Genomic DNA, 72,089 nt, shown 5'->3' on the forward strand with positions numbered 1-72,089 from the left:
TTGTTTTTACCTGGATATGAATGATTTCTTGTTGACCAAATCGGTCGAAGAAAGTTTTTTTTTTTAATGGTGGATCACTTGTTTCACTTTTCAATGTTGACATTCCTCTCGTTTTAGTTTCTGAACACGCTAAGGGCATGCGTAATCAATCTTCAGATTAAGGTCAAGTTAGGGTTACTTGAAGACGGGTTCAACTGAGGTTGAATTATTCACCTGCAAGTCAATAATATATTTGCAATGTTTTCGATTTTGACCAAATTGAACCAAATTGACTGCTATTAGCGAAATAGTATATCATTATTCCGCTTTAATAACTGTTTGAGACCCCAAAATAATCAAATTTTAATTTTTGTCTAAATGGAATCTAACATGTCTTATGTCCCTTTAACAGATTTAAATAAAATTTTCGATTGTGTTTAATTGGCCTAGATTTAAAATACATTTTGTATAGCAAATACTGTAAAAATTATCTCTTCTTGTATTAGACCGTTTAAGATTTTGGAAACATCTCATCATTTAAAAAAAACCCTAATGTCTTGCATTCTTGTGTCAGTGAAAAGGGTCCGTCAAGATCGTTTCAGATTGTAAAATTTATATAAAATCAAAAATACAAAAACTGTAATAGAAATTAAAGTGTAAAACTATAAATTAAACAACAACCCATCCATAATTATTTTACACATGATGTCACATCCATGTTCCAACTTATGCATGTTATATTTATCTAAATATCTGTCAAATTTGCTTTTAAGTATACCGATGACAATCTTTACAAGTGATACAGACAAATTAATGGAGTAAACAGTCTTGCAAAATTATATTATATTACTATAGGGTTACCTAAGTTTATATTCCGAAATGAATTAATTGTCGAAAATAACTGAAGTGCAACAACCATTAAGATATAATCACCTCATACATTTATAATTAGCTATAAAAGTCCTACTTGTTTTACACTCTTTAGAAATTTTCCCATTGAAATTTCAATATAAAACCTTCAGAAGTCGTCTCATCTGATGCAGAAAAAAAACACCCTACAGATATAGCAATTTTTTTCCCCATTGAATTTTTCTTAAAATTTGCATACATATACCACATGTACCATGCAATGGCCTCTATAAAAATTTGAGTTAAAAATAGTATGTCACCAGACTCGTTTCCATGGTACATTACGGGTATGCATAAATACATACCTGATGTAAAAAACTTGGATTTTTTTCAAGCTTTTGAAAGTATTTTGAAAGGTTTGTTCTTCATTTATTACAAAATTATTATTAAAAATGTAAATAAAACACAAATAATGGCAGTTTTATTCATATTCATTAATTTCGGCTCCAATTTCATTAACACTGCTGCACACAGAAGTCGTCTCATCTGATGCAGAAAAAAACCAATAATTGTTGCTGTCTTATGACATGTATGAAAGTATTTTCATCCTCTCCTTACCATGTTTACGACAGATTTACGATAAAATAACTAAACAGGTACAAATAAACAAACAAATTGAAACAAAACTCGGCTTTCAAAATATAAGCAGACTGGTACCCGTTATCTCCATGTACAAATTTCTCTATAGATACATGTAGCACAGGCCAACATTTATCACCATCTGACATCGTTTAGCTAAAATGCATATCTGTTTTAACTTTTAAGTGGTTAATAAGATAAAATTAATAAAAATCAACAGGCCATTAACGTTTTTCACACCCTTTAATCTATACGCTATATAAAGAGTAAACAATTATCAATTATACCGAAACCGGGTGCGCTTTTCATTTATTTATATTTACTGAAACACGAAATGAAATGACTGTAAAGTGCACAACATTAATAATATATAGATAATGATGCATTTTTTTTATTGATTAATCTCCTTTTATTCACATGTAGCCCATCGTTTTATACCGTAAATTGAATTAATAAATTGAAACGAATCAAGAACATCGTAAAGTTTGCCATGGTTTACATGTAGCAGGAATTGAAATTTTCTTCAAACGTGTTTTACAATTCTATCTTCTAAAACAAGGAAATGACACTTTGATTTTTGTTCAAAAACATTTATAAATGCCTTAATACAGGGAAATCTAACTTTTTTTGTAAGTCTACATATCCCTATAAATGTACAATCTAAATTTAAATTATACATTCGTTTATTCGCTAGATTTTTAATTTACATTAAAAATAAAAATATTCATTTTGTGTCTATCTTGATTTTATGGTCGTGTTTTTAAGTCTGAATATCAAAAGGTTAAGAGGAACTTGCACTAAAATATAAATGTGTTAATATGATAGTGGTCATTGAAAACCGATAATATATTCCTGACGTATAACAGTTTGTTAAAATAACAAAAAATACAATGCGTTTAAAAATATCGGTGAAAGATCAATTATCAGAACAAATTTAATGAATTTTCCTGAATTGATGAAATGAAAAATTTCGTGGTTTGAAATTCAAAAAATGGAAGATATTGACACAGGTAAAAAATAGAATTCGAAATAATGGGTAGATTGGCAAGTTTTAACGCATTACCAACCATAATTAAATTTTGAATGCCAGTAATTGACTTATATTGTATGTTGTGAGTCAGTTGCAATCAAGTCAATCATATACAAAAATACGAACCTACTACATCATACTCTTATGAGAATAATAAACATGAATGTATGGAGAGTTGTCTCATTGGCACTCACACCACATCTTCCTATATCTATGAAGTCGATGGTATTTTTATACGAGATGTAAAATAAAATAAAACTATAAATTTGAAAATTGTTTCATTAACTTCAAATAGATTGTTTATACTTTGAAATGAATTTCAATTTCATTTTATAAAGTACATATGTTTACAAAAATACGTCATGACATTGCCGGTCGGTGAACTGTACTTTGACCAAAATTGATCCGAGTGTAAATCATTTTTTTCGAAAACTGATAAAAAAAAAAGGAGAGACGCTTCATAGATGATTTTATTCTCTTTACAATGAGGCTAACGACTTACATCTAAAACACTACTGCAATTGCATCCCAATGAAAAACCAGTCTAATGAATTAATCAAGGAATGCATTTTTTGTTTATTAAGGAATGACTGTAATATTTTTTCTGTCTATGAAGAAATAACATAAAAAATGTGGTGCACACTAAATAACGCGCGTAGCGGGTTATTTAACAGTGTGCACCACATTTTTTTTATGTTATTTCGAATAGACAGAAAAAGTATTACAGTCATTTCTTATTATTTAATTCTAAATTCCATTTTAAACCGTAGAAAACCATGAAAAAACGTTGATGACGTCACGGTCACATGACTAAATTATGTCTATGGGCTCATAACAAAATAACGTCAGCCAATCAGAAGACGCGTTACATCCAAAATTAAATTATTTTTAAATAAATAAAAAAAAGTTCATTATCTAATATTGATTTTCGTAATTCGACGAATTGGAAATGGCTTTGCTAAACAGATCAGCACAAAGAACGACACAATCTTAACAAAATACGAAAAAAATCAATAAAAAAAGTACGATACATGTATAAGAATATTCGGCGTTAATTACGAAAAAGATGGTCCAAAGCCAATTTCTATTAATGATTTAACCATTTTATTTAAACTGAAATACCATTGGTACTTATAAAACGAAATAAGGGTACTCAGTTTAAAAAAATACGTAATATCTATGGATAAATTACTGCTTAATGTTTGACGGCAAATATCAAATGGATGTTAAAGACCATATCATATTTGCTTACTTCTCGTTCGACACACCGAGTCAGATATCTAACATTGTACATTACGATAAAGGAGTACATGTATCTGCATGGACGGGGTTTACATAATAGAGAACCGAGTCAGATATCTAACATTGTACATAGCGATAAAGGAGTACATATATCTGCATGAACGGGGTTTACATAATAGAGAACCGAGTCAGATATCTAACATTGTCAATTGCGATAAAGGAGTACATGTATCTGCATGGACGGGGATTACATATATATATATAATAGAGAATAGTGAATAAAAAGTGCAGAATCAAGGCTCAAAAATAAAGATTCTAGATTAATAGGCTAAGCAAATAAAGAAAATTGGTTAACGGGATGCTGAAAAAGACAGAATAAAGAATGAACTGGCAGAAATTAGGAAAGAATAAAACAAAAATGGTCTTAAAGTTCAAAAATTAAAAAAATTAAGGACTCTATCCAGACCTACATATACAACGAAATGTTACACTCTGCAGAAAAATAATTCTGGGCAAAAAACCAATTCTGATACCCTACCTGACAGTTTATTCTGCCACAAAGTCTGCCAGTTTTTGTTTAACTAATATTTTTCTTGTACTTGGGGGAAAGGCGCATATACTTCTTTAAAAGTCTTTGTTTGACCTACTCAGGGCTTGAGTCAACGACCTCACATTCTCAAGAGAGCATGATATCAAGATGTTACAGTGATATATATGTATATGCAAAGATTTAGTTAATATATAGAATTTTAGTGCATGATATAACGTTGACAAAACTTTAACTTTGAGCACTTAAAAAAAACAAACTGTTATCAGGTCGTGTAGCAGCAGAAACATCGTAGAGAAGGGACACGGGGTGCTCATATCCAAAATCTATTATTTTTTTGTAATTTATTCATACTTCTCACTTTTTCTTTTGCACTTTTTCCAACTTAGATCGCTCTTTTTTGCCCCTATATTCAATACTCCCGCCTATTTTACTCCTCCCTTTATCCCACAATCTCACCTTTTGTTATCACTTATACCCCAGAAAACAAAAGGTATATTTCAATAATTTACTCGACATGGTTCTAGACGGTGCTTCTTACAAGAAATAAATTTCATAATACATGTATCTGTATCTTTTTTGTTTATTTTTAGTAAAACAAGGAAAAACTATTTAACGTTTATACACAGCTATATGCATGAAAATAGCATATCATAAATGCACACGGATTTAAACGTCGGGACAATGCATTTATACGAATTGTAGAATAAATTTCACGCATGCGATTCTAATCTAATAATATTGTATCACAACACGTATAAAAGGAAACACTTTAGGATTTTGCATGTATTTCAAAATGGAATTAAGATTATTCGCCACATGTTTTATAATTCTTATTGGATTTAACTTTTCTAGTGGTGCAGGTAATTGGCCTTTATACCTATATTTTTTATTTAAATTCATATATATAAGTTTAATCTTCTTTAAATTACTAAAAACTGGTTAACTTGTCTTTCAGAATTCGTACGGTCAAAAAGTTCAGAAACCTGGGTCCGTCGTATTCGATTGTAAATCAAGGTTAAAATATCCTACGTTCAATTTGATTCGTGTATTAAATGCATATTATAGTAAGATGCAATAAAATATGCATTTTCATATTATTGTTTTCTTTTACTATATCGTATATTTGTATACTTAAGAAATGTATGAATGTACATTTTCACGCCAAATAAACTTGATTCTAAGATCAATTCTCGTAAAACTTTATAGTTATGTAAACAATACATTACGAGGCGTTATAAAATACCATTTAATATTTCGTATATCATGGAATAAAACACTGATTCATGGCCTTATACTTATACATATTCTGAATTCTTGAAATTTTTAGTACTTTTAATTTTCATATCGATGTTGTCTTCATTTTAAATAAAATGACAACACTTTGATAAGAAAACATGGCTTGTGCAAAAACATTCATAGATTAGACCGTTGGTTTTCCCGTTTGAATGATTTTACAATAGCAATTTGTGGGGCCCTTTATAGCTTGCTATTCGGTGTGAGCCAATGCTCCGTGTTGAAGGCCGTACTGTGACCTATAATGGTTTATTTTATAAATTGTTATTTGGATGGAGAGTTTTCTCATTGTTACTCATACCACACCTTCCTATTTCTATATAAGAGCGCCATTGTTTCCAAAAGTTAGGAGGTGAAAACCTGAGACTGTTATAGTAGTCTCAGTACAAGCATACTAATCTGAGACGGTAAGGATTTGCATTATCCGAGTTACACACATAGCCTGTCTAGAAAAAACTATAAGTCACCGTATAGCCTTGAACATGCGCAAATTCCATACCACATAGTCATCTGTAAAAGGCCCCGAAAAGACAAATGTAAAACAATTCTAACGAGAAAACCAACGGCATAATCACGCCTAGATCAACCTTAAGTTTTTGCCTATACTCCCGTAGTTGTCTTTTATTGCTATATATAATATTTGTTTCTTTTTTCGTTTATTGTTTGGTAGTTTGTTCTTGTTTTGTTTGTTGCGCACGTGTTCCATGTTAGGGTAGGTATGGAAGCCCAAAACATGTTTAATTCTGCCACATTATGGATATGACCATTCCAAGTCGTCATGAGTCTGTTTAATTCCGTTCTTGTCGTTTGTTACTGTATATCATATATTTTTATTATCTATTATTGTTTTGAACACAAATCAAGCGGTAGATTTTTTTAATTTGAATTGCTTATCATTTTGTTTAGTCGGGACCTTTAATATTTAGCTACACAGAATTGGTTTTGTTCACTGGCGTAGCCCATGCAACGACCTAGATTTCTATTTATGACTTGTTCCCATTTCGCCTTAGCTGTCAACATTATAGTATAAAATTAACTCCATTTCGCTTTTAAATTAATTCAAATTTTCAGGTACAAAAGAATTAACTATGGCGAAATGGGGACGTTTTCTAAATAATATTTTAAAGTTATTTTGTGTTTGTATTGCAATTATATAGCTGTTATCTTAATGTCAAAATCTTCCATGAAATACTTTTTAAAAGAAGATATTTTGGGCGATATCTTCTTGCGCCAAAAAGTAACTCATTTGCGCTACAACTTATAATTGCGCCAATACTTCTTTTGCGCCACCTAATTTTTAAAACTAAAGGTATCATTTGCGCCAATAAAATAATCATCTAATTGCGCCAATTTTATTTATGTGTATTTATATATAAAAACTAAATGATTGACTTCACTGGGGTAAATGTGATCTCCGTAACTGCAGTTACGTATATCCAAAGATGGCGGACGATGTTTCTGGTCAATATTTCTTTTATCAATTCTGTATTAACTTTTTCTGGTCAATATTTCTTTTATCAATTCTGTATTAACTTTCGGTCTCGTGAGGTTAAGGCCGGGCCTTTCAACAAAAGCTATTGTATAATTTACAAAACACCACAAAACTATCTTAAAGATATGAAATATATATAACTTATTCCTTGGTATTCTGTGTCTTATTTAAAGTGTTACAAACATTATACAACTGCGACAATTTTTGTAAAGACAGTAATAAATAGTATTTGACTTTGACAACGCCGTAATTTAAACCACTGCAACAGTCCTTAATGACTGTTGATAGCATTTAGTGTTTTTCACAACCCATTACAAAGTTGGGACAGACATGAACATACTGTGTCGGTTGATTTAACAGTCCTCTTCAGTCTTCACACGTCTTAACTCCACATTATTTCTCCAGTTTTCTTTACAAAGTCTGAAGAAATTTGTGTTCTTCAACAATGATGACCGGTTTTCCTCTATCAGAATCTATTTTCTTGAATGGTATATATCAGACATCTTGACTCGTAAAAAATATTCTATTACTAAACAATTTATTTTTGGTGGGTTTTCTTAAAAGATGAGTGTTTAGTTAAATCTTAAGTGGAAAGGTTAATTATAGTACATGTATGATATAGGTAAAGCATGTACAGGTATGATATAGGTAAAAAACCATTTACAGGTAAATGTGGTACAATTAATACCATTAAAATAAAAGACAGTGGCGCAATTAATACCTTTTCCAAACTGCAATTGGCGCAAATTGATTCTTCTCATATTTTTTTTGGTGTCTCCCCAATTGTCCCAATTTTTGAATAATTGTTTTTATAGTGGCTCATCTTTTTTCAAATGTATTATGGTGGTGCTGTGTAGACGGTATATTGTGTCTGCAGTGCATAGTTGTAAGTTTTCAGCAGTTGTAAATATAAGTTGTTTATTGACGTCCCCATCATCAGCTTTTAGAAATGGTTCTCTAACTTGTTGTTCTTTCAAGTTGTATTCTTGGTTTAGTATTTGGTACACAGCTACTTTTGCATACGTACTTTTTCTGTACCAAAAGTCTATAGTACTGGAAATCTACTTTTAATATTCAGTACTATTTTGTTACTTTCAAATTATTGTTATATTAAGGTACCTGTATTTTACAGTACTTGATTTGTACTTGAAATTTAAGTACTACAGATTTTTTGTTGCATGGTTACATTTTCCGCATTTTGAAAGTTTGTCTTCTTCAAATCTCATAAAGTTAATATGATGTTCAACCATGGAATACAGTGATCATTGTTGGTATTATTTGTGTGCAAATATTTTAAGTACAAATCAAGTACTCGAAAATACAAGTACCTTAATATTACAATAATTCTAAAGTAAAGAAATAGTACTAAATATAAAAAGCAAATTTCCAGTACTACAGATTTTAAGTACAGAAAAAGTACAGAAATAGTACCTATGTAAAAGTAGCTGTGTATACGTGAGTAAAGTTTTTGTCTGCTACGGTGCTAATCTCTTGCTTTCGAATGTAACCAGTTTTTGTGCAGTCTGGGCATCCCATGGTACTTCATTTTACTTTATACTGTTAAAAAGAATCTAAACTAAGAGATAACTTTATAGGAAATGTAGTTAAACATGTAGTTAAACATATGCCAGATTTTATGTCCTGTAAAGAAAATGAAAATTTAAACAGGCAATATAACTGAGTACAGGGGACTCGATTTATTTATATATACATAACATTATCAACATTATTGTCATTATTATTATATATCATATAGTTATATTGTTTTGCTTTTTACTTTTTAAGCTTTATGGGATATGTTTTCCTATGGTTTTGTTTGTGAAATGTATTTTGCGTATGTTTATATAATTTGTCATAAAATTATTGTTAAGAGATTTTATGACAATAAATATTTGAATTGAAAAAAAATATCAAAGCAATTCTCATCTCGCAATAGTTTTTGTAACGAATTTACAGCTTATGCGAAATTAGAAGGCTCACTATAACCTACATTGTGTACGTCATTTCATCTCTTTTCGGAAAGTATACCACATCTCATAAATATACATATTTAAAATATTTTCCGTCTGATAAGCAACATATATGTTTTGCATTGTAGAAACGATATAAGAAAATAAACTAGTTTTCTGAATTCAGTAATATTGAAAGCCGACGATTTGAGGTCCAATTTGACCGCCACACCACAACGATATCCAAATTACTTTATTCAAACGAAACTGATGCAAAAGCAAAAACAACAGGACTCATCGACACAATATTCATATACAGCATTCACATGTAAAAAACAAACCTTCATACAACAACTTTTAGCAGAATTTTTACAGTATCAACAAGTATAAAACATGACAAAATACTAGACTGACACACTGAGCCGGATCTTTAACACGATGGTTTATCAGGTAAAAGTTCTATTACTCTTATATAATTAAAACATTGATTATTTCCTGGTGATCGTAAATTTTGCCTTTGATCCGGTTGTCGTCGAAAAACTTCTTTCCCCCTGATTTTATATACAGCGCCTTTGCTATTAAACAAATTGCATTACTATCTTATGATATTATTTTTTATATAATTTTAGTTCATGCGTGGGGATATCATCATGGAGTTCGTAAGTTTTATTTTTCTCGTTATATCAAGACATTGCGGATAAGAAATTTGTGGTATATTCACATATGATAAAATTAAGCAGCGAAGAAAATGATTATTATCGATATCGTACGTTATTGTAAATTATAAATATCAATAATGACTTTATAGAGATCGAATCAATGGATTTTGTTTATTGTCCAACGGCAAATATTACAAATACAACTACATGTTTGTAAATATAATATCATTCAAAAAATGATAATGTTCGTGTGCCATTGATAGAATCGGTAATGAACGTTTTACGCATGGACGTTGCACATGATTTATCTTACATAATCAAAGTCAGTTATGTCGTTACAGAACATAGGTCAATTCATTTACAAACCTTGATCGTTATATACAATGTACAATGTACTTTGTATATATCTTATGGCAGTTGGTACATTTTCCCTTTCAAATCGTAGACATTACACCAATAAATTATACCAGATGTACCGTATGTATATGGGTTATTGTCTGTACTTGATACTCTGTATACATGTAAGTATTTATAATGTAAGTTTCAATAGACCTTTTTTTTCAACGTGAGGGGCGTAAACTGAAAAACATATAGAATTATTCATAATTATACTTTATGCATTTTTTCAAGAAAATGCAAAATTTGCAAAATCAAATTTTAAATAGCTGATTCATTAGAGTGATTTCAAAATGTTGAATAGAAGCCACATGTTGTTTTTATATATATATATAAAAAGAAGATGTGGTATGATTTTCAATGAGACAACTCTCCTCAAGAGACCAAATGACACACGAACATTAAAAACTACAGGTCACTTTACGGCCTCCAACAATGAGCAAAGCCCATACTGCATAGTAAGCTATAAAAGGCCCCGAAATGATAATGTAAAACAATATAAACGAGAAAACTAACGGCCTAATTTAATTACAAAAATGAACAAAAAACAAATATGCAAGACATTAACAAACGTCAACATTTGAATTACAGGCTCCTGACTTGGTCTTTAGTCTGCATTTTCAATAAGCATCTTAGAGGTATAATAGATCATAGATGTCGAGATACAACTTATATAATTCCTACACAAACCATATCAAATTTAGTAAATTTCATCATTGTTTTCGTTTCTATTAAATTTAATAATCAAAAGTTGACTAGGGTATAAATATATGGTCACTAGCACTAGCACTCTTACATCCTGCAGTAAAAAAATCACATTATGCAGTAATTGGAGAATGGTATTATCCAAGTCATAATTAAGTGCTGTCTCATAAAACTTTTTTCTGGACATTTTATTATGTAAATCTTTCAAAAGTGTATTATATTCATGGTGTGTGCAGCTGCAATTAAAAAAAATCCTGAGTATTTCTAGAAGCATTGGACTCTTTCTATGTTCCACTTTGTAAATACAGCTGTTTGACAAACCACGCATCTTATGGAGAGAGATATATAATACTAACACATATTTCTTATGAAGCATACAGAAACTTATTTTATATTATATATATAATGTATTTATAATACATTTTTGATTAACAAAAAGACGTCATTTATAAAACTTACTAGAACACCCCCGCGAAATCGCGTTCATTTAGTGCGTGGTTGAAAATATGTAAACTGTTGTAGGATGAATTTGTATAAAATATTTCATGACAGGAGAATTTCAAGATGGTTATCAAAGGTTATAGGTGTTTGGGGACAGGTTTAACTTTTAATCCCTTCCCCTTTATCCAAATTCCTTTATTTTATGTTTTCTGTTAATTTCAAATATTTTCGCGTTTTTCGGTTTAGGTACTTCCGGACTGGACAATTGTTTTGTCCCTCCCCTACAGAAAAACGTGAAATAATTGTCCTGTCTCCAAATTCTGTGTATGTGTTATTTTAAAACAGTCCTAAACGGAAGTTTTGTCTCTATGTATGACTTAAAAGTCCGTCTGATGACGGAAACAATACTCGGACGCCTTTATTTTTGTTTTTCTCCCAAAATAACCAAACTGAATAATAATAATAAGCAAAGGTGACAAATGATTATGTGACTATGCATGGTACCTATAGGACACAGAGGCATAATGATTAATCTAATGTGGAAGAAGAGAAGCGACACAAAAAATGAGGTCTTCTTATTTAATGGTATATAGATAATGTTTATATAAATATCACAAGTTTCAATAGCAGAAGTCCCTTTATTTGTATATTAAATCATTTAAAAGCAATCCTGATACACGAATGTTAGGAATAAAGTGTTTTTTAATAAACCATTTTGCTTGTGTTTTAATTAGACCCAGACCATTGGAAGGACTTATTCCCGACATGTGCTGGAAGGCTACAGTCTCCGATAGACATACAGACAGCTGAGGTTAAGAATGACACAAAACTAGGAAAGTTTAATTTTCATGGGCTGTCATTGGCTAGGGATGTGAACCTTGAACTTCAGAACAACGGACATGCCGGTATTTATGAATTCGCCGTTTCATAATCTAATGCATCTTAGGTTATATTTTCAAAAGTGTACACCAAAATGTCCTGATTGCTTAACAATGTCATAAACAATTGAAAAATTACCAATGACATGACGTTATCTTCATTTTGGTGTACGAACAGTGAAACTACCCACAGTCCTTTAGATTCTGAAAAGGCGAATTGGCAAAGAGCCTAATTGAGATACTTTACCAAAAATAAAGGGTATACCCTGACATTGAATATTTTGGGTGTACATTAAAGAGGCACTAGCTACGAGATTATATATAAAAAAATATGATTGTACTGTGTTCAATCATTAATGAAAGTGAAATAATTATTCGCTTTAAGCAGCATTTTTTGTTTAATAGTGTCAAATTAAAATAGTAAAATAGGAAAAATTGATAATGAGTTATTCACTTGCAAGTAAATAGTTAGACCTCATGGTAGATAAAAAAAAGATGTGATATGATGGTTTGAATCCGTATTCAAGAGACCTTCAATTTAACCTCTAGCTAAAGATGGATTACGCAATAATTACGCTTGTTCAGTTATTTAAGGTATAACATTTGATTGACTGATTCGATCCAAAAAAGTCATTCTCATACTGATAAAACCGGCGATGATTAACATATATTTTAAACATAAAATAAGCAATCAAAATGACCCAGAAAATCTAATTGCACGGGTTTGCTATCTGTTTATATTTATATCTATGTTTGTATTGCGTATATGTGCGTCGGCGGTCTGCGGTTTTCAAATCGATAGTCAATATGATGGCTTCTAGACTGAAATACACACGAAACGGTGATACAAATTATCGAACGGTAATTTAAAGTTTAAATTGGCATTCACTTGTAATTTTTTTATTTGAGACTTTTTATAAAATTTGAAATTTTATAGTTCAAATATTATAATTTGAGTCAAATCGGGTGAATGCCAATTTAAACTTACGCAAAGTAGAACATTAGCTCTTGGCAAACATTTCTAACAAATTTCTCATTTTAGATATTAAATTGAGGGATTTTGAGATTTAGACACTCTTTCTTGATGTCCCGTCGGAGGAACGTGTGATGTCGTTTATAGGCTATTTGTTAACGAATCTTCACCTTCTCATGTACTTTCTTTATACATGTACGTGAAAGCTGCACATCTATCTGTAGATGTGAATAACTAAAAAAATGTTTTAAACGTACAAAAGTAAAAAATGAGAGCTAAACAATAAGTGTGGACATTTAGCGTTGTGTGACGTTTGTCCGAATGTCTCTCCCAAAATTAAAATATTGTACATTCATTCAAATCATCTTAATTATCTGAAATCATTCCAGTGCAAGTTGACCTGACAGGTCATGGATCAGCGGTGTCTGGTGGCGGATTACCAGGGACGTACGTGGTGGAACAGTTCCACTTCCACTGGGGATCAGAAGATACCAGAGGATCAGAACATGAGATCGATGGAAAACATTACTCTATGGAAGTAAGTAGAAAACAAATGTTTGATCATGTGAAAACTAGGTCTTAAGATCACTTGAAAACTAGTTGTTTAGGTCACTTGAAAACTAGTTGTTTATGTCACCTGAAACCTAGATGTTATACTCACGTGATAAGAACACTTGAAAAGAAGTGTATGTTCACTTGAAAACTAGATGTTCTGATCACACGAACATAATGTTTTTAGTTCATGTGAAAACTTGGTGTTTAACACACATGAAAACTAGTTGTTTAGATCATGTGAACAAATATCACAATATATGTAACAAGAATATACCCTTTGTTTTGTAAGAAAAAAATCGAAACCGTTTGTTTTCAAGGTTAACACACATCACAAAAACATTAAAACAATACTGCTATAAATATACTTGTTTTTGTTTAAAACTTTGATGTATATGTCAGAAACTTGCAGATAATTTAACCAAATGCCAACCACAAAAGTTGAACTAGGTGTGTTTCTTTTTATTATAATATTAATAATGTTGTTATACTAAATGCTCTAGTCATTTAATGGGTTTTTGATCGGAAAATGCAGATACATATTTTAGGCTGATCACACATTTAATTTGCATAAGAGAATAAAGAGTGAACACACGTAATACAATGAGATTGTTAACACGATTTACACTACATATTACATACAAGCATATATTGACTCTCAATACTGACGACTTCAGTATGTATACTAAAGAAATTTATATTGTTGAACTTACTTTAAATAAAGCTAATACTAACAATGACCACTGCCCTTTCCTCGATCTTGATATTTATATCATTAACGGGAAGCTTAATACAAAAATTTATGATAAAAGAGATGATTTTTCATTTCCTATCGTTAATTATCCGTTTTTCGATGGTGACGTTCCCTTGTCACCATCTTATGGTGTTTATATATCACAACTTGTACGATTCGCTCGTGTATGTAACAACGTATTAGATTTTAGAGAGAGAAATTTATGTATTACTGAAAAAATTATTACATCAGGGTTTTCGAACACAAACTAGTCAAAACATTTACTAAATTTTATCATCGGTATAAGGAAATAATTCGTGAATATAACACAATATGCAGACATCTTATACGTTTAGGTATTTCACATCCAATCTTTTATGGTAATATTCTTTACAAAGCAAAAAAATGTCAGTATTCACCTCAAAAGCTTACAAAACCTTTAAACAGATTTGTTAAGAAGGGACGAAGTTACGATACTGTTGTCAAGTCATTAAAGATTGCATATTTTGGTTTTAATATTGATTCACTTATAGGGTCTTTGCATCGGAACTAAACACATTTATTTAAAAAAACAGTTATTGGCATGACCCGGGCTATGTTCTTCTCATATATTTTTTTAAAGTATGATACTAAACCCCTAACGGGAGGGATTGTGCCTGATATTCATATGATGGAGACATAATCTTTCAATCAGTTTAACTGAGGTCTGGAGCTGGCATATCAGTTAACTGCTAGTAGTCTGTTGTTATTTATATTTATTGTCATTTTATTTATTTTCTTTTGTTACATCTTCTGACATCGGACTCGGACTTCTCTTGAACTGAATTTTAATGTGCGTATTGTGATGCGTTTACTTTTCTACATTAGTTAGAGGTATAGGGAGAGGGTTGAGATCTCATAAACCTGTTTAACCCCGCCGCAATTTTGCGCCTGTCCCAAGTCAGGAGCCTCTGGCCTTGTTAGTCTTGTTTGATTTTTAATTTTAGTTTCTTGTGTATAATTCGGAGTTTAGTATGACGTCCATTATCACTGTAGTAGTATACATATTTTTTAAGGGGCCAGCTGAAGGACGCCTACGGGTGAGGGAGTTTCTCGCTACATTGAAGACCCTTTGGTGGCCTTCGGCTGTTGTCTGCTCTATGGTCGGGTTGTTGTCGCTTTGACACATTCCCAATTTCCTTCCTCAATTTTAATATATATATTTAGAACGCATACGACAACCACTTAAATATTAGTTGACCCTTCTTTGTACTGAACGTGCAAGCTCCGGTAAACATACCATTATAATCCTAATGAATGCAATTATTGTAAAAGTTTCTGAAATGTAGACATAAATAAAGGCAACAGTACTGTATTTTACCGCTGTTCGAAATTCATAAATCGATTGCGAAAAAAACAAATCCGGGCTACAAACTTAAACTGAGGGAAACACATCAAATATAAAAGGAGAACTACGACACAACAAAAACAAAACATTCACATGTAATACACACAGAAACTGACTATAATATAAAACGCTCAAAAGCATCAAAGTTAATTTAGCATGTTCAGGAATTGGCCGTATCAGAATCTAAAACATCATGGGTAATTTCATTGTTCGTACCCCAAAGTGAAAATAACGTTACGTCATTGGTTGAATTTCCATTGTTATAACGTTTTAAACCAATCAAAACGCTTTGGTGTACGCTTTTGAAAATATTACCCAGGATGCATTAGATTCTGAAACGGCGAATTATCAAGATGGTACCAATAAAACACAAATCAAAAGGCGGAGGGGTGATAGATGACATACCCAAAGAAACTTATAGAACGTCTGAATAATGAAGCACCAAAATATGTATGTATGTGTTAAAAACCGTACCTTGACCCACATGCATAAGGGTTTGCTTTATGAATTGTGACTTGGATTGATAGTTGTCTTATCGGCATTCATACAACATCTTCTTATATCTATCTTAACCCTCAAATTTATCTTATTTTAGATGCATATTGTGATGCACTCCAACAGATTTCCAAGCGTCAAAGATGCCATGAAGAGTAAAAATGGCCTGGCTGTCTTAGGCTTCCTGTTCGACGTAAGTTAGACCAAATCGTCTTATGAAAAAAATGACTATGAAATGTATCATGATTATTATGTTGATTGCAGGAAAAAAGACGATAATTTTGACATTTAAAATAAGTAACTAAAAAAAGTAAGATTAAAACATGAAAATAAACAGCACAAAAGACCTTCAACACTAGACTACTCTCAAAATCATATGTTCAGAAAAGGAAGAGAAAAACAACAACGAATAACACGTGGTTTGGATAGAACGAATACTCTTTAAAGAAATAGTAATAATAGTGTTTGTTAGAAGGGCAGGTATAGAGTGCAAAATCTTTTGATGAGTAATAATGTTAAAATGGGTGAATATTTATTTGTTACTTTTTGTTTTAGGTTGGTCCACATAATTCAGATTTTGACGAAATCATCAATCATTTGCATGATATAGCTCATAGAGGTAACTAAAACAAGGATAACATGGTAACTGAAACACATTAGAGTAGCAGTGCATTATGGGAGGGGATTTATTTCAAGGTTAATAATTGGTCATCGACGGATGCTATTTACTATTCTATCAACCAGCTTGATAGCTTTCAATTTTGAATAAATCGTTTAAGGATGTTGACCTAGATTAAGGGACAACACTGTTTACAAAATGTGTGACTTATACGAATGTATCAATCAATGACATGCATTTCTATAAATATGATCTAAGCTTGACGATTAATTTAAATAGAAATATTTTGACTATTTTATTTATTATGTCTGTTTAGTACACGCATCATTATAAATATAACGGAATTTGATGAGACTGTCAACAAAGTGAGAGGTTTAGCGCTATAAAACCAGGTTTAATCCACCATTTTCTACATTTGAAAATGCCTGTACCAAGACCGGAATATGACAGTTCTTGTCCATTTGTTTTTTATGTGTGTTGTCGTTTGATTTTGCCATGTGATTACGTTGTGTTTCTGTTGTGTCGTTTGTTTTCTCTTATTTTTGAGTGTAAATTCACATTACTATAAAACGTGTCACGGTACTTATCTATCCCAAATTCATGTATTTGGTTTTGATGTTATATTTGTTATTCTCATAGGATTTTGTCTAATGCTTAGTCCATTTCTGTGTGTGTTACACCAAGATCCTTAACAACTAGAATTAAAGGTGCACAATTGCAATATCTGTTGAAGATTGTAGGAGACTTTAATTCTGAGATATTGTCCTTAATTTCGATCATGTTTGAGAGTTAAGGTATCATAGTTTTAATGCTGTGTTGTCGTTTTCCTCTTATATTTAATGCGTTTCCCTCAGTTTTAGTTTGTTACCTCGATTTTGTTTTTTGTCAGTGAATTTATGAGTTTTGAACAGCGGTATACTACTGTTGCCTTTATTAGGGACTTTCCGATTTGATTTTCCTCTTCAGTATTTTTGTGATTTTACTTTTTACATATACTATATCTTCTGTTTTAACTAAATGATAACAACGTACGATTATTATAAACTTATTTCTGGTTTAAAGAGTTATTACCCTCAATTCAAGTGTATCACTATAGTTATTCACGGAATATCATAAGATTTGACCGAAGGGTGGTACATTTACATCATGTTCGTCCGTCCGTGTGTCCCGGCCGCTTTTGATTCTGTAACTGCCCCTGTAATCTGCTATATAGAAGTTAATTGAACTTTCACATAGTCTTACTCACAAGGTGTTTACTTTTGCACCTCTTATTTCATTTCTTCTTCTTACAGATTTGAAGAATTTATTTTGGAACTATATGGATCTTTTTTTGACGCATCCACAGTCATAATAATAGATAATTGATCATATTTTCTTCTTTACCTTAACTCTCAAACATGATCGAAATTAAGGACAATATCTCTGAATTAAAGTCTCCTACAATCTTCAACATATATTGCAATTGTGCACCTTAAATTCTAGTTGTTGACCAAATTGTTGTTGGAGTTTCCCCATGCAAATATTCAACAATACCATTATGTATCTCTGGTACTCAATTTTTATCCGTAACATCTCTAGAACCCCATAATATAATTTATTGATATCTTTACAGAAAATTGAGCCATAACATGTCATAACTAAAAGAAGTTGTATTATTACCAATGATACAACTATCCACTATATAGACAACATAACGTAGAAGTTAGAAACAGTTATTATGTCACTGTATAGCCTTCAACAATGAGCCAAACCTATACCACAAAACAAGTCAGATTTATGTAATGTTCATTCATGTGTATATTTATGTATATATTGGAGAAGACGTTACTGAGTTGAAAAACTTGTGTCTAATCCATTTGTCTTTTTTGGAACACATGGAACAATAAAATATGTTTAAACCACCACAAAGCAAGCTGTAAAATGCATGACAAATGTAAAACAATTCAAACGATGAAACTATTCACGGTTAATAGACAATTATTGGCTCTACAAGGAAATAAAGAGAAATTACGATGCTAAACACAATTTTATAAAAGCTAAAGACGTAATTGAAATCAGTAAACGACTATCAGCATTGTACTAATAACATACATGAAGCATTTGAGTTAAAATATTTATCTATTACTTCCACGCAGAACTCCTAGATTATTCCCCACTTATAGATTAAGCAGAAAATCGTATTCGACAATATTTATAAAAAATCCCCCCAACTACATGTAGTTAGAACAAGTTTAGCAAATAAATTCTGCATTATACATTGTTTTATATTCTATTGAAACAGGTGACCATGTCATTCTTAAATCATTCAGCTTGGCTTCGCTGTTCCCATCAACAGATTGCTACTACAGATACTATGGTAGTCTTACAACACCAATGTGTTATGAAAGTGTTATCTGGACGTTATTCAAACAACACATTTACATTTCTGAATCTCAGGTTTGTAGTGTTATTTAATTTGTTATACTGAATGTCCTATCAATATTGTCTTTCATAGATGAATTTTATTTAAAAGTATTTTCTATGACGTCACGTATTATTGTCAGCGTTACGGGTATTAGAAAAATCAACAGAAGTGAAGCAAGATGTTTTATTTTTATTTTTGTACAGTCAAACAATAAAATCTCAGTCAACACGGAGAACTTCAGCATTTTCTTTAATTACTTGTAAATTCAATTCATTGTCCTTTAAATTATCGATTCTTGATTGGTCTGGACGAAAGGGTGACATTAAAAAAAATAAATTCTCCCGCTCAACCATGGAATAGAGTAAATTGTTTTCTTCGTATTAGCCATCAAAACATGGCATTTTAACGTGAAGTATAATGAAATCAATTACGACATATATTTGGTTTTGTATCTTTTATCACTTAGATCGATGTAGGCAGGTAGCTTAATGAATTTCTTGATAACATTGGGTTTGTATCAAATATAACTTTTATTTGAGAGTGCAGCTTAACCAATTCCCATTTAAGTTTGGTATGTAAAATATCATTTCAATTCAACCCTTGCAGCATAAAGAATTCCAACATTTTTTTTAGTGTAGTATCAAATATCACTTCAAATCGATCTTTAAGCTTTTCCTATTACGCCATAGTTTTGCTTTTGTGTAGAATATTGCTGAAATCAATCTTTTAGCTTTACCTATTTCGACATTGTTTTCTTTATATCATATTTTAATCAAATATATTCTTGCAGCTTAACCAATTCCGACATCTAGGGAGAACTCATTTCCCGGGATCGGAAGATCTTGTCAACAACTACAGGAATCCGCAACCAATTAACTGCCGGGTTGTTACCTCCAACTGCATTGGGTCATATACTTCTACGTATACAAAGGAGTCAAAGACGGGAGTAGGAAAGAGTTATGCGGACGATAGAAACAGTTACATAAAGAATTTCCTAATGAAACATTTTCCATCTTTAAAATGGAAAGTGTAACCAAAAGGGGTTTTCGATGAATGAAACCTCAAAGTTATCAGGTGTAATTGAATAAAAGAGATTATAATCATCATACTCATGATACTTTTAAACAAATTGATTCTACATCATCGAGCATTGACATTTCATTAAATTTGTGTGGTTCTTATCTCAACATATATTGTTTTTAAAATAAATTACATCTTTTTCATAGAACAAATAATTGACAACGTACATGATAATTTCTATTCCAAGGATAATGACGCAATAACAAAGGTTGAGTCTGGAAAATTATTGACATGGTTATAACAAAAACTGCAAGGATACAACGGGGACATTAAAAGTAAAAGAAAAACGGACAACGCCAAGGCAAAAAAAAAGACGACAAGACGACCAAGTCCATGAAACATTATACAGAAGACTAATGAACATGAACCTAAATTATAAAATAAAACCTAAGGATGAACTTCGAAACAGTTTACATTTCCTTTTCCCGAAATGGCACCCACGTGTTGCGCAAGCGACTTTAGATTAGCCCATTGGTCTCATTCGGTGAAGGGACGGAATTTTGATTACGGAAATTAGAACATATCCGTGTTATAATCTGTGACACATATGTACCATAACAGTAAAAAAAGTTATGGTAGTCTCTCTACGGACCCTTGCCAGTTTAATCCCTGAAATTTTAAAATGCAAATGTAAAACGAATATGTTTTCGTTATTTCCTGTTGGTACCGGTATAAAAATTACACCGTGGTGCAAAAAAAATAAACAGTTCGAAAGCTGAGTTGTAAATTGCTAAAAAAAAATGTTAATTTGACAGCTTATGGGTCAAACTTTAGTTATGACAATATGTAAAGATGACATTCTTAAACAAAACCACAATTGTATAAGAAGTAATTCAAATATTGTATTTCCAATATTATATAATTTATTATGGTTATTGATTATGGCAGAATTTTACAATGTATTCAGAATATGAAGTATTTTCTCATTTTGAGTATATTGAACATGTGAAATTGCCGATGATATTTTACATTAAATAATGACCGATATTCAAATCTCAGTAATTGATAACGAAATAACGATACAAGGTAAGAAATACAAAAAATATGGGCATCGACAAAAATCTAAAGAGCGAGATTGATTTTTTGGACAAGGTTAGTATCTGCTGCAATGCACAAATCGCTAGAAGTAAAAACCAAAACGTTAATCAGGAATAGCATATACATGGTAAACATACTGACCGAAAAAACTGTAAAGAAAATGTAAACTAATAAGTCTTGTGTACTATTGTTTGTCTGTTTGTCTGTTTTTCTTTTTCTTTTTTGTCTGTTTGTCTTTTTCTTTTTTTGTCATGTTAGTTAGTTTATTTGTTATTTACGCGTTTGAATGTCCTTCTGGTATCTTTCGACCCTCTTTTATCGGTCAACTAATTTCGAGAATTCAAAGTGATTGTGAAACTTATGTTTAAAGTCACAAAAATACTGAACTTAGAGGAAAATCAATGCGGAAAGTCTATAATCACATGGCAAAAACTTGGTGAAACTTATGCTGAAACGACTTCGTTTGTTTTTTCTTGACGACTCTGTTAGAGTACTTTTTTGTAAGTATCAAACCCCAGAGTATCATATATACATGTATATATGATATACTGTTAGTATTTGAATTCAAGATTGAGGATGATTTTCGTAATATTTGATTCATGTTATTATTTTTTACAATGTGAAAGTGACAATTTATTTTCTTCAGTCTGTCGTTTAGTGATTGCCATATTTTTTTATTCAGCCACTTTTTTGTCAAACTACAAAATTTGGGTACGCTAATTTCCACTGAGATTATAGTGGACAGGTTATTTCAGTCTCGTGTTAAGCTGGGATAAAATGTTCTTTAATAAAGTGATTCCCTTTCTCGAGTAACTCTGCTGCAACAGGATACTTGGCAGAGCAACACCATAATAAATTTATCTGCCAAATCGCACGCGTTTTGGTGTAATTTGTCAGAGACATCTATGTCGACTATTTTTTTTTATTATTTCTTAAGTTCTACAAATGTTATATTTGTCCTGATATTTGTTTGCGTTTTTCAAAGAGTGTCGGGTTTCTTATATAAATATTTTCGTTTTCAAAAGACACGAAAGTCATCAATATATAGGATATTACAATCTTAATTCGGTTTTTGTGCACAATGACAACACGACGCAAAAAAATCAAAGGCGACAAATTGAAAAACAAATGCACAAAACGACATAGAAAATGAAGACCAAGGAACACGCCAACTACATTAAACTGGGGATGATATAGATTTTCTGTAAGGATTGGCAGATCCCAAAGTGCCAACTATTGCGTATTGTTTTCTTTCTTTTCTTGTAGATGCTGATAATGTGTTCAATACACTAGATATCTAACGTTGTAGAAATACCAAAATGTTGATAGCGGTTTTTCTTTCATTTTAATTCATGGCCACGGTATACATTCCTAATTTATGTTTCAAAGGGGCCAGGTTATGAGAGTCGTCCCCAAGGTGAATTTTGTCAATATCAGATGTGATTGTAAGACATATAATAGAATCCACGAGATATCTAACATTCTATGTAGTGTATCAGTGTATCTGGCATATCGTTTATTTATCTAGTATAACAACAAACTGGGGCTTCGTGCACACGAAATTTCATATTATGATATATATACTGATGATTCGCCTTCTGCGAATACTACTTATTTTTTCTTTCAAAAATATTTGATCCTACATGTCCTATGTAAATGCGCTGATCAACATCTTAATATGCATAATGGACAAGTTTATTTGTAAATGCTCAGCTGGAATGCGACATAGCAAACGATATGTATTCTTCGTTTAAATGATTGCATACCCAAGTATACATTTTTGGGCGAGCTCTTTTTTATCACATTTAATTTGAATCTAAGTTCTGAAAAATAATCAGAGGAACTAGCGCTTTGTCGCGTCGTTTTTTTCACAGTGTATATTTTCGTTGACCGGGAAAATACACGCGATAAAACAAATGCATCGCATTGCCCAAGATATTGACAACAACAAACTTGATTGGTTGACAGGTTTTCGATAACTAGTACAAATAAATACAAGTAGTACAAACTCGCATAATTAAGAGAACTTTCAAGATAATTGCATTTTGTACATTATGCTCTTCAACATCGTACTTTATTTGGCCATTTTAATTTTTTTGGATTCGCGAGTCACTGATCAGTCTTTTGTATACGAAACACGCGTCCTTCGGAAAGACAAAATTAAATTCTTGTATCTTTGATGAGTTTATTTTGACATACATTCGAAAACATGAAGGATTTGATCATACAGTTTAATAATATCCGTGTTAAGGTAATTTATTTTTATTTTTATTTTATATATAAATTGATTAGGTAATGACACCAATCGACAGATTGTTGCTTATTAATATTTCGTAACATGGAACTGATTGCCTTTGTTGTCAAAAAATGTGACATATATGATTAGAAAAATTTAATAATAATGGAAAAAGATATTTTAATTAAAGAAATATGATTTTATTTTTAAGAGTAAAACATGTTTAATATTCTTGAATCGCTAAGTTTTCCCCTAAAAAACGTGATTTATTTTAAAGGAAAAGTCTTTTAGATAACCCATTCTTCACGACTGTACTAATATTGAATAGCTGACTTCCAAAACACTAATTCGCTGATATTTTTTTGTTTGCCGTGACCTCTCGTTGTAATTCCGACCACCACACAGCGCAAGTAGGAGAATACGTCACGAAAGAACAAAAACACACGTGATCTTAAAGGTGAAAAGAAAATAGCAGATTCTTAAGGAAAAATGTTAATTTATCAACTGTTAAGGAATAGTTTCATTAACAACATGAAAAAATGGGAACGCATAGAAAATATCAATGGCTTTTTCAATTTACTTATTCTTCAAGCTTTTCACGTGCTCTGTTCTAGTGTTTAACAATGCCACGATCCGGTAAACTTTGGCAACAAACTCGAAAGTTAATATGATTGCCATCAACCACTGAATGAAATATTGTTTATCAACTATATGTTTAAGATGTGATAAAAATATAATTAGTTTCTTATCATGCATAGCCTGTGTTAGTCTTGTATTGTTTTTTATTTTAGTTTCATGAGTATAATTCGGAGTTTAGTATGACGTTTATTATCACTGAACTAGTAAATATTTGTTAAGGAGCCAGCTTAAAGACACCTCCAGATGCAGGATTTTCTCGCTGCATTGAAGACCAATTGGTTGCCTTCGGCTGTTGTCTGTTATATCGGCGAGTTGTTGTCTCTTTGACACATTCCCCTTTTCCATTCTCAATTTTATGCATGGATTAGTTTCAATAATTTCGATAAAATTAATTTTTCAAGAAACTCGTTTCATATGTATCGTAATGCTCAATCTTGTGATCTGTCAGATAGCATACAAGACTCAACAATTAACAGCTTTAATCTTTGAAACTTCAAAACAACGTTAACATCTTGGAACATGCAGGCAAATTAATGCAGGATCAAATTTTCCATTTCTGCCGCAAACAAAACTACTATTAAACACTCGCGAAAAAAAAAACCATATACGATATACGGTATATTTTTTTCAGTTATCTTTAAATCCGTTTAATTCCACATCTCTGACAATGCTCATTATGCGAGTGTCGTCTTTTGTTTTGTTTCTGAATCAGTAATACATGTTATAAGGTAACCACTGTGTTATTAAAACACGAAAAGGTCAACAATAAAATGTTATTGTGTTATATTTAAAAAAATTGACATATTTTAATTGACAGTTGTATAATATATTGTAATTATGAATAAAAAAGTCTTTAACAAAGATACAATCTTACAACCTATACAAGGAAAAAGTCAGTAACAAATACTTTTAGAAATAAGATTAGAACAAGGGTACACGTGAAATAAAACGTATCTGCTGCGATAAACTTAGTAGTGTATAGACTTTCGCTTACATTCAGTAACATGTATTTACCTAATTTATTTCACTTGACTGGGCGGGTTGAACCAGTTCGCTTATTTTAGACTACTTCATCTGTAGACAGGTGTGTCGAGATAAATTCATCAATGAAGTGTCCAGTTATTCCTCCCATGTCATACACTCAGTTCAATAGTTTATCCGTTTGGAGACACTGATAGGTGATTAGAACTCAATTATAATTATAACTGCCATCATTCTTATCACACACATCTTCAAATAGACTGTCATTATGCAAATTAAATCGTAAACTCCGCCCGATCAGTTGAAATAACATGGGTAATACACATACCCGTCAAGAACACACATGATTGCACAATAAGTGCTGAAAAGAACTCATTCGATTGTAAGGAATTACCTAAATAGTACTGACGCAGAGGATTTTTTGGTAAATTGACTAAATAAAGATGCAGGGCTATATAATTTGTTGTTCATACTTTTTCGATCCCGTTAAGATCAAGATTCCTGTTTAAGAGTTGGAGATATAATACTAAAACCTAAACCAAACATTATGCCAAAAAGTAAAACAAATCACAAAAATACAGACCAACATAACGTAATTATTTTTTCCCAGTCACTAATTCTCCGAGAATTTTTAGTAAGCAGTGACCTTAACTATATGAGCCCTTTTATAATATATTTTTCCATCACACAGCGCAAGTTCGAGGAGGTGAACGGGACGAAAGAATGTAGACACATGTGCTCTTGACGGTCAGTAGAAAGAGCAGATTCTTAAAGAAAATTTCCACGCGCTACGTTTTTCAATGTCACAATCCGGTAAACTATGGAAACAAACTTGAAAGTTAATTAACTTGCAATCAACAACCCCTGAATGAAATATTTGTTGTCAATAATACGTTATAAATGTGAAATAAATATATAAAATCGCACTAGCAAGACTAAGGCCGTGTTCACATTGACCTAAATTCGGTGTTGTGTTTGTGTAACTCACACGTAAACTAAACACAATTGCGTTCCCATTGATAAAACTCAATGTTTACATGTTGTTTAAATCATGTTTTACCTACACACAGTCGATAGTCAATGTAGGCCATGTGTAGGTTAAGTGTACACAAAACTGCATTTAGGACATTAGTTTTATCGTGTAAATATTTAAGGAGGAAACTATTTTTGAGTAAAATTGATATTTTTGATAATTATTAGTTGTCTAAATTTTACAGATTTTTTTTTGGTTAAAAAAAATTAACGTACTTTATTAACCCCTAATCAAGACTCAAAGCAGCATCATTGCCGAACCCATAAGGCAGCAACCAATTGATTTTTTTTTTGGGGGGGAGCTATTATAGTCGAGTATAAAACATAAAGGCAAGGGGGTGGGGTGGTGAGCTATGGATTTTGTTTTGGAAACAAAAAATGTTTCCAGTTTTTGGCCCTGAAAAAAAATGTTTGTTTCACCCTCAGCTGCCACTATATATAATAACATTGATTTCGACTTGTCACCAAAATTTGTCCTAAAAAAAATCAAAAGCTCACGCCCCCCTCCCCCTCCACAAAAATTTAAGTAAATAGTTGCTGCCTAATTCATTTGAAAAGGTCTTCCCGAATCGACTTGACGTACACAGAAATATTCGCCACTGGTCTTTACTCAAAAAACTATTCACGCATAAATGCATGACTAAAAAAAATGTGAGGTAAATGATCTGTTTGTCTAGTATCTCAGTTCCGTTAAATAACACGTAAAATAAATTAAAAAAACGTTACCCTATTCCTTTACCAAATATTCCTTGGAGAAGAAAAACCATTTGAAACGAACAGAAAAGATAAAAATGTAGTGATCCATAATATCTCAATCCTTTTTTTCCTGGCTGTAAGCACGCTGTTGCAGCTAACGTTTTCTAATGCGTTATCGAGACATCTCTAGTGATATTCAAACTACTGCAAATTATAAAAATGGCTTTCATAAAGTAGCAACCACTTAACTTACGTACGTTTTTATTCCTTTTTTTTCGATGCTGGTGATCAAACACTTTTTTTTTTCAATATTTAACACTATAATGTATGGGGAAACTCTTGATTCAGAATAAATTTTTTTATTATCTGTATGACCTTTTTTTTTTTTTTTTATCAAATTGGGGATCGGCATATTTCCATTCCCATCCCCCACCCCTCTTTTGAAGTCAAATAGTTGTTCTCTTACCGCTAGAAAAAAATTTCAAAAATTTTGAATTCAGTTCTACGTAATGAACATTTAAATGACATATACATGATATAGTTTACAAGTGGGAACAAATCTTATGTACAGGTAGCTAAACAAGGTGTATAGATGTGAACAAATGTAATGTGAAACCAGTGTACACTACATTAACTAATTGTAAACATGTTTACTCTACACGGCGTTTGGTGTGAACACGGCCTTAGTTTGGTATAAATGACATTTGACTCGGACTTGTTTTAAATTGAGGTTTACTGTACGTACTGTTGAGTTTTTTTCTTTTCTTTCTACATTGCCTTGAGGTATAGGGAGAGGGTTTAGATCTATAAAAAAACATGTTTACCCTGACGCATTTTTGCGCCTATTCCAAGTCAGGAGCCTCTGGCCTTTGTTAGTTTTGTATGATTTTTAATTTTTGTTACTTTGATATATTTTTCGGAGTTTAGTATGAAGTCCATTATCACTTAACTAGTATGCATTGTTGTTTATGGGCCAGCTGAAACACGCATCCTTGAGAGGGATTTCCTCACTGAAATGATGACTCATTGGTGGTCTTCGGCTGTTATCTGCTCTTTGGTCGGGTGTTGTCTCTTTGATACATTCCCCATTTCCATTCTCAATTGTATGCATTGGTTCAATTAATTTCGATAACATTAATATTTCAAGAAACTCGTTTCATATGCCTGAAAAAAAGTTAGCTCTTTTTTGTGATTAGTTGGACAACATGCAATACCTAACATTTTAATCTATTAAACTAACAAAAATGTTAAAACTTGGTAAATTGAGGAACATTTATGCATGATTAAATTTTCACGTTTCGGCCGCAAACAAAACGATAATTAAACACATGCTAAAAAAATAACCCGATACACGGTATTTATTTTCCAAGGGTATTTCAAATTCGTTTTATTCAACATCACTGACAATCCTCAATATGCGTGTGCAATTCCAATTTTCGTTTCATTGAAAGATCGTAATATAACCTTCAAAATAATGCAACCACTGTGTTATTCAAACACTTAAAGGTCAACATTAAATGTTATTGTGTTATATTTTTAAAATTTGACATATTTTAATTGACAGTTTTTTTTAATGTATTGTAATTATGAATGAAAAGTTAAAAAAAAAAAAATCAAATGTTACTACGGAAATAGTCAGTACTCAGTAGTTCAAAAAATATGATTAGAATGAGGGCACCAGTTACATAAAACTTATCCACTGCGATAAACTTGTTCAGAAGGGAGAAGGTCCAGTAAGAACCCTTTTTGGCCCCAAAATATAGCAGTTTTACCAAAGTATTATAACGTAAACTTTAAGCTATTTATTAGAAGTAATACTTCTGTTACATACCTTTGACTTTTTTTTTACAATACAATGCACACATATCGGGTACTAGCATCATGAAGTCATGTTAAATAACTGAAATCTTCATAATTTTAGCATTTGAGTTAAATGTTATACGGTTTCCGTCTTAAATGAAAGCGGCCGTATGTGTATTCATTCTTAATTTTTAAATGTAAGTTGTATTTGATGATTAAACATATCATAATTATACAAAGGTTGAAAATGAAAACGGATGTGACCACTTTTAATTTTGACAAAAACCTTCTGAAAAATTGCATAATATGGCATACTTGATAGATTTTTCATATTAAATCTTAAATTTGAGCGTCTTTAATGACTAAATCAGTTCAAATCTTTCACATAAACTTATTGAATTGATTGAAGTAGACACTAACATTGTACCAAAATCTTTCATCAGATGAACCTGAAATTTGGGGCCAAAATAGGCTTTTACCGGACATACTCCTTTCTTCTGTTTATTATAGACTGTTTAGTATTTATTATTGTCTTATACATGTACACGTCAAGAATATACTTAATTTCTAAATAAGTGCTAAAGAGCACTGATTTGATTGCAAAAAAAGTAGAGAATGTACAGCAGAAGATTATTATGAAAATTGACGTAACGAAAATACATCGTGAAAAAGTTTGTTGGTCATACTTTTCCGGTTACGTAACAGACTCAATTTCATTTACCAATGCAGATATAATACAAAAAAAACAACATCATGCGAAACACTAAAACAAATCACAAAAAGACTGACCCAAATAACAGAACATAGAAAGACAGCTGTTTTAATTCATTTTCTTTCCTACAGCAAGAGTTGACAACTTATTGAATTAATGTAATTAAATTAAATTTATCTAATCAGCTACATGTTTGCAAATTTCGAAAATGAAAAAAAAAGAAAAGAAAAACCACTATTTAAATTAACTGACTCATATCTCTTTAAAAGTGCATATAAGTCATAATTGAATAATTAAAATATTTTTTGAATTTTTCATGCAAATATGTAATACTTTTGATGCAAGTCCTTAAACTTTCAACTTGACACCCAGGCAGTATATTACTTATTCATTGCTTATCAATGTCATGACTGTGACAAGTATATAAGCAAAAACCTAGAGTTTTCTGCCTGCATTTAAAAATGAAATTTACAGCAGCTGTTACGTCTTTCTTTCTCCTGATCGGATCTTATTTTGCAAATGGTGCAGGTAATTTACGTCTCGATTGTTTGACTATTTTTTATAACATTAACTTTAAATGTTAATTCTGAAAAAAAGTATGAAATAAACTACGTATTTGTTTTCATTTATAATCCGTTCGGTTCCTTTAAAATTCTTCCCCGAATTTTTTTTATTTTCTCAGACTTCAATTTTTGATGTTGTGCCTTGTGTACTAATGTTTGTCATTTTGGTTTGGCTTTTATTTTTTTTATTTTTTGCCTTAGTGATGTCAGTATATTTGCTACTGAGTTTAAATGTCGATTTCATATTCATATATAACATTTGCAATTGATATATTACAACAGCTTTTGTACATGCTATAAGACCGTCTTGATATGGTGAGTACCAAGATTGAACGCCGTAAGGTTGCATATCAGTGCTTCTATGCGTTTCATTTAAAGTTTGGCGGATAGTCTCATTCTCAGTGATACCACACAACATTATGTTTATATTAATAATGATTTTTTTTTTTTGTGTTACACATTTTCAGTCAATTATATATATTCCCGTTTTTGTATACGTATTCATACAACTAAGATGTGATATAAATATACAAAAACGTGCATGAAAAACTTAGTTTCTAATAATACATGTCTTTGTTAGTCATGTATGATTTTTGATTTTAGTTTCTTGTGTATAATTCGGAGTTTAGTATGACGTAAATTATCACTGAACTGGTAACGTATTTCTTTAGAGGCCATCTAAAGGACTCCTCCGGGTGCAGGAGTTAGTTTTTCGCTGCTTTAAAGATCCATTGGTGGCATTCGGCTGTTGTCTGTTATATGGTCGGGTGTGTGTGTCTTTGACACATTTCTCATTTCCATTCTCAATTTTATGCATGCATTGGTTTCAATAATTTCGATTACATTCATATTTCAAGAAATTAGTTTCATGTTTCGTAATGCTTAATGTGATCAGTCGGATAAAATAAAAGACTCCACAATTAACGGTTTAATTTATAAAACGTTTAAACATTTTTCAGTCAATTATATATATTACCTTTTGTGTATATATATTCATACAACTAAAGCCCTGGGTTACAACAGATCGTACGATTTTTTTTGTCGTATAAGATCTATAAAACAGTTGTCGTGGCACTGTCGTCCAAAATGTCAAAAACATATTTCGAGTGGTCGCATTAGCTACGACATGTCCACGATGGTTACACGACAGAGGAAACAGAATTATAATTGACTGTCGTAGGTAAGTCGCAAGTCGGTCGTGCGACAGCCGTACGACGATCGTGAGTTGTTTGGGCATATTTTTCAGGTTTTCGTGTCATGGGATGCGCGTGTCACTGTCGTGTCACTGTCGGGTTTCTGTCATACGACTGTCTTGAAACATGCCAGGCTCCATCTGTATGAATCCAACGAGATCACCGGCAGATTCCCGCTCCTACTCTAGCATCAGTGTATACTACACTGTCCAAAAATCCGCCGCCGTTTGATCCATGGCCTAACCCACCAACGTAGGGCGTTTCGCAGGTTCCTATTCTATTCACGGACTCAAATCAACGCTAACAGGACCATATTGTGCTCTTGCTGGAGTCCGGCAAGGCGCCTGTTCAGCAGGATCAAGCGTTATCGTTCTGTTAGAATAGCCATCCTCTTTAAACGGCAGATGGTATGTTTTTCCAAACATTCATCTCGCCGGATTGAATTCTTTTAAATAAAACAAAAAGATGTTGCACGAAGAACATACCTCTTTCGTACGACAGACAATCAATGTTGTGCGAGCATCGTACGAAATTTGGTATGCGTGACACCAACGTGCGACTGTATCACGAGTGTCTTGCGACAGTTGTAGGATTGGCATACGACAGTCGTGCAACAGTCGTACGATTTTTCTTTATTAAAGGGGTTTATGTTGGTACCCACGACAATGTGTTTATCGCACGACAGTCGCACGAATGTGGTAAGACACTATTACGACAGCCACCAGACAGTGACAAGATAAAAAATCGTAGAGCAAAAAAGGTGCGTGTCCAATTTTCGTCCCATGACACACGAGAGCGCCACGATGCTCAAAATATCGTGCGACTGTCGTACGATGATCACAAATGACTCACGATTTCACAAATTTCCATATCGTGGCGCTGCATAGATGTGTCGTGGGTTTGTTGTGACCAGGGCTTAAGATGTAATATGATTGTAAATGTTGTCCATATAGTTTTTTTCGTTAAACTCGAATTTTCGTCAATTCAAGACCTTGTCAATATGGGTACATTTCCTATGATCTAAACCTCTGAAATTGCTAGTTTCAAAAATTCGCTCCCGTTACGTCAATGTAGAAAAAAAATAATAGATGAAATATTCACTTAACGATGCCAAAATGACTTGTATCGGTACATAGTGTGGTTCATTTTCAAGATCTGTCGTGTAGATATTTCATTGATATGTGTTTACTTTGATGACGTTTGAGTCTTTGCTAATTGGTACCAAACTTCATATTGGTAATATGTAAACTAAAAGGGATTGTATACGGTAGTCAATACCGTCTGCTACAACATAGATGAGCGAGTCTATACCGTTTGCTACAACATAGTTAAGCTAGTCTATACTGTCTGCTACAACATAGTTGAGCTAGTCAATACCGTCTGCTACAACATAGTTAAGCTAGTCTATACCGTCTGCTTCAACATAGTTTAGCTAGTTTATACCGTCTGCTACAACATAGTTAAGCTAGTCTATACCGTCTGCTACAACACAGTTAAGCTCAGTTAAGCTGTCATGATTTCTTTTTTTTCTTTTTCAAGATCAATATGTGTAATCAAGTTAGCAATGAACTTATCCATCATTCATTTGTTTGTTTAAAATACATATAAATTATGGCTAATCATTTCAGAAACAACATCGGAGGTCAATTTACGGACGATAGAAAAGGATTATGAAATATATACAGAGATCTGTAAGTTCAGAGGGCCTGTCGTTTGTTCTAAATATGATCAAGATATTTATTTGGATAAAGAAGGTTGTTCTTAAAGAAAAGAAATGAAAAAAAAAACTTATTTCTTTCTGATCTCGATTTATTTCTTTTCAGTTCCCGAATGGGGATATCATCATGGCGTAGGTAAGTTCTCTGTCAAAATTCTTTTCGGTTTGGGATAGAATACTGATACTCATTATCACGCTGATATATTAAGGAAAGAAGAACAATAATTACATCATGATCACAGTGGTAGATGCATGACTCTTAAACGTCCAATGGAAAACATTATAAATGAAATATTACTATATTTGTGCATGGTACTCATTAACTGCAATTTAAGACATTGGCTTGTAGGGCAGTAACGAAGACATGTATATTGTGAGTGACTATCAATTACATGCAATTATTATTATCCCAAACCTATATTTACGACATTATTTTCGTCTACCCGATTTGAATTGTATGGAAAACGGTAGATTTTCAATTTCAAACGGCGGTAATACTCTCCAATATGTAACTGTGAAAATAGATGTAATGTATATTTTTATCATAATAGTAAATTTTAAAATGCTTTTCATTTCAGACATTTGCCTTGACCTATATGGTTATATTTGCATTTACAAAAACAATATGATAAATTCATGCACTATTTTGTAAAACTTTGACCTATGTTGATTTAAATAATTAAATATATATATATTAAACGAATGACAGCAACTTTCGGTATCACTGTGAGACCTCACATAGCATTTTTAATTAATCACTTTTTTTTTCTATTTCGGTATGACAAAAATTCATTTCTGATATAGATAAGATGGAGTTGATTTAATTAAATGATATTTTATGTATTAAATGGGTAATTGATTATATCATTTGTCACATGTATTACATTTATAACATAATTAAAGAATGTATATACCTCCTGCAAAGCTTTGATTTAATATCCGGATTTTTGTTTTATTCGGTAAAACGTTTGCATTATTTTTTTATTATTATTATTTCATTTTTGCTACGAGCGTCACAGAACAGACAAAGATTTGCATTGCGCATTTTGTGAGGGTAAAATCGGTTAACGTCAACAATGCAAAGTTAACAAAACCGTTCATAATTTAGATTGACACTTTTCTTTTCTTTCATTGTCATCTACACGCAACAAAATGAAGGTTATGAAGACTCCTGGTTCACACTAAACAAATAAGAAGCGTGTGAAAACACATATTTAAAACGATTTTGATAAAATTGTTCATAAACATAGGTCAACACTTGGTTAAACCATAATGTCTTCACAAAAAATGTAAATTGACGAAAAATCATTTGTCACAAAATACCAGAACTTTTCTATTGACGTTATGGTTTTGCTAATTGTTGAAGGTTGTTTGCTTACTGACCGTTGCTAAAATATACTTCCAGTAATCTCTGATCCTCACCCGTCTTGTTGTCTGTATAATACAATATATTAGGTTTAATATTCATATGGCATGGTCAAAGACTGAATCAAGGCACTGTTTATAGTGTCAAAATACGTTGACTGCGCTTTAAGCATATACACTATGAATGCACACTATTTAAATTGTATTCATAAGATATACTTTCACAAATTCTAATATTTTTTTTAATACATGGTGGTTTTTTTTTTTTTTTTTTTTTTTTTTTTTTTTTTTTAAATTTGATAACATATCATAAAGTTCGCCTAGAAATAACCTTGTAATAAACTGAAAGATATAAAACGGAAATCAATGAATCAATATTGTTATTTAATTGGTTTAATTAGACATGATTTATACTTGTCATATACATAAGCTTGTTGCACTATTATTCATTCAATTTATATGTTATACTGAATAAATTTGAATTTTAAACTTTGTTTAAATTTGTACAATTTAATTTCAACGTGTTTTAAAAATCTCTTCTTGAAATATGAATGGTAAAAATATCCAAACATGATGATATAGATAGGCAGAGCTTGATTGCACTCTTATGGTTTGTCTAAAACTGGCATACAAGGTAAAAACAACGAGATGGTATGTGTTTACTGACGAAGCGTCAAGTCGTTATCAATAAATTTATATATACATGTTGTATTTGATATTATAATAACTTGTTAAAACCAGTATATAAAACAATAATATTACCATTTATTTGCTATACAAAATCAAACTGTTTAAACAGATAATAACTATATTTTCTATTTTTGTTTTGATTCAAATTAGATCCTAAACATTGGAAATACTTATTTCCAACATGTGGTGGAATGCAACAGTCTCCAATTGATATTAAGACATCAAAGGTCCAGACTGATATAACACTAGAACATTTTGATTTAAGTAAGCTCTCTACGGCTAAGAATGTCGAGCTTGGAATACAGAAAGACGGCCAAACAGGTATGTAAAAAAAATATATTCGGATTCTTTTATTCAGCGTTTCATAGATATAGAAAGATGTGGTATGAAACGAAATAGATAAGATCATTAAGATATCACACGAATCGTACATATTATCTTTCTGATCTAAAATGATAGGCGAAAGATAACAGAGGGATATCTAAATTAGAAAATATACTGACAACGTCATGAAAAAAGAAAAAAGACTAACAGAAAAACAAATATACAAAATGTAACATAAAAAAGATAAAGAGTAAGCAACCCGAATCCAACCAAAACTGGGTTTCAGGTGAGCTTCAGATGGAAAAGTAGATATCTTATAAATTTAATGAGATCTTATCATTTATTCTTTAAAAGATATGTACATGTATTGTAGTTCTTAAAAGATCTTTATTAGTAAAAAATATATCAGAAAATAAAGACTAATGAATAAACTCATCAAAGATACCAGGATTTAAATTTGATGTTTATGTCTGATGCACGTTTCATCTACAAAAGACTCATCAGTGACGCTCGAATAAAAAAAAAGTTTAGAAAAGCCAAAGATATTATTTCAACAAAAAAAAACAAAAAAAAAATCGAACTCAAGAGCCTGTAATTCAGTGGTTTTAAGTCATTACTGCGTTTCGTTTATAATTTTGCAATCAGGTCGATTGTGTTTAATCTTTTGTTCACCTTTTGCATGTTGTACTCTTTTAAAAATGGATAAACTTATGCATTTCCTCATTGTTGAAGACAATTCGGTCATGTATAGTCACATAAATTTCCGTCGTCTGAACTTTAGTGTATAGTTTAACATTGAAAATCATGATGCACTTCCGTATAACTATCTTGTATCCATACAATACCTCGAATGATTCATTTGATACCTTATACAATGTATGTGACATCTTAGATAATGTATTGTTGTGTTAGAGTACATTATTAATTATAATATGTTATGTTCTAGTGTTTATAGTATCATTAAGTATATAATTTATCTTGAACGTCGAATACACAGACATACATGTTTTAAACGTTTTTATGTAAATATTCCTTATCTGAAATTAATTCAGTGCAAGTTGGATTAAAGGGTCAAGGGTTAGAGGTATCTGGCGGTGGATTGCCAGGATCGTATGTGGTGGAACAGCTCAACCTCCATTGGGGATCAAAGAATACCAGAGGATCAGAACATGAAATCAATGAAAAACATTTCTCTATGGAGGTAAGTTCAATACCATAGTCAGCTATACAAGGCCCCGAAACGATAAATGGCAATAGATTCAAACGGAAAACATATGTACAAATAAATAAACGACAAACAAGTATGTGACACACCATAAACGGCAACTGCTGAATTACAGGCTCCTGACTTCGGACAGCCACATATAGACTGATTAGCGGGATTGAACTAGTTTGAAGATATCAACAACTTCCTTACCTGCGCCAGTGGTGTAAAAGTACAACAAAAGAACAAACAATACAAAGCATTTAAAAAAGATTAACTCATCATCTGGATACAAATAGAAATACATTTAACAAAAAAACACATATTGGACATGGACGGGGACAGTTACTTGAACATCACAACAACAAAAAGACACTAAGTATACAGATCGAACAGAAGTGAACTGTTATGCGACTATCATATAAGTGAGATGTTTAGCTAGGTATAAAACCAGGTTTTATCAACCAGTTTTTACATAAGAAAATGCCTGTAACAAGTCCATTCGTTTGATGTTTTTTAGCTTTCCGTTTTGAATTTTACATAAAAATACTTAAAATATCTTAAACGAATTATTTTTAGATGCAAGTAGTGATGCATACTGACATATTCCCCTCTGTCAATGATGCTATGAATTGTACCAATGGTCTAGCTGTTTTGAGCTTCCTTGTTGATGTAAGTATTACTAATTAAAAGGTTCATGTAATGTTGTCATTTTAATGTTATATTTAACATTGACATGAAAGAGGGAGGTTTTGCAAGCCAAAAAACCAAATCACAATAATATTTTTTCTTAAAATGTCCCGTACCAAGTCAGGAAAATGGCCATTGTTAAATCATAGTTCGTTTCTGTGTGGGTTACATTTTAGTGTTGTGTTTCTGCTGTGTTGTTGTTCTCCTCTTATCTTTATGTGTTGAGTTTAAGTTTGTAACCCGGATTTGTTTTTTCCCAATAAATTTATGAATTTCAAACAGCGGTATACTACTGTTGCCTTAGTTGTATATCGATGTTAAAAAGTCATAAACTGATTAAGAAAAACCAATTCGCGTTGCAATTTACAGTAAAACGCCAAAGGGAAACGCATCAGCTTTAAGAGGAAAACAAAGAAACAACAGGCACAATGAAGTTCAACAAGAATTAACGCCAACATATTTTTTACAGAAACATAATAACGCATAGGTTGCACTTTGTCAATACAGCTGTTTCACAAACCGTGCCGTTTTGGGGTGAGATATATAATAATCATAGATAATTATTTTGTTAAACTACTAGTTGCAAAATATTATAGCTATGATTCATTTCATTAACACCAAACTTTGATAGTTTAACAGAATAAATATACATGGATAACAGATCTCTAGAGTTAATGGAGGAATAGTAGAGAATTTTAGTAAAAAGTTAAAGTCTTTAAAATTTGAGACGCATACATGTTGTAAAAATGCAATGTATGCCGCGGAGCAGTATTTTGTACCTTCGGAGAACATAGTACATCATGTGAACTTTCTAATCTAAAATCAATTTGTTTAACGGAATATCCTAATAAAAGTGCAAAGTTTCAGCCGTAAAGGGAACTAGCGTTGTCAATATTATCAGAGTTGCAGACTGAAATAAATTGGGTATTTATCATTCCATAAATGCTTTATTTAGTACAAATTAAGCAATTTAGACACTCAGGGAGGCTGTGCAGTCCATTGTTGTCGTACTGAATGTGTATTTAAAAAAATAGAGAAAAAAGTAATGTGAAAAATTTCCAAAATAAAATAATGGAAACACAAAAGTCTTGACAACTGAAGACTTTACACTCATTCGGCACAGATTATCAATCTGTTGTGGGCTTGTGTTTTGTCTTATGACAAACATGTTTTTCAAATTTGTTGAAAAATACAATAACGTATGGTTTCTTTTAGTTTTAATGTAAATGTATTTAATTCTATTGTTCAATTTATTAGAGTAATGATAACATATATGGTATGCGTTCTCACTGGAACGGTAAATGGTTTGTGTCTCTGACGGAAAAAAAACTGTCTCTATTGAAAGGGAAACATTATTTGCAAGCTCAAATTTTGATTTTATGTAAATTTTTGGAAAATGGGAGATAAACAGAAAAAAGTTTACCGTATTTATATCTTCGTGAGCTACAAGGAGCGTTGTTTTTCTTCAATGTAAACTTAAAACTTTCAGGCTTGTACTCTCTCTTATATTCGAATGTTTTGGAAGGTTTTTAAGCTTTGTATTCTTTACTTTTTATTTCCAGATTGGGCCACATAATCACAAGTTTGACGAGATCATCAATCATTTACATAGTATAGAGCATATAGGTAATGAATTAAAATCAGTATTTGTAACAAGGTGTAAATAGTTATCAAAGTACCAGGCTTATGATTTAATACGCCAGACGCGCGTTTCGTCTTCAAAAGAGTCATCAAAAACGCTCATATCAAAAACGTTAGAAGGCCGAACAAGTACTAATTTACAGACCATTTATGACATAAAAAATCCAGAAGTAATAATTGTTAAGATGTATCTTCTATGAGATTTAGATACTCTGACACTGTGGAAAGAATTTGTATTTGCTTCGTGCAACTTTGAGACTTTCTCAAACTTTAACAAACACTACATACCAAACATTGTTTAAAGTCTAACACAATATTCCTAGGTAGAAAGTGTTGGAAATTACGACACGAAACTTAATGATGTTAAAACTTAAGGAAGTTCGCTACTCCTGGTAAAGATCTTTTTTCAGGATATCTGGAATCCTCTAATTTTATCAATGTAGAACCATTACAATTATGATTTGCCTGCTAAATTCTACCTAAATTTCATAATTTTATAACGAATTGTTTTAAAAGCCTATTTTCATTTTTCCATCGTTTTTGATAGGCAAAAAGCTTCAATCCATTACATATGTTTTGAAATTTTTATTAAATGCTTCTGTCTGTTTTGAGTATTTTTGAGTTTATTTGTGTATAATTCCTGTCTCATGATGTTTTCATCAAGCGATATGTTTAATATTGTCATATAAGCGGGGGGTCTGGATATCCATAAAACGTTTCTATGTTTATTGTGGTTTACTGTTTTTCGTTTTAAAACAGTGTTCTGTTGTTTTGTTGTTTTGTAGTTTTGTTGTTTCCCTCGTAAAATTGATGTTGTTTTTTTTTACCCGGTTTTAATATTTTCTTATTCGATTTATGGCTATTGGACAGCTGTACACGAATGTTGCCTTCATTCATATAAAGAATAAAGCAAAGCTTGTCATTCCGAAAAACGTTTGCAGGAAAACATATTCAAAATGCAATCGAAGCGTAAAACTTACCTTAAATCGTACAATTAGTACTCACCTAAACGTCTGTCTAATAATTATCTTAAAGTGCTTGATTTTTTTTCCTTTTCTAACAAGTGATCATGTTAGTCTTTTATTATTTCTAATTTATTTAAACAGGTGGGCATGCCCAACTTAACTCATTTACCTTGACCTCACTGTTTCCATCCACGGACTACTTCTACAGGTACTACGGAAGTCTAACAACACCCCCATGCTTTGAAAGTGTTATCTGGACAATATTTAAAGAACAGATATATATTTCCGAGTTTCAGGTTTGTTTTTATTATTAGATATACAAATAAAGAAGTCATAGAATATTTATCAATAGAACAGAAATGCAACACAAATAAAAAAAAAACTTTCTGCCATGGACCTCCTTTTCTGATTTTAGTGTTTGTTGTAGATATTTTTAAGAATTTGTTTTATAATTTATTTCACCAAATTATTCCTTATAATATTATGTAATAATTTTATAATGAACACAATCATTACTGTTTTCAATCTTAAAGCAAATATACTTTTGCCGCTGAACCAGTTCCGACAATTAGGGAGAGCACATTTTATTGGAACAGGAGATCTCATACCAAATTATTCCTTATAATATTATGTAATAATTTTATAATGAACACAATCATTACTGTTTTCAATCTTAAAGCAAATATACCTTTGCAGCTGAACCAGTTCCGACAACTAGGGAGAGCACATTTTATTGGAACAGGAGATCTCATAAACAACTATAGGTTTCCTGAACCTTTGAATCATCGGGTTGTTACATCCAATTTCATACAAACCAGTACAATTAAGACGTCGAAGCCGAGAAGAGTTAAGATTTCAAAGTCTAAAAGTGGAAAGAAATCAAGATCTAGGAGTAACAGGAAATCAAAGTCAAGAAGAAGCAAGAAGTCAAAGTCTAGACGTAGCAAGAAGTCAAAGTCTAGACGTGGAAAGAAGTCAAAGTCTACAAGAGGCAAGAAGTCAAAGTCTGCAAGTGTCAAGAAGTCAAAGTATCGAAGTAGCAAGAAGTCGAAATCTGGAAGTGGCATAAAGTCGAAGTCTATCAGTGGACTACCGTTACTGACTAGAAGGGCTTACAGCGACTTTAACAAGAAGTTAATTTTCAGAAGAAGATACGGCGATAGTGACAGCAGCGATTGATAAACAAATCAACTTCATAGATATTCGCATGTTTTATAAAAAACGCTTTGTAATATCTGAAATGAAAAGTTTTAACAAACGCTTTATATATGATGACAATATCATAGACGTGTTATAATAGAATAGCAATGAATGTATCTATAGAAAAATAATGAACACAATGAATGATATATTCTACAAAATAAAAGTTAGATTTAAACTCTTGATATACTTAAGTGTTCAGTGCTGTTTATAATTTTTAGACCTGCTTATGGAGAACACATAAAAATTACCCTTCATATACATTATGTAAACTTCATCAAAAATCCTAAAGGCTAAAACTGTGATGCTCATTTTAAAGAGAATTGTTAAGAATTGGCTATATTTGGTCAACTATAGAAGAAATAACATGCACGGAAGATAATCTTTACAAGTAGAAATATTGTTTTAACTCTTACCATGGGTTGAAAAATGATAAATAGAATCACACAACATATTTTATAATTGACTCAATCGTAACACAAGATCGAAAAATTGTTTCGGTTGAGATATTGTTTACACTGAGATAACTCACTTGGGAAAAAATAGTGATTAATTAAACTGTTGGGTGCATACGATGTTCCCATTGATGGACTCCACGTTTTTCTTTGGTTAATGTTTGTAGTCACTATCGTTTTGGACACAACCTCCTATTTTTTATTTAGGAAGCCATTATACTCATGTGAAACACATGCATATTACACGTTGTTCTGCAACTAATTAAATATTTTTCAAATTAAATTTTTGGACAAATTTTTTTATCAATGCATATGTCACTAATGAACAAACGAAATTAAAGCATTCTTCCAAATTCCGTTTACATATGGCACACATGTTTACCTTGTGCAAGTACAAAAAAAAACATTCACAAATATTTATTAAGTTTAAATCAACATTAAATACAATAACTGATGAACGTTTTGTTTATTGCCTGATTCTTACCGGTTTTAAGAACTCCAGATACATACCAGAATTTGAAGCGTGCAGTATAAATTGTAAAGCAAGTCAAAACATCACTGCGATACAACATATATATACGATATCACACACGTACACAAGATCGAGATGAACATGCTTATATAAATATTTTTTTTAAACGCCTTTAAACGAAAAGTGTACTCCTTTTGCCAAGGTTTCCAAAACCAAATTCTTTTTGCCCATCTTACCTATCTCACTGGTGGTAAGCGGATGGTCGTAACTAAAAGTTACGACCATCCGGAGATGGGAGACAACTCTAGGGATAAGTTTTTCTTTTCCGATTTTCGTGCACTAAAAGGTTCATTTGAACCAAACCGCTTGTCTCGTACATACTATTCGGCAGTCCGTTGATATTAAAACCAAATTTGATGCCTTAAAACATTCCAATTTTCGTAAAATAGTCATTCAAAAATTCAAGCATGATGGTCGTAACTACAAAAACAAAAATATTGAGGATGGTCGTAACGTAAATTTGTGATGGTCGTAACTAAGATAAATAAGACCGAATAAGGCAAGTCAAGAGTTTTAAACGTTTCTTTTACTATATGAATACTAGTATTTTATATGATGTATTTCTGAAGAATTTTATTCTTTTTTTTACATACAATGTAAAATAAAGCAATTTCAATGCGTGTAACACTTATCAAATCAAAAATTTTAAAAGTTTTCAAATATTAGTTTTGGGGGAATTTTGATTAAAGTTCGATTTGAAATTCCAAATTTTTCAAATGTCTTGTACCGAACCATTCAAGAGTTCTAAACGTGTCTTTTGTTATATGAATATATCATATATCATATTATATATTTGTGAAGTTGTTTTCACCAAATAATAAAAACTAAATGGAGAGAGGGATACCTGTAAAGAAAAAAATTGGAACGAATCGAACGAAACAATAAAAAATGAAATGAACAGTCATATATTCTGAAAATATTATGTATAAAATCAACAAAGAGGCAAATAGTTGAATTAATGTAAACGGTTAAATTTATTCACAATGTAAATTTCTCAAAAGTGGAGAATTCATTTTAAAAAAAGAAACACAGCTCTGGTTATGATAATTCTTAGTTAGAAATAAAAAGCACGAAAGTTTTTTTCGTTTGGAATTCGCATCTATTGAAAATATAAACGTTGAGGATGTACCTACTAGTTGATTTTTTAAAATCTTCAATTTAAGAATGATACATTAAGTCGAAAGAGCATTAATAAGGAGTCAAAATAAGCTTAAAATATTGATAGGTTATGAAGGTCGTTATCGAGACTAGAGCATACCCGCGAATTCGCAGGTCCGTACCTGAGTCAAAGAACATACGCTTTATTTTTAGCCTGGATGCTTAGACGTCATATTGTTGTTTGGTGAAATCAAGCTGATAATCAGGTGCACAGTAATGTCCAATGACGAAGTCCATGAGTAGCTTGTAGCCATTCATACCATGTAAACATATAACTTACACATGATTTTCAACCTGCATACCGGGATTTGTATGTAATAGTTGCCGCAGTACATTTAGTTTGACCTAAGTCCTTGTAACATTATCCTGGCTACAAGCTTAAGCCTGGCTACAAACTAGTATTTTATTTTACTCTTAAATTCAGTGCATGTAGCAGTGTAAAGTATATATCAACAATAATCCTGGGTTGAGTTCAAAATCGTAGCAGCTACGTAGCCGCTATCAATGTCTATGTAACAACTAGTCTATAGCTACATGCTCAAAAGTCAAAATCTACGTAGCACTACGTAGCAGCTACGATATTGAACTCAACCCTGACTCAGAAGTGCATTTGTGGATTCTATTTCCTCATGAACGATCAAAAGACGAATATTTGAAGGCCAATAGTTTATAAGACAATAACAATTTAAAGTCAAGGAGTAAAAAAGACTCAAAGACTCAAAGACTTATAAGAGCTGCAATAGATGATTTAAAGATGATTGTTCAGAATTGTTCGTTTAATAATTGCATCTGCCGACATGATTGGAGATAAAAAAAAAAAGTCGTAAATAAAAAAAACACTAAAAACAAATATAAGGGAGTAGACGTGCATTTAATAATTTCATGCCTTAACGTACAGAAAAAAATATATTAATTTTCAACCCTAACATACTTTTTGGCTTAATGCGAGTTGATTAGTTTTCACTGTTGCTCCTAAATGATGAGCGTTTGAAATCCATCAGAAATGTGTATGTTTAATAATTCTCTCGCTTAATTTCTGCATATCATTACCAGAGTAACAAATAAGATTGTTTGTAGCAAATCATATATTACATCTGAGTCTATTACCTTTACAATTAAAATACATTAATAAAAGTTTGTCTAAATACTCGAGTTACGGTCATCTTTCAAAGTTACGACCATCTTGTGTCGGTTACGACCATCATCCAAAATGTTATAGTTGAAGTTACGACCATCACACATTTAAAGTTACGACCATCATGCTTGAATTTTTGAATGACTATTTTACGAAAATTGGAATGTTTTAAGGCATCAAATTTGGTTTTAATATCACCGGACTGCCGACTAGTATGTACGAGACAAGCGGTTTGGTTCAAATGAACCTTTTAGTGCACGAAAATCGGAAAAGAAAAACTTATACCTAGAGTTGTCTCCCATCTTCGGATGGTCGTAACTTTTAGTTACGACCATCCGCTTACCACCAGTGCTATCTATAATAAATTAAAAGGTATACTGTTAATCTATTTCGTCTTCAATTACAAAAACCCATAGACTGACACACGTAACCAGTCTCGTAAATGCTATTAAAACCAAACAAAAGTTTAAAAATGAACACGCACACGACAGTGCCTGGTGCTGAGTTTGATTGCTAAATTAACAACAAGAAAAAGGCAAAGAGGAAACTGGAAATAGCTTTCAATTGAAATGTTACATCACATAGATATAGGAAGATGTGGTGTGAGTGCCAATAGAGAATTTTACGTTTTTGACGTACTTAAACGTAGCAAACCTTAACATTTCAAAAATATGTTCATTGTTATCTCCCGTTGACCATTTAACTTCTGAATTAAACAAAAATCGTATATTTTGACGTACGTAATACACCTTAACTTGGTCGTTGTAAAATTGTGTTTGTCTCCCTTTCTCCGTTTAGTTCAAAATTATTTAATATAGCGTATTCCACGATTGAGACTCATAGTATACACTTGTCTTATACAAAAAGACCAATTTTTGTTCGCATCGGCCACAGGTATATACTTTGAAATTTTCTGGCTGGAATAATGATAATTTGCGGGCGAGAATTTGAAGGACGTCGAATAATTATTTTTAATGCATTTCTTATGGGAAAACTGAAAATGGGGGTGGGGGGGGGGGGGGTGGGGGGTCACTGCGGCTCTCAATATATACAGTTACAAATGTTTCATGTTTTCGTGCAAAACGAGTTTCTGTGGTCAACCAAATTGTTAACATGGCGTTCAAAGAGAATACGGGAAAATGAGTTTTTTTTAACATATATATTCTAAAAAGGATAAATTTTATCAAAGATAAATGACCTTGTACCAGTTCAGTAAATTAGGTGAATATATACATGAAGGTTGTAATTTTTTTCTATTATTTGGGCATACTAAAATACCATGATTATCTGATTATCAGATCATTCTGGGAGTTATATTTTTGATTGCCTTTGAAATTAGTAAGGGCTTTACTCTTTTTTTTGTCTTATTGATAACCCAGCTTTTCTCTTTTTCAATGAATAATCTGTGTCGTGTGTGCCATAACCTATCAAGAAAAGTAGTTTGAAAACTTGGCCAGCTAAAGGACGCCTCCGTTTGGGGGAGTTTCCCGCTGTATTGAAAACCAATTGATGGAATTCGGCTGTTGTCTGCTCTATGGTTGGGTCGTTTTCTCTTTGGCACATTTTCCATTTCCATTCTCAATTTTATTTTCCTTTAAAAGTTCATTATGGAAAGTGAAAAAAAACCATATCGCTGTGTTATACATTTGCCATGTTTCATGTTTAGAATTCCTTGAAGGATGTAGGTTCAAGAGTGCCAACAGGAGTGTTATGAACAGACAGACCGACGGACAGACAGATATATTGAAGGTATCATTGTGTTACTATTACCCCTCGAAGCATCGCTGGGAATAGGTAATTACTTTGAAAAAAAGAAGGCTGTCTCTTGAAGAGAAAAGTTCAGCGTTTCGACAAAAAAATCCAAGCCAACATGTAAGTTATCAAATACAAGATACGGTATCAAATTACGCAGAATGGGTTATAATATCTCTAACATTTATGTCATCGAAGCATGGCTTGATTCTAAGATTGTTGGACCCTTTTACCACGATCAGCGCATAAACTTTAGAAATTGACTGTCACATGGCATTGTTGTACAAGCTAAACTGTCAATCAAACCGATACATTACCATGACAGGTGAACCATGCCGAGTAAGGTTTTGGAAATAGTAATCTTTATATTTTTTTCCTGTTGCATTGCCTTAAATATTGGAACTAAGTTATGCATAAGTGACAATCAAAGCTGCATAAAGCAGCATATTTGATTTGTTTAAAATTTCTGTTGTTTTAATTCGGGTATTTTATTATATAAATAAGACCGTAAGTTTTCGCGTTTGGATTGCTTTACATTTTCATTTCGGGGCCTTTTATAGCTGACTATGCGGTATAGACTTTGTTCTTTTTCGAAGGCAACATACAGTGACCTATAGTTGTTAATTTCTGTGTCATTTGGGTCTTTTGTTGAGAGTTGTCTCATTTGCAATCATACCACATCTTCTTTTTTATAAATCTGCTTCTTGATCATACAGACTACAAGAAACTTGGATATATAACAAAATCGTGGTTCTATGGCGGTAGATAAGTAAAAGGGGCGGATCCAGAAATTTCAAAAAAGAGGGGTTCCAGAATAAAAAGGAAAAAAAACCAGTTGTTGTCTCCTTTTCTGTAATCTTCCCGTAATCTTTCGAATTTTCCTAAGAAAATATCCAAGAACATCGACATTGGTGTGCAGAGTTGGTGGCAAACAATTAATCTCGGATTCATAAGTCTGAAATCACATGTGTTAACAACAATTAAACAATAACAGCATCTCCAATGATAGAAAATACCAACAGAAAGTACTTTTTAATACATCGCACCAGACTATATACAGTAGTCTTAAATGCTTAACCTAACCATTTGTAGTTGTTATTATATCAGTTACCAACGAAGTCAGCTACACAGGTAGTAACCGCGTTATATCGAGAGTCGTTGTATATATGAACATGGTTAAGTTAAGTTACTTCCCCGAAAAATTGCCGCAGTTCTATTCAAACAAGCAAATAAAAAAAAAAAAACGTTTGAATCTGTTTTTGTAAGTCAAACTATCTACATTTGAATTGTTGTTTTTTTTAAGATATAAACGCTGAATGCAAACTATCAAATCGCAATGGTTTGGTTAAGCTATTAAAATGGTTCAGATAAGTGTTAAGAAATTCGTCATTGTTTTGATCAAGTTTGTTCTAGGAGTCGAGATTAAGAATTGAACGATGGACAGTTAGGGCGTGAATTTTTCTTGCTACCTGATTGGAAGATATTACGAGACGTGAATAATCAAAATTTATTGATTGGTTAGGACAATCCAAACCAAGTAAATGTCCTTCAATCCCGTAGAGTATCGGATTTGTCCTCTCTATTTTAGCAATTAGATTTTACACAGGTAACCTTTATCTATAAATAGTCGAATCTTCTGGAATCAACAAGTAATAGCTTTTCTAAATAGCTTGCCGTATTTTAGCTGATTATATTGAGGGTTTAGAAGTATTATAGGTTTTGGTTTTTTTTTTGGAATATTGCACTCCAAGCAATATGAATGCATAGCGCTTTTTTCTACTAATTTGTGATTTTGGTTGTATTATTGGTGGACCAGAGTTATAATGGAAGGAGACTTAATAATAATTGAGAATGGAAATTGGGAATGATATTATAATAAAATGCATACTGTGTCTATAATCAACTTGATAAAAAAAAAGCATTATAAAATACATGTACTTTTGAGGATTACAACTTGACAAAATGGACTTCTACAGAAGGTCTTTCAAATTTGAGAATGTTACATCTTATATCTTCATGTATAGAAGTGATTGATATCTTATCTGACTTTTGTCTTAGAAAATGCAATTAGTTTTGACTGTAAAAGTTAAGTGTTGTTATTACTAATTTTTAGATGTAATAATACTTGAAAAAGATGTTTTTATGGCAATTGGATTTGGAATGAAATGTTAATTGCAAATAATTTTCTTCAACATGTTGTAACCTGCCTTCATATATGTTTTAATATATCACTTTGTGATTTGTAATCTTGACAATTATTTTTTGAAGTTCCAGTGGCGGATTCAGGGGAGAGGGTCCGGGTTGGAAGTTCCCCTTTTTTCGGCCGATCAATGAATTTGAAATGGGGCATATAGTTGGAAGCCGTCCCCCTTTTGTCCTGGGTTGGAACCTCCCCTTTTTAAAATGGCTGAATCTGCCCCGAGACCTGAAAATGAGAGCTTCATATTAGTATTAGCCTTTTATAGTGCTTTATATTTGGTTGCACGTGTTATCAAGCTTTTGTGACAGAATAAAAAGGAAAAAAAAACAGTTGTTGTCTCCTTTTCTGTAATCTTCCCGTAATCTTTCGAATTTTCCTAAGAAAAAATATCCAACCCCGGCCCCCCTCCTTGGTACAGCCACTGAGTAAATTATTTGTATCTGTGTACATAGTAAGCTTGGATGGTCTGCATGTAGGCAAACTACCGAGTATGACATTCAATATTTGACTTTCTTCTGTTCAACTGAAATTGATGCGCAGAATTCCATGACCCTGACCTTTGCCTTTTTTAGGCTTTAAGTTTATTTTATTTTCTGAGTCATATTTTTTTTTATAGATAATACATATCATTAATGTTCAGTATATATTTTTCTCGATGTATCTAACAATTATTGTGTTTCAAGTCATATAATCATGAGACAAAGGTTTAAGTTATTTAACTTGTTTATTCTAAATTAAACTTGGTGCATTTTTGTAGTGATCGACGACGTAAAACTTGCCACTAATTATTAATAATCAGACTGAAACGACCAAATCGAACTGAAAAGTTTAGATTTTTCAGTTTATACAATTCAATTTTCAGATCACAGTCCTTGCTGTTATGTATATCAGTTGAGTCTGTTTAAGTCTCACTCACCTACACGAGTTGGTATAAAAAAAAAAAGGAAAATGACCCGTTCTTACTTAATTAACCACGTAATTAAGGAGGTAATTTGAAAAATGGACAAAAAAGGTTTTTAAATACTGACAATTTTATCTTTTAAGAACGAAATTTAAACAAATCTTCCATGGCTTTTTTCTGCAACCGTAGGAACATCTTGTTCTTTATCAGGATCATTTATAAATCCAGCCCAAGTCAAAACACATAACTCAACTTCACACGACGTTTAACCTTTACACTTGTCAACCTGTCGACCTATGCATTTATCGAATTTTAAACATGCCGACCTGTCAACTTGTCGACCTTAACACTTGTCAACATTGTGGACCTTTTTAGAGCCAACCTGTCAACCTTTGTAGTGTCAACCTGTCGGCCTGTTACTTTGTCAACTTATGAACTGTAACATATAAACCGATTTACTCCTCCGATTTCCCGATGGAACTACAGTATCGTTTATCTAACATGACCTGACATTATGAGGTATAATAGTCAGATAGTTGAACAGCTTTCTGCACAGTTCGAAGCAGACCTATAAATTTTGTATAGTGAGGTCGATAATTCCCTCAGTCCAGAGAAAACGGAAGACGAATAAAAAAGAATGGAAAATATTGACTTTCAAAAACAGAGAATACCCAAAAAAAATGTGGTAAACCTTTTTTCTGTAAATGTGTTATATTCTTACTTTTGTACACATTTTACTTTCGTTCAGCTAAATGCATGTCCATGTTTTTGATAAGGAAGCAACCTTTCTATTTTTAGGGGAGGGGGTATATGTATAAATTTGTTTGATTTTTAACATTTTTATAGAAATTTAGATTGAGCCTATTTTGTAATTGCTTGCCTGCGTGATTTTTTTCTATATTCCAAACAACATGTTTTGCAGCCATTTTTGATTTTGTTAATCGATCATTTAATTTTTCGGGGGAGGGGGAGAGATATTGATTCGGAAATTTGGTTTTGAAAATTATCTAATGGGCAGAAATATCTTCTTTTTAAATTCACAGCACGACCCCCTCCCCTAATATCGAACGGTCCTTGTTTCGTACATGAATGTTGTTTAGAATTAAAAGAATATTATCCGACTGAAATTTGACATGCTGAAACCGGCGAAGGGAGACAACCACAAAATAATTTATGTCTTATAAGTCCGTATAATTCACTGGTGGTAAGCGGATGGTCGTAACTAAAAGTTACGACCATCCGAAGATGGGAGACAACTCTAGGTATAAGTTTTTCTTTTCCGATTTTCGTGCACTAAAAGGTTCATTTGAACCAAACCGCTTGTCTCGTACATACTAGTCGGCAGTCCGGTGATATTAAAACCAAATTTGATGCCTTAAAACATTCCAATTTTCGTAAAATAGTCATTCAAAAATTCAAGCATGATGGTCGTAACTTTAAATGTGTGATGGTCGTAACTTCAACTATAACATTTTGGATGATGGTCGTAACCGACACAAGATGGTCGTAACTTTGAAAGATGACCGTAACTCGAGTATTTAGACAAACTTTTATTAATGTATTTTAATTGTAAAGGTAATAGACTCAGATGTAATATATGATTTGCTACAAACAATCTTATTTGTTACTCTGGTAATGATATGCAGAAATTAAGCGAGAGAATTATTAAACATACACATTTCTGATGGATTTCAAACGCTCATCATTTAGGAGCAACAGTGAAAACTAATCAACTCGCATTAAGCCAAAAAGTATGTTAGGGTTGAGAATTAATATATTTTTTTCTGTACGTTAAGGCATGAAATTATTAAATGCACGTCTACTCCCTTATATTTGTTTTTAGTGTTTTTTTTATTTACGACTTTTTTTTTTATCTCCAATCATGTCGGCAGATGCAATTATTAAACGAACAATTCTGAACAATCATCTTTAAATCATCTATTGCAGCTCTTATAAGTCTTTGAGTCTTTGAGTCTTTTTTACTCCTTGACTTTAAATTGTTATTGTCTTATAAACTATTGGCCTTCAAATATTCGTCTTTTGATCGTTCATGAGGAAATAGAATCCACAAATGCACTTCTGAGTCAGGGTTGAGTTCAATATCGTAGCTGCTACGTAGTGCTACGTAGATTTTGACTTTTGAGCATGTAGCTATAGACTAGTTGTTACATAGACATTGATAGCGGCTACGTAGCTGCTACGATTTTGAACTCAACCCAGGATTATTGTTGATATATACTTTACACTGCTACATGCACTGAATTTAAGAGTAAAATAAAATACTAGTTTGTAGCCAGGCTTAAGCTTGTAGCCAGGATAATGTTACAAGGACTTAGGTCAAACTTAATGTACTGCGGCAACTATTACATACAAATCCCGGTATGCAGGTTGAAAATCATGTGTAAGTTATATGTTTACATGGTATGAATGGCTACAAGCTACTCATGGACTTCGTCATTGGACATTACTGTGCACCTGATTATCAGCTTGATTTCACCAAACAACAATATGACGTCTAAGCATCCAGGCTAAAAATAAAGCGTATGTTCTTTGACTCAGGTACGGACCTGCGAATTCGCGGGTATGCTCTAGTCTCGATAACGACCTTCATAACCTATCAATATTTTAAGCTTATTTTGACTCCTTATTAATGCTCTTTCGACTTAATGTATCATTCTTAAATTGAAGATTTTAAAAAATCAACTAGTAGGTACATCCTCAACGTTTATATTTTCAATAGATGCGAATTCCAAACGAAAAAAACTTTCGTGCTTTTTATTTCTAACTAAGAATTATCATAACCAGAGCTGTGTTTCTTTTTTTAAAATGAATTCTCCACTTTTGAGAAATTTACATTGTGAATAAATTTAACCGTTTACATTAATTCAACTATTTGCCTCTTTGTTGATTTTATACATAATATTTTCAGAATATATGACTGTTCATTTCATTTTTTATTGTTTCGTTCGATTCGTTCCAATTTTTTTCTTTACAGGTATCCCTCTCTCCATTTAGTTTTTATTATTTGGTGAAAACAACTTCACAAATATATAATATGATATATGATATATTCATATAACAAAAGACACGTTTAGAACTCTTGAATGGTTCGGTACAAGACATTTGAAAAATTTGGAATTTCAAATCGAACTTTAATCAAAATTCCCCCAAAACTAATATTTGAAAACTTTTAAAATTTTTGATTTGATAAGTGTTACACGCATTGAAATTGCTTTATTTTACATTGTATGTAAAAAAAAGAATAAAATTCTTCAGAAATACATCATATAAAATACTAGTATTCATATAGTAAAAGAAACGTTTAAAACTCTTGACTTGCCTTATTCGGTCTTATTTATCTTAGTTACGACCATCACAAATTTACGTTACGACCATCCTCAATATTTTTGTTTTTGTAGTTACGACCATCATGCTTGAATTTTTGAATGACTATTTTACGAAAATTGGAATGTTTTAAGGCATCAAATTTGGTTTTAATATCAACGGACTGCCGAATAGTATGTACGAGACAAGCGGTTTGGTTCAAATGAACCTTTTAGTGCACGAAAATCGGAAAAGAAAAACTTATCCCTAGAGTTGTCTCCCATCTCCGGATGGTCGTAACTTTTAGTTACGACCATCCGCTTACCACCAGTGATCATTGATATGTCAAGTCAATGCACCATTATTGTCTTTATACTGCAATCTAAAACAACCTTTCAATGGTTGTTTAATGCATTGATGTTATTTATTTGATTTAAATATTTGGGGAAATCCCCTTTAAAAAGGCCTCATATCATGCTCACGGAGAAATATACAACACAATGAAATGTACATGTTTACCTGTTGAAAAACTCACACTCGATGGTGAACGGAATATCAACCAGAAGCATGAAACATTATGATTTATAGGTTGCAAACAAAAAATATTAACAAATAATTACATTAGATGTATGTTTCATTATAATACGTTATTCTGATTGGCTAAGTGCACATCACATGTTATTCCGTAAGCAATTGCATGAGACAATAACATTTCATTCATAATGACACGAGGTCCCACAATAAAGTGCACAGGTGTATTTAAAAATTACACTTCATGAAAATCGTGTTTTTATAATCCTAGCTAAAAAATGTAATTATAAGTATTAAATGCTTCTTTTTGTAACTTTATAGGGTTGTAAAAGCGTTGATCGTGCGTACATTTTTAGAATGAAGCGCTTCCGCGCTTCATACAAAGTGTACTTCGGTCAACGCTTTTACACCCCAATAAATTTACAAAAAGAAGCATTCAATTCTTAAATGAAATATGTTTTTCTAATAATTGCAAAAGAAACCAGGTTAAGTCGATCCTCGCATCGTTGTATGCATTGGTAACAAGAACAGGTTGAAAAGGTCTTATGAATAATTAAATAGTATTTCGACATTTTCTATTTAAATATTCATGAGGAAAAGTGATAATAGGTCAATGACTGTATATGACATAGAAATATAGTCAACGCATTTTGACTGCTCAAATAGAACGAGTGCATTATAAATATTGATATTGAGTGAATTAGTCATCCTGGTCAAGTTTCTAGAGACTCAGAGTCTCTCTTTTTCTTTGTAATGTCCGCCATGTTTACTGGAGTCTCGTTACCGTAAACCGTCAAAATGCACTATCGTGAACGGCAATATTACGTTGAAATAGAGTTTTTCGAGTCGCTTTTGACGTCAATATGAAGTCTTTTAAGTCTTTTTGTTGTATATATATTGCACTACCATTGAGCGCGTTAGTCGTGATCGGACTACCATGGCAAAAGATTGCTTACAATCACAAGCCTAATAATAAATTATTTTTGCACTGTCACTTACAATTTGAGTCTTGCACTTTTAAAAGGTTAGGCAATATTTTGTCAGAGTTTTACTTTATGTAAAACATAGATTTATAATTGTATTTGATAAGAGACTATAAAGATAAGAGATCATAAGACGTACAAAAAGTATAGAAAAGTACAGAAAAGTCAGAAATATAAAATATTCCATATTTTATACAGAGACTCACCGACGCAGTCTCGAGTCTTAAAGTCGCTATTCAAACAAGACGTCAATATAGTTTTTCTTCAGAGAAAGCAACAGTTAAAGTTATTCTTGTATTATTTACTTGATATACCAATAGTATAGAAACAGTTATTATTACCGATTCTTTACATACATATTACGAAGTCGAATATTCACAAAAAAGTAAAACCCGGAGTCGCAACTTATACAATTGAGAAGTCGACATAACTTATATATATAAAAGAGATTTCTATAATAACTTGTTAATAAGATTGTTTATTTAATACATGTGTATATAGAACTTGACCAGAGTACTCACTAGCTTGCATACTATTTAAGTGTTATTTATTGTGTTGATCTATTAATGTAAAAAGATATACAATATTGAAATTGTCTGAATTACATAGACAATAACCAGTCGGAAACCAGGTTGAAATAGAACAAAAGAATCGAAGCTCTTTGTTAGAGAAGGCGATAAATGTGTACTGTAATGTTTACTATAGTGACAAAAAATTTAAAAGTTAATAGAAACAAACAAAATTACAATTTTCTTCTCAATAACGAAGAGTTTTATTTCCAAAACACCATGTGCATAAGTTTTCAATTTATCTAGTGCATAGTTAAGCTGAACAATTATATATCAGGTCGACAACACAGTTGGATGTAGAAAATGCATATCCTCCGATTTCTTTTAAAAAGATTACCACGGACGGAAAACATATCAATTTATTAGTTCAGTAATTTTTGTGTCTGCCCTTCTATTATGTGACTCAAGAAAAAATTACAAAAATGGGTAACAATAGCATCGAAAAGAGTGCACCTTTTTATGTTAGGGCGTGTTTGATTTGAATATTTGTTTTGATATCGTACAAATCAAGAATATTTCGTACATCGTCTCGCTTCAGATTCTATCATTTTTATTTATCAAAGCTACAGGTTGACTTTATAACTTAAAAAAATCACAGTACGAAAAGATGAATATATGGGTCAAGTGAAATACCTATCTAAGGAATCACAAAAACAGAGTAGGTGTGTTCGAATAGCTATTTTTTTTACTAAAAGTACTTGACGACAGTCTTTCAAGTTGGATGATGAAAATGCGTATCTTCGAAAAATTATAATTTTTTTGTGTGTGATAACTAGGGTTATAGTCTTTAACCACTAAAAAAATATAGTCTGCCCTTCAACGAAATATTTAATTAGAATTTTTTTAAATGTTTATGAATTTTCAAATTTTCCACCTGACAACCGGTCAGACAATAGTTTTAAAATGAATCAATGCAGACAAGATCATTCACTGATGCTCATTAGCGAGTTGATACATTTGTCTTTAACTTACATATAAGGATCGTACTGGTGCAATGTGGATAAATTTATCGGTTTCCAAGAGCAAAATTGGTAGCGCGTCATCCCTACAATGGCTTCCATTTCTACGATTGTGAAAATGAACTGGCGTAATGGGGAGATAATTTTGACGAATTAGGATCATGAATGTAACTGTTTAGTGTCTTTAAATATCAGCTGTATTTGTACAAGGCTAGGAAACAAGGTGAATGCGAGCTTTAAGTGAGCTATTACACCTGTTCCGAGCCGAGTTATTGTCTTTATCCTGCAATTAATTTTGTATATCATTTGTGTTTTAAAAGACACAAAAACACTTGTTTTGTATTTATTTTCGATTTGAAACTCCTTGAGGACCGTGTAGTAATACGATACAGTCATCACACATTCAGTTGAAGACGGGTTCGCAAAAAAAGAATCTCGAATGGTCAACAATAATACATCGCTCAAGGTGAATGATTATCTATTCTAACATAACATTCAATTTCAACAGTAAAAACAAATTCTTTTCTTGACAAAATAAAAAAAATATATTGTATGGTTATCATTAGAGAAAACTTAAATGTAAATCTTGTTCTAAAATACTTTATATGTTGATGATCTTTTAAATTTCAAATAGTTTATGAAGATTGTTACTGGCTGTACCATATAGTGTTTTTCCATTAGATTTTAGACAGTCAATTCCTAATAAATGATACCTGGTGATGATTGCTATTGTCGGAGCGGGAATATTGGTTGGAACTATTTGTTGACGATTTTTGCATTAGAATAGGGCTTAGGCCTATATTTGGACCCCCTTTTCACCTAGGTTTGAATCCCCTTTCAAAAAAAATAATGGCTGGAATCGCCCCGGTTTTAATGTAGTGATTTTTTCCCCGTTGTCAAGGATCTGGTACCGACAAAGACATGTAGTTCTCCTTCAATATTCTTTGTTTTCTTACCTAAGGTTGGTAGTTCTTTATGAATCACGTATTTCGTCGTAAAAGATAATAAATTCGCACTCCCTTAATGTGACGTCATTTGCTAGAAAAAAAGAAGAAAACGTGACCAGTTAAGGTGGTATGGGAGTCTAAAATAAAAACGATAGAATTTGTTCATACTTTGCCAAAATTTAGTATCTATTGATATATGTTGAAAAATATAATAAAAATAATAGGTCACCGCTCATTTCTCAAGCTACAGGGCGTGACAAAATGACACATTTTGTATGGATTATACAGGAAAAAACACCATTTTGTGGTTAGAAACTAAACAAAATGATAGAATTGTTAAATACGCAAGGAAAAGATAGCTTTCAGACAATGCTTTGAGAATATCAAAAGAAAAGATAGGGTCACCGTACGTTTTTTCGGGCTAAAATACAAAATAGGAAAATTCCATGAAGAATCCTTCAGAAAATGCACTGTTTTAGAGTTACATCGCCTTAAAATGCCAATTTAAAAAAAAAAAAAACCAAAAAGAATCAACATTTGCAAAAATATTAATATTGATAAGTTATATTCATATAAATTGGTTCTATTAAATGAAAATGCACGTTAAATATCTGCATTCCTGTATCAAACTTTGCTAACTCGATAGAAAATCTGGACCTTTGGTTCTCTGTTTTTTTACAATCCAAGATGGAGGAAGACACCATACCACCTTAAATAGGTTTTTATATTCCGAATATTCATCGCGGAAGAGGCAATTTCCGTTTAAAACGGTCAATTTTTTTTTTCATGTAACGAAAAACAGGAATGCGTTCAAATTGCATAGTGTATTCATGACAGAAAGTTCCTACATGAAAATATAACAGAGAAGTATTACAATGGAAAGTGAACCAATGTCCCAGGTTGGTGAGGGGAAGGGTTGAGATCCCGCTAAGATGTTCAACCGCCCCACATTCTGTATATATGTTCCTGTCCCAAGTCGGGAGCCTGTAATTCAGTGGTTGTTGTTGATGTTGATGTTTTTCATATTTTTCGTTCATTTTTTGTGCATAAATTCGGCCGTTAGTTTTACATGTGTCATTTCGGGGCCTTTCATAGCTGACTAATCGGTATTGGCTTTGCTCATTGTTCAAGGCCGTACGGTGACCTAAAATATTTGTTTATACATACATGTACCAGTAAAACAAAACAAAGACATTTTAATCTTATTTTACTTTTCTGAATATTTTTATCAGGAATCTATATGCCATGGTACCGATTCAAAATGTTATTGAAAAAATAGAATATATTTAATCTGTCTGATTATACAATATTAACTACTACTTCGTCGTTGCAACTGCTTATTGTACAAGAATGTATCACCATCCCAGTTGCTCAGTACTTCGGTGCTGACATGAAAAAAATATACTCTTTAAAAGAAATTGTATGTTACAAACTATTTTGAAATTAAAAGAAAATATACGCGATGGTCATATGTTACCTAAACATTAGTTAATTTCAAAATGAGATGACCAGGTGTTCAATCAAAGATGGTTGATATGTATTTGTACATTATCAACCACCAATAAATTTAATCATTTATGCAGATAGTTTCGTTGTTAAGATAAAGCCTTGTTTTTCTGTTTATACAAACATAGCAATCCCTGCATTTGTAAACATCTTATCTATCACATATGAATTCAAAACAAACTATATATTGAGAACGTCTCTATTTTGATGTTTTTATAATTTGATAGTCTAAAATGTAACGTGAGCATTGTTGGCCTTCATGTTGCTGTGTATCATTTTTATAGTCACGATGTTCTGTGTATTGTCCATATTAATTTTGCATCATCAAAGAAAAAACAAAGAAGTATGCTAAAAATGAGATTGTTAACATGATTAAATTCAACAATACAATTTCTTATTGAAAAAGTAGAATGTAATAAATTAAAGATATTTACACAAATTATGAAATTGTAATGTATTAAGAAACTTAACAGATCTAGTGAGTCGAAAAATGCCAACAGGATAGTCAAGTAGACTCGTGATTCGAATACAAACTGGAATTACCATATTACATTAAGCAGTGATTTATGGTGCACTTCATTGAACAAAACCAAAAATACAAATTAAATCAAATTTATAGTAAAATCTACTAGCTTCATTTTAAAGATATGGACAATTTTAGGTTAAATGGTCTTTAATTTAAATTTACAATAATTATTGTAAACATACTACATGTTGAATGTTTTCAATATGACCAAATTACTACCTTAAAAACTGAAAACCCAAGTCGTATTACCTAGCTGTAATTTCTTCCTTCTCGTTTATCCATATGATATGTAAAACAGGTGTGTGTGTGTGTGTGTGTGTGTGTGGAAAACAGTTGTAAGTATTACTATGTCCACATTAAGAACTATATTCGAAAACAACGAAAATCAAACTACGACAACTTTAGCCCTGACCACTACAATTGATAGCATTAATAGGTCTGGGCACATGTAATTGGTAAAGGCATGTGCGTCATACAAAGGAGAAATAAAGAGGCTCATTCTTCATTGGACGTTAATGTTTTCTGTAGTTAGGAATATTACTTACTGCCCGGTATGCCAGTGGCATATTAATAATATAGTTGGGCAGCAACAACGGTTCTCCATTTCTGTTTGACTTTGGCCATCCAGATGTTGCTATGCCCTACACTGCAAGTGAAATTGTTGTAGAAACTTTTGATAAGCTCGATTATTTCTTTTGAAATTCCATATACTCTAAGTATTTTTCACAGGGTCTTTCTGTTAATACTGTTAAAAACCTTTTGGAAATCCACAAAGATGATATACAGCTGCCTTTGTCATTCTGTACATTGTTCGATGATGTTACGTAAAGCAAAGATTTGATCAATACATCCTCTCCCTTTACGAAATCCTCCTCTTTTAGCTATTTATGAGCACCTGATTTCACTCCCGGTTTATAGCGGAGTTCGTGTTGTTTCTTATTTATTAATTAATAACTGTTGATGTAAATGTCCTTTGGTTTTTTGAATCTTTGTTTACTCCTTGATTTTGATTGTTATTGTCTTATTTTTCTTTAAAGAATAATTTTGGCCATGATTTTACTTGGAATTTAGAGTTATACCTCGCCAGTTGTTGCAGTCACTTAGATTTTCCTTGTTGGCTATTTTTTTTTATTTCTAGAGATGTCAAAAGATCTCAAATTTAATACTCGAATACTCGGTCGTGATACTCGAGTACTCGGATGAATCTTAAATGTCTATTTAAAAGTTTAGATTTTAGGTGTGATGCAGTGTGTTTGTTTTAACCTTTCATAAACATATTAACGAAAGACAAATGTACTACAAAAAAGCCTGATCCTCTTGTTTTTGTATAAATTAAACAATGAATTACCGACCATTGTTTTTACTAATAATCTATCATAATAGCAAATATTTTTTGTGTACCTGTTCATGAACCAAATTCCAATAAAATCATAATATTTGTATATAATTACATTAGATGTATGTTTCATTATAATACGTTATTCTGATTGGCTAACTGCACATCACATGTTATTCCGTAAGCAATTGCATCAGAAATAACATTTATCATTCGAGATGACACGAGGTTCTACAATAAAGTGCACACTCAGGTGAATTAAACAAAACTTGATAAAAATCGTGTTTTCATGATCCTAGCTAAAAACTGTAATTATAAGTATTGAATGCTTCTTTTTGTAACTTTATAGGGTTGTTAAAGCGTTGACCGTGCGTACATTTTTAGTATGAAGCGCTTCCGCGCTTCATACAAAATGTACTTCGGTCAACGCTTTTACACCCCAATAAATTTTCAAAAAGAAGCATTCAATTCTTAAATAAAGTCCAACATAGTAGACAATATATGTTGTCAATATAAAAAAGAAGATGTGGTATGATTGCCAATGAGACAACTATCCACAAAAGACTAAAATGACACAAACATTAACAATTATAGGTCACCGTACGGCCTTCAACAATGAGCAAAGCCCATACCGCATATAGTCAGCTATAAAAGGCCCCGATAAGACAATGTAAAACAATTCAAGCGATAAAACTAACGGCCTTATTTATGTAAAAAAAATGAACGAAAAACAAATATGTAACACATAAACAAACGACAACCACTGAATTACAGGCTCCTGACTTGGGACAGGCACATACATAAATAATGTGGCGGGGTTAAACATGTTAGCGGGATCCCGACCCTCCCCTAACCTGGGACAGTGGTATAACAGTACAACATAAGAACGAACTATAAAAATCAGTTGAAAAAGGCTTAACTCATCAGATAGACAAAAGATAAAAGTGGACGTGGCCGGGTACTTATACATCCCGACAAAAAAAGACACAATGAACAGATCTGAGAGTACTCGCAGTTATCTGACAGCTAGTTCAAAGCTATTAACAACTAATTAAAAATCATGCCTCCAAGGTTAAGCAATCAATCCGTACACATCCAACATACAATGGATTTAGTGTAAAGACGTCATAAACAGCCAGAGAAAAACACGACCTTGTGCAATGCCAAGTTACAGGTATCAGTTTATTTTTTACTTTTTGGTTTGAATTTCGCTCTCGTACTTTCGCCTACCTTTTAATTGTAAATTAAACAATTATAGTTAATTTTCAAAAACAGAGTAATTAAATTAATATAAACATTTTACAGCTTGTGATGAGTTTATAATGACAATAATTAATCATTGAAAGTGTTGATCCGTGTACAAACACCGTTAAAAATGCATCTAATCAGTTGCGTAGGGTTCACCGCAGGTCACTTTGAATTTCTTCTTGTTTAGAAATATGATCTGGTAAACAATTTTAGACGAAAGACTGTCTGACTTTCTATTTTTTGTTACAAGTAGTGCACATGAAAACATTCACTCCGAAGGATAGGACGTTGCTGGTACTACGTACTATAACAAATAGTCATGATCATCAGGATAAACATCTTTATGTTGTTAATTGCTTTTTTTTAGTATTACGAAGGGGACATTTCAACGGAAAAGGGAGTGAAAATGTGAAGTGAAATATCTCAAGATGTATAACAGGCAAACGAGTATCCGAGTACTAAAACTGTACTCGAGTACTCGGCCTTCCAAGCGAGTACCCGAGTATTCGAGTACTCGTTGCCATCCCTAATTATTACATGTATGCCTTTTGTCCAATCATCAGGTATTATTTTTCCTTCCCATATTGATGTTAATAATAATTGAAGAATTTCAGCTGCAAGTTCTGGGTCGGCTTCAAAAAGTTCTGCATTTAGATTGTCCTGACTAAGTGATTTTCCATTTTTTAACAATGTTATTGCTGTTATTATTTCCTGTCTGTCTGGCAAGTTGATATTTATTTCCAAATCTTGAATTGCCTCGATTGTTATTGCTAAGCCATTGGAGATGCTCTGTTAAGTACTTCTTTAAAGTAATCTGCCCATTTGGCTTTTTCCTCATCTTCAATGGTCAATAAAATTGAGAATGGAAATGGGGAATGTGTCAAAGAGACATCAACCCGATCATAGAACAGACAACAGCAGAAGGTCACCAACAGGTCTTCAATGCGGCGAGGAATTCCCGCACCCGGCGGCGTCCTTCAGTTGGCCCCTAAACAAATATATTATACTAGTTGAGTGATAATCAACGCAATACTAAACTCCAAATAGTAAACAAGAAACTAAAATTAATAATAATATAAGACTAACAAAGTCCTTAAATAGCCTTCTCTTTTTGTCTTTTGTATAGACATCATTATCGTTACGAAATTTGCCACAGATTTTTCTTGTTATCTTATGAAATTTTCCCTGTTCACCTTTTTCTTCTGCTTCTTCAACTTGTTTAAAAAGGTCTGCCATGTAAGCCCTTTTGTCTGCTCTAGCCAATCGCTTAACATGTTTGTTTAGTACCCTATAGCTTGCTTTGTGTCATTTTTGTATCCTTTCAGATTTTGTGTCTTGTATTTTCTTGTTCATATGACGTCTTTCTTCTTTAACCTTCCAAGTACCAGGTGTTATCCATTTTTTCTTCTTTTTGCCATGTTTAAAACCGAGACGGTCATCGCTTGTTGTTTGATATATTGTTCTTATTTGATCCAATTTTGAGTTGACTTCTGTTGTTTCTGATTGGATCATGTCAGGATTATCTGTCAAAGCTTTGGCATTTAGATCAACCATAGCCACCAGAAGATCATGACCTTGTACCAATCTCACTTCTGCTTGAGGTTGTTAATAAAAGTTGTCTTTCACAGCTTCATCACTGTCGTTTGTTGGTGAATCGCATTAAATAATAGTCATGTTGGTGTGAACTTCTTTCAATGTTGCTGTTATCAGTCTATTATCAACAGGTTTCCATTCAAAAAGTCCTTTCTCAGTGCCTTTCTTGAGGATGATGGCTACTCCTTCAAAATGATGGTTGTCATCTCGGTGTCAGTCTTCATTTTACAAGATCCTGTTCATCTACTTTCACTAACTCCCTAAATATGCAAGTTATATCGCCTCATTTCTGATGTGACCTGTGCAATTTTTCTAGTTTTGTACATAGTACGTACAAAAGATCCGAGTTACATATGTAGGCTAGCTAGCCGGCGGCAGCTGCTTTTTATTAAAATAAAGCACACTAGACACATACCACTGCCCTGTGGAACAACCGCCAGCGCACTAGGAATATAATAATAATGAAAATTTATAAAGCGCCATATATAAAAAAAATAAAAATTACTCTAAGGCGCTGTACATACACATGGTAATTAAAACATATCAATGACAATAACATAAAACATAAAAAAAAATACATTGTGTCAGATTCAAATACTGAAATAAAAAATGCCTACCATGAAATAAAAGGTCAATACGAAATACATGTTAAAACAAAGAATAAAAAAATAACAATATAGGATAAAAGCATGCAGAACAAGCAAACACTCAATACAAAGAGTAAAAAAGCCCGTAAAAGAGAAAAGAATTCAATCTAATTAAAAGCAATACGATAAAAATGAGTTTTTAACTGTATTTTAAAACACTCTAGGGACTTGCATTGTCTTAAACTGTTCGGGAGATTGTTCCATAGAGATGCCGCTACCCAATCAAATTGTCTTTCACCGTACGTCTTCGTTCTCACTTTTGGAACGGTGAGTAGTTTTGTGGAACTTGAACGCAAAGATCGGTTTGGCACGTGTAGATTGACTAGTTCCCGGATGTAAGCAGGGCCAATGTCATTCAAAGCGCAGTACACATAAGTCAGTATTTTGTATTGTGGTCTATATTGGACGGGTAACCAATGTAAATCAGCAAGTATCGGTGTAATATGTTCATGTTTTCTTGTCCTGGTGATAAGACGAGCTGCTGTATTTTGTACTTTTTGTAATCTGTTCAATGTAGTCTTGTTGATACCGTTCAGCAGAATATTCCCATAATCAAGTCTGGATGTTACTAGACTGTTCACAAGTGTTTTGCAAGCAGTTGTTGTTATGAAGTTGCGAATGCGTCCAATATTACGGATGTGAAAATGACAGGATGTTACTATGGCAGAAACTTTCCGTTCCATCGTTAGGTGTTGATCAAAATATACACCTAGGTTTTTCACGCAGGATACACTACTTATAACAGTATTGCCGACTTTGAGTTTGAGATTTGGTACACTAGCATTCAGATGTTTCGGTGTGAATATGATAAGTTCGGTTTTATCTTGATTCAGTTTTAACATATTTGTTGACATCCATGAACTAATGTCGGAAAGACATAGTTCAAGTTTCGAAAAATAGTTTTCCCAGTTGTCTAGTGGCTTGATAACCATGTAAACTTGTGTGTCGTCCGCATAGCAGTGATATGTCATGCCATGGCGACGGCATATTTCACCTATTGGCTTAGAGAAAAGACAGTACAATTTCGGGCCAAGCACGTGGAACACCGAATGTTAGATGACATTTCTTCGATGTAGTTGTTCCAATCACCACACGCTGATGTCTATTCGTCAAATACGATTTAATCCATTCGAGAGCGCAACCAGTTATGCCATATGAAAATGACAGACGTTCTAGAAGAATTCTGTAATCTATAACATCGAATGCAGCGGAAAGGTCCACTAGCACCAATACTACTGATGACTGTTTATCTAAAGCTGCATTGATATCATGATGTACTCTCGCTAATGCAGTTTCAGTTGAATGGCGTGGTCTGTATGCTGACTGAAGTGGATCACACAATGAGTTCGAGTCCAAATCAACATCTAATCTCTTATCAACTACCTTTTCTAGAGTTTTCGAAATAAAGGGTAAATTGGACACTGGTCTGTAATTTTTGTAAATTTCGGAATCAAGTCCAGGTTTTTTCAGAAGAGGTCTCACAAGAGCCTGTTAAAAGTCTGACAGCACGATGTTCTCATCAAATGATGCATTGACGATTTCTGAAATAAGTGGCACGACAACATCGGAACACTGTTTCAAGAGGTTCGACGAAATAGGATCAAGCTCGCAGGACTTATTCGGGGCTTTTTGAATGATAGTTCGTATCTCATCATTGGTTGTGTGTTTGAAAGACAACAAAGGTGTACCAGTGAATTCAACATCAGCCTGTAGAATATGATGAAGTATAACTTATCAACTGTTCATTTTCTACAAATCCAACTAGCTAACAGTGTTTTCTCAGACTTAGTCTACCATTATAAGTGTACATTATAAATGTGTAAAGAATAAGAAAAAGTATTACTTAATAACTCCTCAGTGTTTTACCAATTTTCTCAAACCTTAGTCTATTATTCAATATGTAAATAATAAAATAATAAATGTTTGTTCTTCAGTGGGTAAGGGTTAGTAGATTACCGATTGACTAACAATCAAACATTGTAACTGAAAATTAAAATAACAAACATATTGAAATGCAAAACGGAAAATCCTTTTTAAAACGTCAAAATTAAAAGCTCAAACGCCTAACTGAATAATTACGTGTAATCATTCACGACTTCCGAATCAATGAGCTCTAAATTATAATCTAATAAGTTCAAGCAAGAAGCGAAATATATCAACGTAGCTTTCAAACTCATCAGTAGAACATTGACTGGCAAGCCATGGCAAGAAAAAAACAACAGAAAAACAATACTTCACAAAACACAACACAACATAGAAAACTAAACACTGAGCAGCACGAATACCACCAAAAACTGGGATTGATCTAAGGTTCTCTTGAAAGGTTTTTATGATTATATCAGATTACTATTTTGATAATGCCTTCACATACATTGATTATTCCTACGATTCTTTACGGACCGCACAAATTAAAGAATTCTAATATTTTAGCTATTTTATTATCGATTGAAGACCTGTTCACGGTTTGTCACGATGAAATACCGGAAAAACTTTACAAAGTGTTATGAGTTGCAATATATATAAACCTTGAACAACTATCAGACATCTTACGAATTTAATTGGTTTGTTACGAGTATATTATGGAAAGTTACAAGTCATCAAAGTTTTAAAGTTTTAGTTTCCATCTGTTTACGGGTTGTTACGAATAGAACGAGTTATTTACATGTACCTAAAGATTCTTTTTGAGTTCTAATTTTTTTTTACCTTTTTCCAAATTTTAAACATTACGAAATAAGAATATGTAAAATAAACATATCTTTTCACAAAGTGTTCTAACTTCACGTAAAGTGCTCGTAATAACGCGTACACATCCGTAAAGCCACTGTAACATGCACAGATTGAAACCATAAACAAGACGCCAGCACTTGAAATTATGCGTAAATAATCCATAGTTAAATCGTAATCTAACCATAAGAAATCGTAGAAAATATTACCAAGAGTCAATTCCTGATTCTTGCGAATAACTTAAGGATGGAAACGTGTTGTTGCAAGCGTTTAACTAGCGGTTTGCAATACTTGCAGTCATTACAATAAAGAGCAATCCGTAGACAATCGTAATGCAATGTTTGAGATGTCAAAATATTTGCCTCTCCTTCTAATGATCATTAAACAAAGGCAACAGTAGTATACCGCTGTACCATAGTCATCAATCGATTAAGAGAAAACAAATCCGGGTCACAAACCAAAACCGAGTGAAACACATCAACTATAAGTGTGAACAACGAAACAACAAAAACACTGAACTGCTATAAAACAAACGCAAACGTAAATCGAAACAACAGAAACACTGAACTGCTATAAAAACAAACGCCAACGTACATCGAAACAACAGAAACACTGAACTGCTATACAAACAAACGCCAACGTACATCGAAACAGACTATTTGATCAAAACTGTCATATTCCTGACTTGGTATAGGACAATTTAAGAAAAAAATGGTGGGTTGAACCTTATTTTATGGCTAGTCAAACCTCCCTAAGAGTTGTTGCGAGTTATGATGAGTCATTTACCAATACTAGTGAGTAATTAACGGATGATTGGAAAAGACTACGAGTAGGCGATTCGTTAGGATACGTTAAGAAAAATCCGTGTATGTGAAGGGGCATAACCTCAATTTTAGATATTTCGTTTATATTAAAAAAGAATTCCGAATTAACGATTAAATCAAACAGAATGCACGACCAAGATAAGGGAAGAGTAATCTGTAATGCCGCAGTGAAAATGGGCATACTGGACATAAACAGAAATGTGTTTGGTACAGGCGTCTCTCAAACCCCTAACAAACTTGTTGCAGTGATTCTATTTCGAACAAAGACGTATTCCAATTGCAAAATATCTTTATATAATGCAGTCAATGATATCGAGGCGTTTGCAGAATGATATAAAAATGAAACAGCATTTGAAAGATTTTATAGAATAACCAACGATATCAAGCAAATATTTAACAATTTAAAAAAAAAACATTATAAAATATACAATAACTCATTAACGACAGTGTATTGTTTATCGATTTCAAATTTGTAAAAATGTTGGCCACTGAGACAATCTTGTTGGCTTTAAATTTTTGTTATGTAAAAGTGTTTTCAAAATAAGTTTGAAATTAATATGAAATACCCTCACTTAAACGAAAATAATTCTGGGTGTTTCGGTTCCATGTTATCTAATTTTGAATAACAAATGAAACAGGGAAATATTTTCGGCAGAAATATTTACCCTTTTAAATGTTTTAACCATTTGTACATGCAATAGTGTTCTTCTTTCAATTACTAGCTGCCCGATGAAATGATTGTTAATTCAAACAATTGTTTCATTGTAGAAAGATAATTGAAAAATTTTGAATATTATCCTCAATTGAAACTCAAAATTCTACCAATGTCATCGATACTTATTAAAGATGCGTACGTTATGCTTTTGTTAAAAATTGATTTCTACATGTTCTAGCTATAGATTGAAATCAATCAAAATGCATAAACATTAAATGTTATTATTAATACAAATTGTTGAAATCTAATACAAAAGGGACTACACTACGTCACAAGCTGTGTAAATTTAATACCAGTACCAACAAATATGGCTTACAATTTTCACATGATGTATAAATTATGAATATCATATTGACAAAGAAAGATATGAGAAGGCTCATCATAGATACCAGGACTACATTTTTGTATAATAAACACGATAAAGGCGGATTGTTACACTAAATGTCTATTGTATACATAATAATTAATATTCATAGACCTTTTACTTTAGTCTACAAAACGTTAGAAATAAAGAACTGATTACAGACATTTTGTATCTACTGCTTTTTAACTTGTGAAGGTAAATATATATTTTTCTTATTGGTATATTCTTCGGTTTTGATCATATCAATTAATTTATTTGTTGATTCTAACCAATCTACTTAGTTATGATTGTTGTTGTATAGGAGCTCGTGTCTTGTTTTTTTTTTAAGAACTTATTTTATCTTATGATTCAAATATAACCGAATATATTTGTAATTTAGATATTAGATTTGCAGCAATAAAGTCAGAAAAATCTGGGTCCAATATGATGAGCAATTGAGGCTAAAAATTGAAAAGAACTCAAATTGTCTTGGGGAAACATACATGGTGAATATAAGCTGTTGCGTATCACAACATACCCAGTACCGAACTATATACAAAATATGATTTCAGGACAATTGCAAGATTATAAAGGAAATATACATAACCATGGTCAACCTAATTTAAACTCAGCTGCAGCATCAACCATTTTTAAAACAAGAACGAAACAACAAACACAGGTTGATAGTTCAAACATGTCTTTTGAATACTACAATTATTATAATAGTACTGACTGTCCTTTGTTGCAGGTTTAAACCTGTCTGGGAATTTTTCATTGTGTACAAGCACATAAGGACCCAATGTAATAACCGTGCCACAGGAAGGAGTACCAAAGGTATTTTTATTCTGCAATCGGCCATCTATTGCACAAATAACAGGTATACAAATAAATTTTGGGTTTATTTGTAAATGTACGAATAAAGTCTCCTCTTACCCTACTTCCATGTTGAGCACGGGGTAATGTGGATTTTTCTTTTCGCAAACCAGTTCATTTTTGGGTTCCTCTCCGCTATCCGCATTTAAACTGTCGATTTCATTGAAAAAATAGAGACAATGATTTACATTTGACAACGAAAGTTTTAAGTGTCGGGTGTAAATTTCAGGATAAACACAATATATGTACATTGTCGGAAAATATAAAATTTATTTGTACTCGCTACGAAACAAGAGAAAAGCTCGGTAGAGCCTCGCTTTTTGTCCTATTTCTAAAGCTCATACAAATACATTTTATATTTTCCTACAATATACATTTATTGTATATATCTTAACACATTACAAAAAAAGTATGTTCTTATTCGTAAGAAATTCTAAAGTTACTGTATCAGTTTTTGAAAATTTTACGCACATTAAAACGTAGCTCATGAAGTTTTATCTGGTTTCAAATATGAAATATGTGTTTTTTTCGTTATAATAGTTTTGCTCAGGGGTACCAAAGGAATGTTCCAATTTAAAAATTGCAATTCAGCTACCAAAAATTGTAAAGAAAAGAATATTTAAAGAAGTTAAACTTGTTGGCATTCCTGGGTCATTAACACACCTCCTCTTTTCACCCTTCAAGTATCAACAATAGGGCTAGTGCCAAAAAAAGGATGGTGATTTTAGCCTTGTTCAATATTTATCTTATGCTGAACTTTAATCAATAAATGATTTTATCAATAAAAACCATTGTTCTACTCAGTACAGTTAGGTACAGTTCAGTAGACGTGACAGCATTTTTTTATTAATAGGCACACAACAATTGGCTCGTTTTGGCCAATGCGATGTAAAGGGCGTTTTTCGTATTTTACCGATGTAGGATCTCAACTTGCTTGGGAGAAAATTTCATGGTGAATTTTGTTTAAATAAAATGCTTCTAATGGGGTCTTCCATAATGTGTGATCTTAGGCAAACATTTGGCTAAGTGAAACATTGAAAAATACAGCAAAAAATTGGAAATTTCACAGCAATAAACAAAATTACCAAACAACCTGAGAATCAGTAAGATCAGTATGTAACTGAGATAGCTGTATAGTTTAATGAAAATCCAAGTTGTTTTGAAAAAGTTATAAAAAAAATTTATGATGACTATGTGAATTTAGTCCGAACTGGAAATTCTAGCTTTTTTTACCTAGATTAATTAAATCCTTAAATTTGAAAACAATGTACCAAACTACATAACAATCTGGGATTCAGTAAGATCAATATATAACTGAGATAGATGTATAGTTTAATGAAAATCCAAGTAAATTTGAAAAAGTAATAAACAAATTTAAAGTTGACTATCTGCATTCAGTCCGACCTGAAAATTGTAGCTTTTTTTTTAGCTATTAATTAAATCGTTTAAATTTGACAGCAATAAACAAAACTTCCAAACAACCTGGCATTCTGTAAGATTAATGTATAATTGAGATAGCTGTAGAGTTTTATGAAAATGCAAGTTGATTTGAAAAAGTTTTTAAAGATGACTATTTGAATTTAATCACAACTGAAAATTCTTGCTTTTTTAACTATTAATTAAATCCTTTAATTTCACAGCAATGAACCGAACTACATAATAATCTAGATTTTTGTAAGATCAATATATAATTGAGTTAGATGGGCTGATTCAGACTAGACAAGACTAAATTTAAAGGTCAAGGTGTCTATCGAACCTCTGATAAACGTGTTGCATTGATTCTATATCGTACAAAGTATCTCTGCATGAGGCAGTCAATGATATCGTAGCACTGTCGAGATGGTTTTAAAATGAAACAAAACTTGAAGGTTTTCATGAAATAATAAACGATATTAAACTAATATTAAAAAACATAATGAAATACAATAACTCATTAACGACAGTTTAATGTTTATCGATTTTATAGTTCTAAAATATTTTTTGTTTGCATTCGACTTAAGTTGTGTAAAAATGTTTTCAAAATAAGTTTGAAATTAATAAGACATATTCTCATCATAACGATTCCATTTCTCGATGTATTTGTTCCATGGTAATCACATCTAGTCAGGCTTGGGATAATTGTAATTGAAATCATTAATCAGCTGTAATTAATTACAATTTTTCAAGTAATCATTGTAATTTTTAATCAGCCAAGAATCTAAGTACATGTTAATTAATTAATCAATTATTTTTTAAAATACCAGTTATCCTGATTACTTTTTGATTACATGGATGGAGGCCTATTGTAAACTATTTTATTTCAACTATTGTGAATTGGATATTATGAACTCTTATATATATCTTTGTGTATGGCTACACTATAATGGATTTATTTTTTTGTCAAACTCTAAAACGTCATACCAACAAGGATCAAGACCGTTGTCTTCACTTATGACTTCACCAAAAGAAATGTATGCGACTACTGAACACCAGATATTTCTATTTGTTAGCATGGTTGGATCCGTTTTAAATTATGCGGCAGAAGTATGTGGTTTTCATCATGCTGATGATTTAGAGCTAATACATAATGGATTTAATTGTAGATTAATTTTGAAACTTTGAAACGTGTCCCTTCTAAATTTTATATCAGGTATATGGTAAACTTGGAAATTTGCCACTGCATAATTTGAGAAAATATAAAATTTACATTTACAAACTTTTGTTTAAGAAATGAATGCTTCTTTTTGTAACTTTATTGGGGTGTAAAAGCGTTGACCAAAGTTCATTTTTTATGAAGCGCGGAAGCGCTTCATTCTAAAAATGTGCGCACGGTCAACGCTTTTACAACCCTATGAAGTTACAAAAAGAAGCATTCAATACTTATAATTACATTTTTTAGCTATGAACATGAAAACACGATTTTATCAATTTTTTATTTAATTCACCTGTGCACTTTATTGTGGGGCCACGTGTTATCATGAATGAAATTTTTTTTTGAGTAATGCAATTGCTTAAGGAATAACACGTGATGTGCAGTTAGCCAATCAGAATAACGTATTATAGTGAACCATACATATAATGTAATTATATGAAGATGCAAATAGTGGTTATTCTATAATTGGGCGTCTAATGTCAAAATGTATATATGTTACATTGGATTTAACGATGTTAATAAGATTCTGGTAATTATATATATATAAGTTATCATTTGAGGGTGTGAAATCACATAAAAAGATCATTTTTTTTTTAATTGGACTACAGCTTTTGAAGAATGTATTTTTAAAAGACACAAAGTAGC

The 72,089-nt window shown here is 32.0% G+C and overlaps 1 protein-coding gene across 1 annotated transcript; it reads left to right on the forward strand.

The window, feature by feature from the left end:
- The first annotated feature begins 1,110 nt into the window (after window positions 1–1,110).
- LOC139526348 (uncharacterized) lies at window positions 1,111–41,220 on the forward strand. The gene is made up of 16 exons (XM_071321483.1): window positions 1,111–1,244; window positions 9,653–9,682; window positions 11,959–12,129; window positions 13,465–13,613; window positions 16,343–16,435; window positions 16,798–16,861; window positions 19,143–19,297; window positions 20,056–20,295; window positions 29,896–30,007; window positions 33,059–33,088; window positions 35,158–35,328; window positions 36,384–36,532; window positions 37,115–37,207; window positions 38,788–38,851; window positions 39,973–40,127; window positions 40,528–41,220. Exons 1-16 carry the CDS (start codon window positions 1,142–1,144, stop codon window positions 41,008–41,010), a joined length of 2,262 nt encoding a protein of 753 aa, XP_071177584.1. The 5' UTR covers window positions 1,111–1,141; the 3' UTR covers window positions 41,011–41,220.
- Window positions 41,221–72,089: the final 30,869 nt, after the last annotated feature.

This window comes from Mytilus edulis, chromosome 6 (genome assembly GCF_963676685.1).
Source record: "Mytilus edulis chromosome 6, xbMytEdul2.2, whole genome shotgun sequence".
NCBI classification, from domain to species: domain Eukaryota; kingdom Metazoa; phylum Mollusca; class Bivalvia; order Mytilida; family Mytilidae; genus Mytilus; species Mytilus edulis.

Bases quoted from the DNA above. Each gene is read 5' to 3' on its own strand.
- LOC139526348 (XM_071321483.1), top strand. From the start codon at position 1,142: ATGTCACCAGACTCGTTTCCATGGTACATTACGGGTATGCATAAATAC. The intron at 19,298-20,055 runs GTTTGTAGTGTT...ATATTCTTGCAG, and splicing joins TTTACATTTCTGAATCTCAG to CTTAACCAATTCCGACATCT. The intron at 35,329-36,383 runs GTATGTAAAAAA...AAATTAATTCAG, and splicing joins ACAGAAAGACGGCCAAACAG to TGCAAGTTGGATTAAAGGGT.